General features: G+C 40.3%; 10 non-coding genes across 10 annotated transcripts; 9 read left to right on the top strand and 1 right to left on the bottom strand.

The window, feature by feature from the left end:
* Nucleotides 1–3,154: 3,154 nt before the first annotated feature.
* On the bottom strand, nucleotides 3,155–3,228 carry TRNAN-AUU (transfer RNA asparagine (anticodon AUU)). The gene has a single exon. It is a non-coding gene; the product is annotated as a tRNA-Asn (tRNA).
* A 35,303-nt stretch (nucleotides 3,229–38,531) lies between these two features.
* On the top strand, nucleotides 38,532–38,695 carry LOC134970508 (U1 spliceosomal RNA). The gene has a single exon (XR_010189818.1). It is a non-coding gene; the product is annotated as a U1 spliceosomal RNA (small nuclear RNA).
* Nucleotides 38,696–38,847: 152 nt separating this feature from the next.
* On the top strand, nucleotides 38,848–39,010 carry LOC134970957 (U1 spliceosomal RNA). The gene has a single exon (XR_010190157.1). It is a non-coding gene; the product is annotated as a U1 spliceosomal RNA (small nuclear RNA).
* A 671-nt stretch (nucleotides 39,011–39,681) lies between these two features.
* On the top strand, nucleotides 39,682–39,845 carry LOC134970552 (U1 spliceosomal RNA). Its single transcript, XR_010189853.1, has one exon. It is a non-coding gene; the product is annotated as a U1 spliceosomal RNA (small nuclear RNA).
* A 152-nt stretch (nucleotides 39,846–39,997) lies between these two features.
* LOC134970848 (U1 spliceosomal RNA) lies at nucleotides 39,998–40,160 on the top strand. The gene has a single exon (XR_010190095.1). It is a non-coding gene; the product is annotated as a U1 spliceosomal RNA (small nuclear RNA).
* Nucleotides 40,161–40,831: 671 nt separating this feature from the next.
* LOC134970507 (U1 spliceosomal RNA) lies at nucleotides 40,832–40,995 on the top strand. The gene has a single exon (XR_010189817.1). It is a non-coding gene; the product is annotated as a U1 spliceosomal RNA (small nuclear RNA).
* A 152-nt stretch (nucleotides 40,996–41,147) lies between these two features.
* On the top strand, nucleotides 41,148–41,310 carry LOC134970776 (U1 spliceosomal RNA). Its single transcript, XR_010190038.1, has one exon. It is a non-coding gene; the product is annotated as a U1 spliceosomal RNA (small nuclear RNA).
* A 671-nt stretch (nucleotides 41,311–41,981) lies between these two features.
* On the top strand, nucleotides 41,982–42,145 carry LOC134970635 (U1 spliceosomal RNA). Its single transcript, XR_010189921.1, has one exon. It is a non-coding gene; the product is annotated as a U1 spliceosomal RNA (small nuclear RNA).
* A 152-nt stretch (nucleotides 42,146–42,297) lies between these two features.
* LOC134970881 (U1 spliceosomal RNA) lies at nucleotides 42,298–42,460 on the top strand. Its single transcript, XR_010190111.1, has one exon. It is a non-coding gene; the product is annotated as a U1 spliceosomal RNA (small nuclear RNA).
* Nucleotides 42,461–49,841: 7,381 nt separating this feature from the next.
* On the top strand, nucleotides 49,842–49,915 carry TRNAN-AUU (transfer RNA asparagine (anticodon AUU)). The gene has a single exon. It is a non-coding gene; the product is annotated as a tRNA-Asn (tRNA).
* Nucleotides 49,916–58,215: the final 8,300 nt, after the last annotated feature.

The raw sequence follows: 58,215 nt of genomic DNA, 5'->3' as shown, positions 1-58,215 counted from the left end.
AAAGTAATCCAAAACTGGGATTGATATTTTGTCTCTTTTATTTTTACTTAAAGTACAATAACTTTTACCATTTTAATTTGTTTTAATAGTATATTGACAGTATTGTTTTCTTTCAAAAATCCACTTCATTTTCTTTACCCTATTATTAAAATGGTAATTGACAAAAACAAACTACATTGTCACCAGAAGAGCAATACAAAATGTACAAGTGATATATTAAAATCATCTTTCCAGCTTGAATTTCAATGTTGCATTGGGTCAACAATTTTGTGAGAAACATCTTCACCCTTAAATAAAGATTTTCTTAATTCCTTACCTGTGTGCTAATTAGATATCACCTTGTTTTCACATTAAACAGACTTCCACATGAGAAAGCAGCAAGGATGCAGTGGCGTTAATGTTTCCTGGTGTCAACTTGTATTATTTCAGTACACATTGAAATGAGGATGCATCTTGCTGCCTTTCCAATGAAGCAAGTTTAATTTAGTAATAGGTGAAAAACCATCCTTACAAAGGTGTTAATCAGAGACTTGGCTTTGTGGACACTTTTCAGAGAACAAATTTGTTAGCATAAAAATAAAGCCAGAAAATGAAGAGCTGTTTAATCACTCAATTGGATTTTTTTGCCAGCATATTTCTTTTTCTCTGCAACCCACTGCTAAATTGTGCTTCCTAGCTGTTTTTTATAAAATCACTGAATCAAATCTAACTCTGATTACATCAAAGAAGGCCATGTACCCTACACCATAAGAGGAGGTTTGAAATTTTGACTTGTCTACTTAAATATCACCAAAATCTGATAACAAGGTCAATTACGTCCCTGGGTGGGATTGAACCACCAACCTTTTGGTTAATAGCCGTACACACTAACTGATTGCGCCACAGAGACACTTTGCAAAAGTACATACTGACAAATGCTAATAAGCATTCATCTAAAACGTTTCCTAGAAAAACTTAAAAAAGTCAATAATCTGGAGAGTTTTTGTAAAATGTTTCTTCTATCAACCAACGAAGAAACACATTGGTACTTTCCCATGATGAGTGAGTGCTTCAGGATCTCTTGCACTTACATGTGCAGCAGAGTACAGCAATGGAAGCATGCTGGGCCCATAACCCAGAGGTAGGCAGATTGAAACTATCCTCTGCTATATGCATTTTTTTGTTTGTTAATTAAAGTAATCCAAAACTGGGATTGATATTTTGGCTCTTTTATTTTTACTTAAAGTACAATAACTTTTACCATTTTAATTTGTTTTAATAGTATATTGACAGTATTGTTTTCTTTCAAAAATCCACTTCATTTTCTTTACCCTATTATTAAAATGGTAATTGACAAAAACAAACTACATTGTCACCAGAAGAGCAATACAAAATGTACAAGTGATATATTAAAATCATCTTTCCAGCTTGAATTTCAATGATGCATTGGGGCAACGATTTTGTGAGAAACATCTTCACCCTTAAATAAAGATTTTCTTAATTCCTTACCTGTGTGCTAATTAGATATCACCTTGTTTTCACATTAAACAGACTTCCACATGAGAAAGCAGCAAGGATGCAGTGGCGTTAATGTTTCCTGGTGTCAACCTGTATTATTTCAGTAGACATTGAAATGAGGATGCATCTTGCTGCCTTTCCAATGAAGCAAGTTTAATTTAGTAATAGGTGAAAAACCATCCTTACAAAGGTGTTAATCAGAGACTTGGCTTTGTGGACACTTTTCAGAGAACAAATTTGTTAGCATAAAAATAAAGCCAGAAAATAAAGAGCTGTTTAATCACTCAATTGGATTTTTCTGCCAGCATATTTTTTTTCTCTGCAACCCACTGCTAAATTGTGCTTCCTAGCTGTTTTTATAAAATCACTGAATCAAATCTAACTCTGATTACATCAGAGAAGGCCAGGTACCCTACACCATAACAGGGGGTTTGACATTTTGACTTGTCTACTTAAAGATCACCAAAATCTGATAACAAGGTCAATTAGGTCCCTGGGTGCGATTGAACCACCAACCTTTTGGTTAATAGCCGTACATACTAACTGATTGCGCCACAGAGACACTTTGCAAAAGTCCATACTGACAAAGGCTAATAAGCATTCATCTAAAACGTTTCCTAGAAAAACTTTAAAAAGTCAATAATCTGGAGAGTTTTTGTAAGATGTTTCTTCCATTAACCAACGAAGAAACACATTGGTACTTTCCCATGATGAGTGAGTGCTTCAGGATCTCTTGAACTTACATGTGCAGCAGAGTACTGCAATGGAAGCATGCTGGGCCCATAACCCAGAGGTAGGCAGATTGAAACTATCCTCTGCTATATGCATTTTTTTTGTTAATTAAAGTAATCCAAAACTGGGATTGATATTTTGTCTCTTTTATTTTTACTTAAAGTACAATAACTTTTACCATTTTAATTTGTTTTAATAGTATATTGACAGTATTGTTTTCTTTCAAAAATCCACTTCATTTTCTTTACCCTATTATTAAAATGGTAATTGACAAAAACAAACTACATTGTCTTCAGAAGAGCAATACAAAATGTACAAGTGATATATTAAAATCATCTTTCCAGCTTGAATTTCAATGATGCATTGGGTCAACAATTTTGTGAGAAACATCTTCTCCCTTAAATAAAGATTTTCTTAATTCCTTACCTGTGTGCTAATTAGATATCACCTTGTTTTCACATTAAACAGACTTCCACATGAGAAAGCAGCAAGGATGCAGTGGCGTTAATGTTTCCTGGTGTCAACTTGTATTATTTCAGTACACATTGAAATGAGGATGCATCTTGCTGCCTTTCCAATGAAGCAAGTTTAATTTAGTAATAGGTGAAAAACCATCCTTACAAAGGTGTTAATCAGAGACTTGGCTTTGTGGACACTTTTCAGAGAACAAATTTGTTAGCATAAAAATAAAGCCAGAAAATGAAGAGCTGTTTAATCACTCAATTGGATTTTTTTGCCAGCATATTTCTTTTTCTCTGCAACCCACTGCTAAATTGTGCTTCCTAGCTGTTTTTTATAAAATCACTGAATCAAATCTAACTCTGATTACATCAAAGAAGGCCATGTACCCTACACCATAAGAGGAGGTTTGAAATTTTGACTTGTCTACTTAAATATCACCAAAATCTGATCACAAGGTTAATTACGTCCCTGGGTGGGATTGAACCACCAACCTTTTGGTTAATAGCCAAACACACTAACCGATTGCGCCACAGAGACACTTTGCAAAAGTCCGTACTGACAAAGGCTAATAAGCATTCATCTAAAACGTTTCCTAGAAAAACTTTAAAAAGTCAATAATCTGGAGAGTTTTTGTAAGATGTTTCTTCCATCAACCAACGAAGAAACACATTGGTACTTTCCCATGATGAGTGAGTGCTTCAGGATCTCTTGCACTTACATGTGCAGCAGAGTACTGCAATGGAAGCATGCTGGGCCCATAACCCAGAGGTAGGCAGATTGAAACTATCCTCTGCTATATGCATTTTTTTTGTTAAAGTAATCCAAAACTGGGATTGATATTTTGTCTCTTTTATTTTTACTTAAAGTACAATAACTTTTACCATTTTAATTTGTTTTAATAGTATATTGACAGTATTGTTTTCTTTCAAAAATCCACTTCATTTTCTTTACCCTATTATTAAAATGGTAATTGACAAATACAAACTACATTGTCACCAGAAGAGCAATACAAAATGTACAAGTGATATATTAAAATCATCTTTCCAGCTTGAATTTCAATGATGCATTGGGTCAACAATTTTGTGAGAAACATCTTCACCCTTAAATAAAGATTTTCTTAATTCCTTACCTGTGTGCTAATTAGATATCACCTTGTTTTCACATTAAACAGACTTCCACATGAGAAAGCAGCAAGGATGCAGTGGCGTTAATGTTTCCTGGTGTCAACCTGTATTATTTCAGTAGACATTGAAATGAGGATACATCTTGCTGCCTTTCCAATGAAGCAAGTTTAATTTAGTAATAGGTGAAAAACCATCCCTACAAAGGTGTTAATCAGAGACTTGGCTTTGTGGACACTTTTCAGAGAACAAATTTGTTAGCATAAAAATAAAGCCAGAAAATGAAGAGCTGTTTAATCACGCAATTTGATTTTTTTGCCAGCATATTTCTTTTTCTCTGCAACCCAATGCTAAATTGTGCTTCCTAGATGTTTTTATAAAATCACTGAATCAAATCTAACTCTGATTACATCAGAGAAGGCCAGGTACCCTACACCATAACAGGGGGTATGAAATTTGACTTGTCTACTTAAAGATCACCAAAATCTGATAACAAGGTCAATTACGTCCCTGGGTGGGATTGAACCACCAACCTTTTGGTTAATAGCCGTACACACTAACTGATTGCGCCACAGAGACACTTTGCAAAAGTCCATACTGACAAATGCTAATAAGCATTCATCTAAAACGTTTCCTAGAAAAACTTAAAAAAGTCAATAATCTGGAGAGTTTTTGTAAGATGTTTCTTCTATCAACCAACGAAGAAACACATTGGTACTTTCCCATGATGAGTGAGTGCTTCAGGATCTCTTGCACTTACATGTGCAGCAGAGTACTGCAATGGAAGCATGCTGGGCCCATAACCCAGAGGTAGGCAGATTGAAACTATCCTCTGCTATATGCATTTTTTTGTTTGTTAATTAAAGTAATCCAAAACTGGGATTGATATTTTGGCTCTTTTATTTTTACTTAAAGTACAATAACTTTTACCATTTTAATTTGTTTTAATAGTATATTGACAGTATTGTTTTCTTTCAAAAATCCACTTCATTTTCTTTACCCTATTATTAAAATGGTAATTGACAAAAACAAACTACATTGTCACCAGAAGAGCAATACAAAATGTACAAGTGATATATTAAAATCATCTTTCCAGCTTGAATTTCAATGATGCATTGGGGCAACGATTTTGTGAGAAACATCTTCACCCTTAAATAAAGATTTTCTTAATTCCTTACCTGTGTGCTAATTAGATATCACCTTGTTTTCACATTAAACAGACTTCCACATGAGAAAGCAGCAAGGATGCAGTGGCGTTAATGTTTCCTGGTGTCAACCTGTATTATTTCAGTAGACATTGAAATGAGGATGCATCTTGCTGCCTTTCCAATGAAGCAAGTTTAATTTAGTAATAGGTGAAAAACCATCCTTACAAAGGTGTTAATCAGAGACTTGGCTTTGTGGACACTTTTCAGAGAACAAATTTGTTAGCATAAAAATAAAGCCAGAAAATAAAGAGCTGTTTAATCACTCAATTGGATTTTTCTGCCAGCATATTTTTTTTCTCTGCAACCCACTGCTAAATTGTGCTTCCTAGCTGTTTTTATAAAATCACTGAATCAAATCTAACTCTGATTACATCAGAGAAGGCCAGGTACCCTACACCATAACAGGGGGTTTGACATTTTGACTTGTCTACTTAAAGATCACCAAAATCTGATACAAGGTCAATTAGGTCCCTGGGTGCGATTGAACCACCAACCTTTTGGTTAATAGCCGTACATACTAACTGATTGCGCCACAGAGACACTTTGCAAAAGTCCATACTGACAAAGGCTAATAAGCATTCATCTAAAACGTTTCCTAGAAAAACTTTAAAAAGTCAATAATCTGGAGAGTTTTTGTAAGATGTTTCTTCCATTAACCAACGAAGAAACACATTGGTACTTTCCCATGATGAGTGAGTGCTTCAGGATCTCTTGAACTTACATGTGCAGCAGAGTACTGCAATGGAAGCATGCTGGGCCCATAACCCAGAGGTAGGCAGATTGAAACTATCCTCTGCTATATGCATTTTTTTTGTTAATTAAAGTAATCCAAAACTGGGATTGATATTTTGTCTCTTTTATTTTTACTTAAAGTACAATAACTTTTACCATTTTAATTTGTTTTAATAGTATATTGACAGTATTGTTTTCTTTCAAAAATCCACTTCATTTTCTTTACCCTATTATTAAAATGGTAATTGACAAAAACAAACTACATTGTCACCAGAAGAGCAATACAAAATGTACAAGTGATATATTAAAATCATCTTTCCAGCTTGAATTTCAATGATGCATTGGGTCAACAATTTTGTGAGAAACATCTTCTCCCTTAAATAAAGATTTTCTTAATTCCTTACCTGTGTGCTAATTAGATATCACCTTGTTTTCACATTAAACAGACTTCCACATGAGAAAGCAGCAAGGATGCAGTGGCGTTAATGTTTCCTGGTGTCAACTTGTATTATTTCAGTACACATTGAAATGAGGATGCATCTTGCTGCCTTTCCAATGAAGCAAGTTTAATTTAGTAATAGGTGAAAAACCATCCTTACAAAGGTGTTAATCAGAGACTTGGCTTTGTGGACACTTTTCAGAGAACAAATTTGTTAGCATAAAAATAAAGCCAGAAAATGAAGAGCTGTTTAATCACTCAACTGGATTTTTTTGCCAGCATATTTCTTTTTCTCTGCAACCCACTGCTAAATTGTGCTTCCTAGCTGTTTTTTATAAAATCACTGAATCAAATCTAACTCTGATTACATCAAAGAAGGCCATGTACCCTACACCATAAGAGGAGGTTTGAAATTTTGACTTGTCTACTTAAATATCACCAAAATCTGATCACAAGGTTAATTACGTCCCTGGGTCGGATTGAACCACCAACCTTTTGGTTAATAGCCAAACACACTAACCGATTGCGCCACAGAGACACTTTGCAAAAGTCCGTACTGACAAAGGCTAATAAGCATTCATCTAAAACGTTTCCTAGAAAAACTTTAAAAAGTCAATAATCTGGAGAGTTTTTGTAAGATGTTTCTTCCATCAACCAACGAAGAAACACATTGGTACTTTCCCATGATGAGTGAGTGCTTCAGGATCTCTTGCACTTACATGTGCAGCAGAGTACTGCAATGGAAGCATGCTGGGCCCATAACCCAGAGGTAGGCAGATTGAAACTATCCTCTGCTATATGCATTTTTTTTGTTAATTAAAGTAATCCAAAACTGGGATTGATATTTTGTCTCTTTTATTTTTACTTAAAGTACAATAACTTTTACCATTTTAATTTGTTTTAATAGTATATTGACAGTATTGTTTTCTTTCAAAAATCCACTTCATTTTCTTTACCCTATTATTAAAATGGTAATTGACAAATACAAACTACATTGTCACCAGAAGAGCAATACAAAATGTACAAGTGATATATTAAAATCATCTTTCCAGCTTGAATTTCAATGATGCATTGGGTCAACAATTTTGTGAGAAACATCTTCACCCTTAAATAAAGATTTTCTTAATTCCTTACCTGTGTGCTAATTAGATATCACCTTGTTTTCACATTAAACAGACTTCCACATGAGAAAGCAGCAAGGATGCAGTGGCGTTAATGTTTCCTGGTGTCAACCTGTATTATTTCAGTAGACATTGAAATGAGGATACATCTTGCTGCCTTTCCAATGAAGCAAGTTTAATTTAGTAATAGGTGAAAAACCATCCCTACAAAGGTGTTAATCAGAGACTTGGCTTTGTGGACACTTTTCAGAGAACAAATTTGTTAGCATAAAAATAAAGCCAGAAAATGAAGAGCTGTTTAATCACGCAATTTGATTTTTTTGCCAGCATATTTCTTTTTCTCTGCAACCCAATGCTAAATTGTGCTTCCTAGATGTTTTTATAAAATCACTGAATCAAATCTAACTCTGATTACATCAGAGAAGGCCAGGTACCCTACACCATAACAGGGGGTATGAAATTTGACTTGTCTACTTAAAGATCACCAAAATCTGATAACAAGGTCAATTACGTCCCTGGGTGGGATTGAACCACCAACCTTTTGGTTAATAGCCGTACACACTAACTGATTGCGCCACAGAGACACTTTGCAAAAGTACATACTGACAAATGCTAATAAGCATTCATCTAAAACGTTTCCTAGAAAAACTTAAAAAAGTCAATAATCTGGAGAGTTTTTGTAAGATGTTTCTTCTATCAACCAACGAAGAAACACATTGGTACTTTCCCATGATGAGTGAGTGCTTCAGGATCTCTTGCACTTACATGTGCAGCAGAGTACAGCAATGGAAGCATGCTGGGCCCATAACCCAGAGGTAGGCAGATTGAAACTATCCTCTGCTATATGCATTTTTTTGTTTGTTAATTAAAGTAATCCAAAACTGGGATTGATATTTTGGCTCTTTTATTTTTACTTAAAGTACAATAACTTTTACCATTTTAATTTGTTTTAATAGTATATTGACAGTATTGTTTTCTTTCAAAAATCCACTTCATTTTCTTTACCCTATTATTAAAATGGTAATTGACAAAAACAAACTACATTGTCACCAGAAGAGCAATACAAAATGTACAAGTGATATATTAAAATCATCTTTCCAGCTTGAATTTCAATGATGCATTGGGGCAACGATTTTGTGAGAAACATCTTCACCCTTAAATAAAGATTTTCTTAATTCCTTACCTGTGTGCTAATTAGATATCACCTTGTTTTCACATTAAACAGACTTCCACATGAGAAAGCAGCAAGGATGCAGTGGCGTTAATGTTTCCTGGTGTCAACCTGTATTATTTCAGTAGACATTGAAATGAGGATGCATCTTGCTGCCTTTCCAATGAAGCAAGTTTAATTTAGTAATAGGTGAAAAACCATCCTTACAAAGGTGTTAATCAGAGACTTGGCTTTGTGGACACTTTTCAGAGAACAAATTTGTTAGCATAAAAATAAAGCCAGAAAATAAAGAGCTGTTTAATCACTCAATTGGATTTTTCTGCCAGCATATTTTTTTTCTCTGCAACCCACTGCTAAATTGTGCTTCCTAGCTGTTTTTATAAAATCACTGAATCAAATCTAACTCTGATTACATCAGAGAAGGCCAGGTACCCTACACCATAACAGGGGGTTTGAAATTTTGACTTGTCTACTTAAAGATCACCAAAATCTGATAACAAGGTCAATTAGGTCCCTGGGTGCGATTGAACCACCAACCTTTTGGTTAATAGCCGTACATACTAACTGATTGCGCCACAGAGACACTTTGCAAAAGTCCATACTGACAAAGGCTAATAAGCATTCATCTAAAACGTTTCCTAGAAAAACTTTAAAAAGTCAATAATCTGGAGAGTTTTTGTAAGATGTTTCTTCCATTAACCAACGAAGAAACACATTGGTACTTTCCCATGATGAGTGAGTGCTTCAGGATCTCTTGAACTTACATGTGCAGCAGAGTACTGCAATGGAAGCATGCTGGGCCCATAACCCAGAGGTAGGCAGATTGAAACTATCCTCTGCTATATGCATTTTTTTTGTTAATTAAAGTAATCCAAAACTGGGATTGATATTTTGTCTCTTTTATTTTTACTTAAAGTACAATAACTTTTACCATTTTAATTTGTTTTAATAGTATATTGACAGTATTGTTTTCTTTCAAAAATCCACTTCATTTTCTTTACCCTATTATTAAAATGGTAATTGACAAAAACAAACTACATTGTCACCAGAAGAGCAATACAAAATGTACAAGTGATATATTAAAATCATCTTTCCAGCTTGAATTTCAATGATGCATTGGGTCAACAATTTTGTGAGAAACATCTTCTCCCTTAAATAAAGATTTTCTTAATTCCTTACCTGTGTGCTAATTAGATATCACCTTGTTTTCACATTAAACAGACTTCCACATGAGAAAGCAGCAAGGATGCAGTGGCATTAATGTTTCCTGGTGTCAACTTGTATTATTTCAGTAGACATTGAAATGAGGATGCATCTTGCTGCCTTTCCAATGAAGCAAGTTTAATTTAGTAATAGGTGAAAAACCATCCTTACAAAGGTGTTAATCAGAGACTTGGCTTTGTGGACACTTTTCAGAGAACAAATTTGTTAGCATAAAAATAAAGCCAGAAAATAAAGAGCTGTTTAATCACTCAATTGGATTTTTCTGCCAGCATATTTTTTTTCTCTGCAACCCACTGCTAAATTGTGCTTCCTAGCTGTTTTTATAAAATCACTGAATCAAATCTAACTCTGATTACATCAGAGAAGGCCAGGTACCCTACACCATAACAGGGGGTTTGAAATTTTGACTTGTCTACTTAAAGATCACCAAAATCTGATAACAAGGTCAATTAGGTCCCTGGGTGGGATTGAACCACCAACCCTTTGGTTAATAGCCGTACATACTAACTGATTGCGCCACAGAGACACTTTACAAAAGTCCATACTGACAAAGGCTAATAAGCATTTAACTAAAACGTTTCCTAGAAAAACTTTAAAAAGTCAATAATCTGGAGAGTTTTTGTAAGATGTTTCTTCCATCAACCAACGAAGAAACACATTGGTACTTTCCCATGATGAGTGAGTGCTTCAGGATCTCTTGAACTTACATGTGCAGCAGAGTACTGCAATGGAAGCATGCTGGGCCCATAACCCAGAGGTAGGCAGATTGAAACTATCCTCTGCTATATGCATTTTTTTTTTGTTAATTAAAGTAATCCAAAACTGGGATTGATATTTTGTCTCTTTTATTTTTACTTAAAGTACAATAACTTTTACCATTTTAATTTGTTTTAATAGTATATTGACAGTATTGTTTTCTTTCAAAAATCCACTTCATTTTCTTTACCCTATTATTAAAATGGTAATTGACAAAAACAAACTACATTGTCACCAGAAGAGCAATACAAAATGTACAAGTGATATATTAAAATCATATTTCCAGCTTGAATTTCAATGATGCATTGGGGCAACGATTTTGTGAGAAACATCTTCACCCTTAAATAAAGATTTTCTTAATTCCTTACCTGTGTGCTAATTAGATATCACCTTGTTTTCATATTAAATAGACTTCCACATGAGAAAGCAGCAAGGATGCTGTGGCGTTAATGTTTCCTGGTGTCAACTTGTATTATTTTAGTAGACATTGAAATGAGGATGCATCTTGCTGCCTTTCCAATGAAGCAAGTTTAATTTAGTAATAGGTGAAAAACCATCCTTACAAAGGTGTTAATCAGAGACTTGGCTTTGTGGACACTTTTCAGAGAACAAATTTGTTAGCATAAAAATAAAGCCAGAAAATGAAGAGCTGTTTAATCACTCAATTGGATTTTTCTGCCAGCATATTTTTTTTTTCTGCAACCCACTGCTAAATTGTGCTTCCTAGCTGTTTTTATAAAATCACTGAATCAAATCTAACTCTGATTACATCAGAGAAGGCCAGGTACCCTACACCATAACAGGGGGTTTGAAATTTTGACTTGTCTACTTAAAGATCACCAAAATCTGATAACAAGGTCAATTAGGTCTCTGGGTGGGATTGAACCACCAACCTTATGGTTAATAGCCGTACATACTAACCGATTGCGCCACAGAGACACTTTGCAAAAGTCCATACTGACAAAGGCTAATAAGCATTCATCTAAAACGTTTCCTAGAAAAACTTTAACAAGTCAATAATCTGGAGAGTTTTTGTGTGGGACAGTGTGCGTGTTTTAATTGTGTGTGTGTTAATTGTCCCGGCGGTTATTGGCGTCTGTAGTGTGCGCCCCATCCTCCTCCGCTGCCGCTGACAGGAGCGGCGGTGTGCGGCTCTCCCCCTCCTCCGCCGGCTCCGTCCTCCCATCGTGGCCCTGCAGTGTGTGCCGGTCTCCCCAGCAGCAGCAGCAGGTTAGTCTCTCCCCCCCCCCTCTCTCTCTCTCTCTCTCTCTCTCTCTCTCTCTCTCCTCCTGTGGATTGCAGTTTGTAAGTATCATTTTAATTTTTACAGGTACCCCTATTGAATTCTACTGGACAAGTGGACGTGATCGGCGTGGGATGTAGGTAAGTAATCTGTCTCTTATTTTTACAGGTACCCCTATTGGATTCTACTGGACAAGTGGACGTGATCGGCGTGGGATGTAGGTAAGTAATCTCTCTCTCATTTTCACAGGTACCCCTATTGGATTCTACTGGACAAGTGGACGTGACCGGCGTGGGATGTAGGTAAGTAATCTGTCTCTCATTTTTACAGATTCCCCTACTGGATTCTACTGGACAAGTGGACGTGACCAGCGTGGGATATAGGTAAGTAATCTGTCTCTCATTTTTACAGGTACCCCTATTGGATTCTACTGGACAAGTGGACGTGATCGGCGTGGGATGTAGGTAAGTAATCTCTCTCTCATTTTCACAGGTACCCCTATTGGATTCTACTGGACAAGTGGACGTGACCGGCGTAGGATGTAGGTAAGTAATCTGTCTCTCATTTTTACAGGTACCCCTATTAAATTCTACTGGACAAGTGGACGTGACCAGCGTGGGATGTAGGTAAGTAATCTGTCTCTCATTTTTACAGGTACCCCTACTGGATTCTACTGGACAAGTGGACGTGACCGGCGTGGGATGTAGGTAAGTAATCTGTCTCTCATTTTTACAGGTAACGCTATTGGATTCTACTGGACAAGTGGACGTGACCGGCGTGGGATGTAGGTAAGTAATCTGTCTCTCATTTTTACAGGTACCCCTATTGGATTCTACTGGACAAGTGGACGTGATCTGCGTGGGATGTAGGTAAGTAATCTCTCTCTCATTTTCACAGGTACCCCTATTGGATTCTACTGGACAAGTGGACGTGACCGGCGTGGGATGTAGGTAAGTAATCTCTCTCTCATTTTCACAGGTACCCCTATTGGATTCTACTGGACAAGTGGACGTGACCGGCGTGGGATGTAGGTAAGTAATCTGTCTCTCATTTTTACAGGTAACGCTATTGGATTCTACTGGACAAGTGGACGTGACCGGCGTGGGATGTAGGTAAGTAATCTGTCTCTCATTTTTACAGGTACCCCTATTGGATTCTACTGGACAAGTGGACGTGACCGGCGTGGGATGTAGGTACTGTAAGTAATCTGTCTCTCATTTTTACAGGTACCCCTTCTGGATTCTACTGGACAAGTGGACGTGACCGGCGTGGGATGTAGGTAAGTAATCTGTCTCTCATTTTTACAGGTAACGCTATTGGATTCTACTGGACAAGTGGACGTGACCGGCGTGGGATGTAGGTAAGTAATCTGTCTCTCATTTTTACAGGTACCCCTATTGGATTCTACTGGACAAGTGGACGTGACCGGCGTGGGATGTAGGTAAGTAATCTGTCTCTCATTTTTACAGGTACCCCTACTGGATTCTACTGGACAAGTGGACGTGACCGGCGTGGGATGTAGGTAAGTAATCTGTCTCTCATTTTTACAGGTAACGCTATTGGATTCTACTGGACAAGTGGACGTGATCTGCATGGGATGTAGGTAAGTAATCTGTCTCTCATTTTTACAGGTACCCCTATTGGATTCTACTGGACAAGTGGACGTGATCTGCATGGGATGTAGGTAAGTAATCTCTCTCTCATTTTCACAGGTACCCCTATTGGATTCTACTGGACAAGTGGACGTGACCGGCGTGGGATGTAGGTAAGTAATCTGTCTCTCATTTTTACAGATTCCCCTACTGGATTCTACTGGACAAGTGGACATTACCAGCGTGGGATATAGGTAAGTAATCTGTCTCTCATTTTTACAGGTACCCCTATTGGATTCTACTGGACAAGTGGACGTGATCGGCGTGGGATGTAGGTAAGTAATCTCTCTCTCATTTTCACAGGTACCCCTATTGGATTCTACTGGACAAGTGGACGTGACCGGCGTGGGATGTAGGTAAGTAATCTGTCTCTCATTTTTAGTGGTACCCCTATTAAATTCTACTGGACAAGTGGACGTGACCAGCGTGGGATGTAGGTAAGTAATCTGTCTCTCATTTTTACAGGTACCCCTACTGGATTCTACTGGACAAGTGGACGTGACCGGCGTGGGATGTAGGTAAGTAATCTGTCTCTCATTTTTACAGGTAACGCTATTGGATTCTACTGGACAAGTGGACGTGACCGGCGTGGGATGTAGGTAAGTAATCTGTCTCTCATTTTTACAGGTACCCCTATTGGATTCTACTGGACAAGTGGACGTGACCGGCGTGGGATATAGGTAAGTATGTGTGAGTGTGTCAGTGTGCTTTAATAAATTTTTACTGTCACGGTGTGTGAGTTGTGTTTTTATTTGGGTATTTTTTCTGTTGTAGAACTACAGGTACCGGCGGGCCCGTTATTTCCCTGCATGTTGGTACTTGAGGTTCTCCAAGTACCAGCAAGCGGGGAGGCTTTCTGAGCCTTGTAGTTCCACAACAAAAAACAATATTCTTTTTTTACTTACATGACTATCAGCCTCCCATCCACAGCCCACGGATGGGGGGGACAGCCTCGGGCTTCACCCCTGGCCCTTGGGTGCCTGGAGGGGGGGTGACCCCTTGATTTAAGGGGTCCCCACTCCTCCAGGGAACCCCGGCCAGTGGTGACTAGTTGGGGGGGTAATGCCACGGCCGCAGGGACCTACATAAATGTGTCCCCTGGCTGTGGCATTATGTCCCTGGCTAGTGGAGCCCGGTGCTGGTTTTAAAAATACGGGGGGACCCCTACATCTTTTGTCCCCCGTATTTTTGGAACCAGGACTGGACTAAGAGCCCGATGCTGGTTGTCTAAATACGGGGAACCCCTGTCCAATTTTTTCCCAGTATTTAAACAACCAGGACCGGCTCAAAGAGCCCGAGGCTGGTTATACTTAGGAGGGGGACCTCACGCAGTTTTTTTTTACATTTTTAACCCATTCAGACCCTTCTCCATTAAGTTAATGGAAACCCTGGACAACAAAATTGCATTCATGTCCTCCTCCCGCTCCCTTCCCAGTCCCAAACACTGATTATTATTTTTTTCTATAAAAATGTACAATATATCATAAGTATGATGAGCAGGCATGCAGCGGGCATTGGCGACTTTGGACTGAGTTGCAAATTAGTGGCGGAGGGCTGGGTCAGTTGATGGTGGGCGAGTTTGTAAGCCATTGGTGGTGGCAGCGGGCATCGGCTCAGAGGCAGTGGTGGGCATTGGCTCGGTGGCGGTAGGGTTCATCGACAGGATTCGGTGGACATTATGGCTGTAGTGCCTCACCGCATGCCACTGACCTCACCGCACGCCACTGGTGTGTGGGACAGTGTGCGTGTGTGTTAATTGTGTGTGTGGGACAGTGTGAGTGTGTGTTAATTGTGTGTGTGTGGAACAGTGTCAGTGTGTGTAAATTTTTGCAGTCCAGTGTGTGTGTGGGGGAGAGGAAAGTATGAGAATGTGTGTGTGTGTGTAGTCTGAGTGGGTGTGTGTAGGATTTGGGGGTGGCCAGTCTGTGTGTGTGTAATCAGTGTGTGTGGGATGTACTAATGGCCATTTACCGAAGAGAGATATGTATTAAACCACGGGCACTGAGATGCCCTTCTCACTCACCATCCAGCTGGGTGGGCGAGCCGGGCGGGTGGAAAGCCAGCAGCAGGGGCAGCATGCCGGATATCAGCAGCCGAGGGTGGGGGCTGTAATGCACATGCGGAGCCCAAAGCCGGAGATCAGCAGCATGCTGACCGGCAATAAGCAGCTTCTGCTTCCGCGTTCAACATGCTGCTGATCTCCGGCTTTGGGCTACGCAGGGTTCGGGGGATGGGTGTCCTCTGCCGGTGTACTGCAGCTCCGGGGGTGCGGGCTCCGGAGGCTTTCAGCACTGTTGAATATCCAGCTGCCTCAAGTATGTACAGCCCGCACCCTCTGCTGCTGATATCCGGCATGCTGCTGCTGGCTGTCCCCCCGCCCGGCTCGGCCACACAGCTGTATGGTGAGAAGGGCATCTCAGTTCCTGAGGTTTAACACATATGCCTCAGAAAATGGCCTCTGCGGTAAACGATACTAATGCTTACCGTGACAGTAACAGCGGGGAGGAAGGCGCACATCGGGATCCTGCAGCATGAAACAAGAACCCCTTCGGAGCGCAGCAGGCCACACTGAAAAGGGTGCATACCCGGTGCGGTGCTCTGCATCCCGGGTGGTGCCGAAGATGTGGAGTGTCGGAGGTGGCAGAAGCGCCGCAGCTTGGGGTGAGAAACCGCTGCAGCCCTTCCGCTGCTAAACTCTGCAATTAGTCTATTAAGGGGGTGGGCTCCCCTCATCATAGTGCCCCACAGGCCATGTTAATTCTGGGGGGTAGGATCCCCTAACTCTATAATGGGAATTTTGGCTCATATCATGTGCTGTAACGTGAATTTTGGCTAATACCGTGTGCTATAATGTGAATTTCGGCTCATACTATGTGGGGTAATGTTAATTTTGGCTCATTCCGTGTGCTGTAATGTGAATTTCGGCTCATACCGTGTGCTGTAATGTGAATTTCTGCTCATACCATGTGGGGAAATGTGAATTTTGGCTCATACCATGTGGAGTAATGTGAATTTTGGCTCATACCGTGTGCTATAATGTGAATTTCGGCTCATACCGTGTGCTATAATGTGAATTTTGGCTCATACCATGTGGGGTAATGTGAATTTCGGCTCATACTGTGTGCTATAATGTGAATTTCGGCTCATGCCGTGTGGGGCAATGTGAATTTCGGCTCATACTGTGTGCTATAATGTGAATTTCGGCTCACACCGTGTGCTATAATGTGAAAGGGGCACCAGTACTAGATAGTATAAGGGGTCCTACTACACTGAATGACACGCCCCTTTTGAGTGACCACACCCCTTTTCCGGAGCGCGCGCGCCTTCGGCGCGCGCATAATTGCTATCTGCACTCTTTCATTCCACCTTCAAAAATTCAACTTCGACCACCGCACCTACATACACATACATACACACACACCCTGACATCTTTATATGCAGTGACACCGGTGGCGTCTGCACATACTTTCCTTTTGTATTTTTTTTTTTATTATCATTTTATTAATTTATTATTTTTATTAAGAAAAAAATTTTTTTTTGGGGGGGGGGGGGGGGCGCCATTATTGATCTTGCCCTGGGCTCCAAAAACCCTAGTTACGCCTCTGGCTATAACGTTGGCTCATACAGTGTGCTATAACGTTGGCTCATACAGTGTGCTATAACGTTGGCTCATACAGTGTGCTATAACGTTGGCTCATACAGTGTGCTATAAAGTGAATTTTGGCTCATACAGTGTGCTATAAAGTGAATTTTGGCTCATACAGTGTGCTATAAAGTGAATTTTGGCTCATACAGTGTGCTATAATGTGCACTTCGGCTCATACAGTGTGCTATAACATTGGCTCATACAGTGTGCTATAACGTTGGCTCATACAGTGTGCTATAAAGTGAATTTTGGCTCATACAGTGTGCTATAAAGTGAATTTTGGCTCATACAGTGTTGTGTAAAGTGAATTTTGGCTCATACAGTGTGCTATAACGTTGGCTCATACAGTGTGCTATAATGTGAATTTCAGCTCATACAGTGTGCTTCAATGTTGAATTTCTTTGTAAGAATATCCTTGTGTCTATCCCATGCATGTTTAAATTGCCCTACTGTCTTATCCTCTACCACCCCTGATGGAAGGAATGGCGATTTGGCAGTCTGTATCACCAGTGCGCAGGGTTCTCTCCACTAACTGGCAACATTTTATTAGTAATGGCAACAATAGGAAATTTTAGAAGCGAACGGGAAGGGCATTACTAAGTGGGAGGGGCTATGATTAGGGGGAGGAGTCATAATTCTTAAACCGCCCCCCCCCTAAAAGTTAAGTCTAGATCCGCCACTGCTTGCACTTTATCAGTTCACCAGGCTTAATAGATCTGCCCCAATGTTTCAAAATGGAATGCATCAAGAGAACGGTGTTGGTATTGTAAAAATACACACAGCTCCTGGTATTTCCTGGTGGTCTCCCATCCAAGTACTAAAACCAGGACCAACACTGCTCAGCTTCCATGATCAGGAGAGATTGGGCAAATCCAGTGTGCTGTGGCTGTAGATGAGCTCGTGGTTTCTGTTAGAGCTCTTCTACTTCTAACTTCTGGTACATAAAAGAATATGTGTAAAAATTAAATGTACAGTACCAAGAAAAGGGTGTTGGTAGTTTAAAAACACCTAAAGAATCTGATAATACATGGATGGGAGACTGCTTGGTAGTAACAAAGTCCAATACTGCTTTGCTTCAAAGATCAAATGAGATTGGGCATATCCAGTGTGGTGTGGCTTTAGATAAGCTTTGTGGTTTCTGTTAGAGCTCTTCTACTTCTAACTACTGGTACATTAATGAATATGTATAAGGTTGTAGTTTATCCAATATCCCTTTACTACCTTACCTCCCCCCCCCCTCCCCTCCCCTCCCCTCCTTATAGCTTCCTTTGTTCTCTCCTCCTCGTGTGTGCGTTATTTGTTTTCTCATACGTCCTAGAGGATGCTGGGATCACATTAAGAACCATGGGGTATAGACGGGATCCGCAGGAGACATGGGCACTTTAAGACTTTCAAAGGGTGTGAACTGTCTCCTCCCTCTATGTCCCTCCTCCAGACTCCAGTTTTAGAATTGTGCCCAGTGAGACTGGATGCACTACAGGGGAGCTCTACTGAGTTTCTCTGAAAAGACTTATGTTAGTTTTTCTTATTTTCAGGGAGGCTGCTGGCAACAGTCTCCCTGCTTCGTGGAACTTAGGGGAGAGAAGTATGACCAACTTCTAGTGAGTTCAATGGCTCTGCTTCTGGCTGACAGGACACCATTAGCTCCTGAGGGTGCTGATCGCTGGGTACGCCTAGATGCCCACTCCCGTAGCCTGCCATCACCCCCTTACAGAGCCAGAAGTCAGAAGACAGGCGAGTAGCAGAAGAACAGAAGACTTCTTCTCCAGTGACGGCATTCTGAGGTACCACGCAGCGAGCGGAATGCTGTGCGCCATGCTTCCACACAAACACAGGCACTGCAGGGTGCAGGGCATGTGGGTGGGTGGGGGGGGGGCACCCTGGGCAGCATAAATTCCTCACAAAAGGCTGGCAAAAGTGGACATTAGTGCCTGGGCACTGTCCTTACCCCGCCAGCGTAATTAATTATTTGTTTCTGAGCGGGACAGAAGCGTGCCATTACAGCGGCGGGGCTTCTTCCTCACCTCACCAGCACATCTATAGAGCGTTACAAGTCTATCACTATAGAGTTTATTATTTCCCAGACTGTGTACTTTTGGCGCTGGGTTGTGAGCTAAAAAATCCTCTCTGTCTCTCTGACAGATTTACTGTAGGTCTATCCCCCATAAGCCGATGTGTCTGTGGGTACTTGGTACATGTGTGTCAACATGTCGGTGGCTGAATGTTTTTCCCAAGAGGAAACTATATTAGGAATGCAGACATATGATGGTGGCCCTGTTGGCACCACCAATAACTGACTGGGTGAAAGTTTCAATAATATCAGAGTGAGGTTGGATAAATCTGTGTCCCAGACACAGACGTAGAGAATAGATGTGATGTTCATGGCTATGCTTCTTTTCCCTCAGGCCCGCAAAAATGTTACTACACACTGATACTGACTCGGATACTGATTCCTATGTCGACCATAATATTTCCTGATTAGATCCAATATTGGCAAGGAGCATTCAGTACATGATTGTGGATATTAAGGACATATTAACATCACTGAGGACCCTGCTGTTCCTGACAAAGGGGTCTATATGTATGTATATATAGATATATAATGAAAGCTGATGTAACGTTCCTCCATCTCTGTTTGAGAAAGTCTGGGCCAGCTCGACAAGATGGTTTCAAATCCCCAAAAGGTTTCCGATTGTTTATTCATTTCCTGCTGCGGACAGAATAAAGTGGGAGTCACCCCCTGTTCTGCACGGGGCCCTGTCACAAATCCAGCGGATCGTATGCAGGAAGCTACATTATTTCTAGTTATGTAACCACGGGTACATTACTTAGACCTGCCATTACATGCGCATGGGTGAGTAGTAGTATTCAAGAATTGGTCGAATACCTTGTCTTCCGATATAGATATCTTGGAGAGATGGGATACTCCTTACGTTGGATCATATCAAGGACACTGCAGCATACTTACGACTGCAAGGGATATAGGACTCTTGAGTTCACGGGCCAATTTCATGGCAGTCTCGGATAGGAGGGCATTGTGGATTCACCAAGGGAATGCTGATGCTGACTCCAAGAAGAAAGGGAGTCTCTTCCCTATGAAGGTGAAGCCTTGTTTGGCAACGGCCTAGTTAATTTGATCTCGGCAGCTCCCGCAGGTAAGTCAACCTTCTTGCCCTATGTTCCCTCTCAACGGATGAAGACGCATCATTGTCTAACGCAGTCATTTTGTCCCAATAGATATGCAAGAAGTTAAGATTCCCCTTTCTTTGCAGGTAGAGGAAGGAGAAGAGGGAAGAGGTCTGTAGCCTCTTCAAGATCGCAGGAGCAGAGATCGTCCTCTGCTTCTGCCAAATCCACTGCATGACGCTGGGGCTCTCTTGCAGGAGCCCACACCAGTGGGGGCACGTCTAAAACACTTCAGTCAGTTCTGGATTAATTTGGACCTGGACTCGTGGGTTTTACAAATAGTGTCACAAGGGTACAAACTGGGGTATCAAGACGTTCCCCCTCACCGATTGTTCAAATCGGCCTTAGTCAGCAGGGAGAAGGTTTTTATTCAAGCCTCTTCGTGCTCCCGAAGCCGGACGGCTCAGTCAGACCAATCTTAAATCTGAAATCCCTCAATTTCTACCTAAAGAAATTCAATTTCAAGATGGAATCTCTCAGGGTAGGGATCTCCAGTCCGGAGGAAGGAGATTTCATGGTTTTGGTAGACATAAGGATGCCTAATTACATGTTCCCGTTTAGCCACTGCATCAAGCTACCTGAGGTTTGCAATTCAGGATTGTCATTACCAATTTCAGACGTTGCCGTTTGGTCTGTCCACGGCTCCGAGGATTTTCACCAGGGTGATGGTGGAAATGATGGTTCTCCTTCGCAAGCAAGGAGTCACAATTATGCCGTACTTGGATGATCTCCTGATAAAGGCGAGATCCAGGGACCAGTTGGTGCAAAACATCTACTCTCCCTGACAGTTCTTCAACAACATGGTTGGCTCCTAAACTTGCCAAAATCGCAGTTGGTCCCAATGACGCGGTTGTTGTTTCTGGGAGTCATACTGGACACAGAAGAGGCTTTCTTCCAGTGGAAAGGCTATGGAGTTCCAGAGTCTGGTCAAACAAATTCTGAAACCAGCAAGAGTGTTAATCCATCAATGCATTCTGTTGCTGGGGAAGATGGTTGCGGCCTACGAGGCCATTCAGTTTGGCAGGTTCCATGCCAGAGTGTTCCAGTGGGACCTGTTGGACAAGTGGTCCGGATCCCACCTACACATGCACCGGAGGATAATCCTGTCTTCCAAGACCAGAATCTTACTCCATTGGTGGCTGCACAGTTCTCACCTCCTAGAGGGGCGATGGTTCGGGATCCAGGACTGGATCCTAGGGACCATGGATGCAACCCTCCGAGGCTGGGGAGCAGTCACACAGGGGGAAAACATCCAAGGAAGATGGTCAAGTCAGGAAAGTTTTCTCCACATAAATGTTCTGGAGTTAAGGGCCATTTAATAACTGCAGACACAGTACGCACTGGGACGGGTGCCCAGCATCCTCTACGGACTAAGAGAAAAGGATTTACCGGTAGGTATTAAAATCCTATTTTCTCTAACGTCCTAGAGGATGCTGGGGACTCCGTAAGGACCATGGGGATAGATAGGCTCCGCAGGAGACATGGGTACTTTAAGAAAGACTTTAGTTCTGGGTGTGCACTGGCTCCTCCCTCTATGCCCCTCCTCCAGACCTCAGTTTGATACTGTGCCCAGTGGAGACTGGGTGCTTTTCAGGAGCTCTCCTGAGCTTTCTGACAGAAAGTATTTTGTTAGGTTTTTAATTTTCAGGGAGCACTGCTGGCAACAGACTCCCTCATCGAGGGACTGAGGGGAGAGAAGCAGCCCTACTCTCTGAGTTGCAAGGTCCAGCTTCTTAGGCTACTGGACACCATTAGCTCCAGAGGGATTGGTACGCAGGATCTCACCCTCGCCGTCCGTCCCAGAGCCGCGCCTCCGTCCCCCTTGCAGAGCCGGAAGATAGAAGCCGGGTGAGTATGAGAAGAAAAGAAGACTTCAGAGGCGGCAGAAGACTTCATGATCTTCACTGAAGTAACGCACAGCACTGCAGCTGTGCGCCATTGCTCCCATACACCTCACACACTCCGGTCACTGTAAGGGTGCAGGGCGCAGGGGGGGGGGGGGGGCACCCTGGGCAGCAATATAAACCTTTTTTTGGCAAAAATATAACACATATACAGCGGGGCACTGTATATATGTATGAGCCCCCGCCGATTTTACAGTTTAAGCGGGACAGAAGCCTGCCGCCGAGGGTGCGGGGCTTCTCCCTCAGCACTTACCAGCGCCATTTTTTCTCCACAGCACCGCTGAGAGGAAGCTCCCCGGACTCTCCCCTGCTTATACCACGGTAGACAAGAGAGTTGAAAAGAGGGGGGGGGGCACATAATTTGGCGCAAATTACATACAGCAGTACTACTGGGCAAACATTAAGTTACTGTGTATTCCTGGGTTATATAGCGCTGGGGTGTGTGCTGGCATACTCTCTCTCTGTCTCTCCAAAGGGCCTTGTGGGGAAACTGTCTTCAGAAAAAGCATTCCCTGTGTGTGTGGTGTGTCCGTACACGTGTGTCGACATGTCTGAGGAAGAAGGCTATATTAGAGAGGAGCAGGAGCAAATGAATGTGGTGTCTCCGCCGACAGCTGATTGGATGGATATGTGGAATGTTTTAAATGCTAGTGTAAACTCATTGCACAAAAGATTAGACAAGGCTGAAGCTTTGGGACAGTCAGGGTCTCAACCCATGCCTGATCCTATGTTGCAGGGACTGTCAGGGTCTCATAAGCGCCCACTATCCCAGATTGTTGACACAGATACAGACACGGATTCTGACTCCAGTGTCGATTACGATGATGCAAAGTTACAGCCAAAATTGGCAAAATCCATTCGATATATGATTATGGCAATAAAAGATGTTTTGCACATCAGAGAGGAACCCCCTGTCCCTGACAAGAGGGTACATATGTACAAGGTGAAAAAGCCTGAGGAAACCTTTGAGGGGGTCACACGAGCTGAACGAGATATGTGAAAAAGCTTGGGAATCTCCAGATAAAAGACTGCAGATTTCCAAAAGGATTCTTATGGCGTATCTTTTCCCATCAATGGATAGGTTACGATGGGAATCCTCCCCTAGGGTGGACAAAGCATTAACACGCTTATCCAAGAAGGTAGCCCTCCCGTCCCAGTATACGGCTACCCTCAAAGAGTCTGCTGACCGCAAACAGGAGATTACCCTGAAGTCCATTTATACACATTCAGGTACCTTACTCAGACCGGCAATTGCGTCGGCCTGGGTGTGTAGTGCTGTAGCGGCATGGACGGATACCTTATCTGAGGGGATGGATACCCTAGATAAGGATACTATTTTATTGACCCTGGGGCATATAAGAGATGCTGTCCTATATATGTGTGTATGCAAACTACAGGTGGTGCTGCAGGGCTCACACCCTTTTACTTGTCTTGTAAAGCAACTCTGGAGCTGTTTCTGGGTCAAGCTGCTGCAAGAAATCAGCTTGAATGCTTCAGGGGCTTGGGCATGGCCAACATGAGCCCACACTGATGGGGGGTGGGGGTGTATAAAGCGATTTAGGGGTCATCCAAGCGCAACCCCACAAAGGCCACCATGCCCTGCGTGACCCTTTTCTCTTTTCATATGCAGACGAGGGTTGCAGCCAACTATGCCCACTGCTTGGATGACATCACTATATGCAAATCCATCTGCTGCAGGCCTTCCCCCAGGAATGCTTGCAGTAGTTGTTGCATTTGGTTTGTTGTTTGGGGGTGCTTCAGTATTAGGCAGCCTTCTGCCCTCCCACATTCGTCTGAAAATGTGTTCTCCTTGCAGTTGTTGTTCCCAGATGAGAGTTCCCTTGTGCTTCCTCAGTTGAATCTCCTTAACTTGACAGGGGTGTGCCCGTGCAGCCGCCCTCCACAGCCCTATCCCAACACATACTTATCTTGCATATGAGATCTCTTGATCATGAAGATAGTTCTCACAGGGTGAGGTTCATCCATTACATTTTAAAGTAGGAAGGTACAAATTACATATTCAAATTACATATATGTGCTGGATTCAAATGTTTCCCCCCTTCCTTTCTCAATTGTGCCCATCAGCAGCTATTCTAATGTTGCTGCCAATGGGTGTGACGCATTCATTTCTTCTGTGGGGTACACTGGACTCCACAAGGATTCACATTGTATATGTACACCAGAGTAGGATCTTGATCTGAGGCACCAACAGGCTCAAAGCTTTTGACTGTTCCCAAGATGCTCAGCGCCCCCTCCTCTATAACCTCGCTTCCATGAACAGGGAGCTCAGTTTGTAGTTGGTGCCTTCAGTAGCAGGCCACTTAACAGGGGGCTGCCTCAGGCAGCCTATTCTTAGCTATTAATTTTGGCAAGAAAAGAAGAACTTTTTTTTATAAGAATCTACAAGGGCTGCAGCAGGCTAGGTCTAATAGACCTCTTTACTGCAGCTCCATCACTCCCAGTGGCGCAGTATACTCCCGTGCCCCGGTTGCTGGGTCACTGCAGCGGAGGCTCCGGTTTCTTCCTAAGGTCAGTCACACACACACACCGCCCTCCGGGATCACGAGGCCGCTGATGGGGGCGGGCCGTGTGCGCACTGGCGTGGACACTGATTACTGGGCAGCCGCTCCACTAGCCACCAGGGACAGTTAAGGAGCACAGCTCTGGGGTTTTTTCTCCTATATTAACCCCATTTTGTACTACCCGCAGTGCATTGTGATAGGTAATGGGGCCTGATTCAGGTTGGATCGCAATCCAACTGCAAAAACTGCGAAGAGCATACGCCTACATTTTCTGCGGCACCCCGCAGATAATGCGATCACCTCTGCCTGTGAATCGGTGAAGGGGGGGGGGGGGGTCAACAACACTCCATTTCCAAGTCGGAGATGGAGCGGTGCGGGGGCACGGTTTCAAAATGGGGTCGGCAACGGAGAAACAGGAGGCGTGGTCAGAGCAGCTGCATGACATCACATGGGCCGGACTCTGCCAGTGGAGCCCCAGCGTCATGAGGTAGATTTTGTAGAGGCCGGGGAGGACTTCTGTTCCTGGGAACTAGCTGTGTTGTGCAGCTTTATTCCTCTGCCCCTACCTCTGGCAAGAAAGGACGCACCTCGCACTTTCTTGTTTCTTTGTGACCGAAAGGACTGCATTTGATAATGCGGAGCTTTCTTATGCTGTGAGGGAACATAAGGTAAAAAATTTGATTTTCCAACTGTAGCTGTGCGTGTTAATGCTTTGTCCATCCTACGGGAGGATTTCCATCGTAACCTAATCGTTGATGGAATAGGATACGCCATAAGAATCCTTTTGGAAATCTGCAGTCTTTTATCTGGAGATTCCCAAGCTTTTTCACATAACTCGTTCAGCTCGTGTGACCCCCTCAAAGGTTACCTCAGGCTTCTTTCCCTTGTACATATGTACCCTCTTGTCAGGGACAGGGGGTTCCTCTGTGATGTGCAAAACATCTTTTATTGCCATAATCATATATCGAATGGATTTTGCCAATTTTGGCTGTAACTTTGCATCATCGTAATCGACACTGGAGTCAGAATCCGTGTCGGTATCTGTGTCAACAATCTGGGATAGTGGGCGCTTATGAGACCCTGACAGTCCCTGCAACATAGGATCAGGCATGGGTTGAGTCCCTGACTGTCCCAAAGCTTCAGCCTTGTCTAATCTTTTGTACAATGAGTTTACACTAGCATTTAAAACATTCTACATATCCATCCAATCAGGTGTCAGCGGAGACACCACATTCATTTGCTCCCGCTCCTCTCTAATATAGCCTTCTTCCTCAGACATGTCGACACACGTGTACCGACACACCACACACACAGGGAATACTTTTTCTGAAGACAGTTTCCCCACAAGGCCCTTTGGAGAGACAGAGAGAGAGTATGCCAGCACACTCCCCAGCGCTATATAACCAAGGAATAACACAGTAACTTAATGTTTGTCCAGTAGCGCTGCTGTATGTAATTTGCGCCGAATTATGTGCCCCCCCTCTCTTTTCAACCCTCTTCTCTACCATGGTATAAGCAGGGGAGAGTCCGGGGAGCTTCCTCTCAGCGGTGCTGTGGAGAAAAAATGGCGCTGGTGAGTGCTGAGGGAGAAGCCCCGCCCCCTCGGCGGCGGGCTTCTGTCCCGCTTAAACTGTAAAATTGGTGGGGGCTCATACATATATACAGTGCCCAGCTGTATATATGTTATATTTTTGCCAAAAAGAGGTTTATATTGCTGCCCAGGGCGCCCCCCCTGCGCCCTGCACCCTTACAGTGACCGGAGTATGTGAGGTGTATGGGAGCAATGGCGCACAGCTGCAGTGCTGTACGCTACCTCAGTGAAGATCATGAACTCTGTGGAGCCCGTCTATCCCCATGGTCCTTACGGAGTCCCCAGCATCCTCTAGGACGTTAGAGAAACTAGGATTTAATACCTACCGGTAAATCCTTTTCTCTTAGTCTGTTGAGGATGCTGGGCACCCGTCCCAGTGTGTACTGTGTCTGCAGTTATTAAATGGCCCTTAACTCCAGAACATTTATGTGGAGACAACTTTCCTGACTTGACCATCTTCCTTGGACGTTTTCCCCCTGTGTGACTGCTCCCCAGCCTCGGAGGGTTGCATCTGTGGTCCCTAGGATCCAGTCCTGGATCCCGAACCATCGCCCCTCTAGGAGGTGAGAACTGTGCAGCCACCAATGGAGTGAGATTCTGGTCTTGGAAGACAGGATTATCCTCCGGTGCATGTGTAGGTGGGATCCGGACCAATTGTCCAACAGGTCCCACTGGAACACTCTGGCATGGAACCTGCCAAACTGAATGGCCTCGTAGGCCACAACCATCTTCCCCAGCAACTGAATGCATTGATGGATTAACACTCTTGCTGGTTTCAGAATTTGTTTGACCAGACTCTGGATCTCCATAGCCTTTCCACTGGAAGAAAACCTCTTCTGTGTCCAGTATGTGTTATGATTCCAGCACTCTGGTCAGAGAAGATCTTATGGCAAGGACCGGAGCACTGGAACGGAATGCTGGGGAAGGGAGCAGGACAGGAAAATAGCCCCTGGCGCCCTAACTCTGTTGTCTCACCCGTGTTGTCAGAAATCCCCTGCGAGACTATGGTTTCTTGAGCCCTTGGCAGCCGCGTTTGAAGGGCGGATTATGTCTGCCCAACTTCGATGCCCCCCGGTCTTAATGAGAGACAAAGGGAAACCCGAGACAGGGTGATAACAAGGGGCCCTCTAACTAAACAACCAGGCCAGGGGATAAGCAAACTCAAAACTATAATATGTGCGGAGAAACCGCCAGGAAAAAGGACAACCAAAATATCCACTTGTCCAATTCTCCTACCCGGCACCGCCGAGTACCAGAGAGGACTTGTGGAAGCGGAACCCTCCGCAAATGCTCCAAACACAAAATATAAAAGGTAAAGCAGCTGAGCCGCAACACACGGCAGAGCCGCAACTCACGAACACCACTGGATATAAAACGGTGATCAGTCAGGACTCCAGGGAACCAAACGACCTCTTGGGATGAGATGACAACTCCCGAATACCGGACTTCTGCGGACAGGAATGACCGGATACAGCAGGACTGGAAACAGACTCTCAGCAAAGGCAGCATGCAGGAAGCTATTACCGGCATCTGTGAGAAGCCCTGGGAGTGTATTTAACAAGGAGTCCTCCAATCAGCTGCTAATGGCTGATTAGAATAAATGCCGTGCAGCTGCCTTGCTGCACGGCCAGAGAGCAGGTGAATATCTTAATTTCCTAAAGCCTAGCAACGGGGAACGCGGTCCGCCAGTGGCGTCCCCATTGCTAGGGTCCGTGCGGCTCAGCGCGCCCGGCGTCTAGCGTTGCTAGGGAGCCGGCGGCTGTACGTGCATGGCATCTCTAGTTGCTAGGCACCGGGCCGCGCAGACCATCAAGCGGACCCCGGCGCCTAACAGTACCCCCCCCTTGAGGAGGGGTCAAGGAACCCCTAAAGCCAGGTTTCTGAGGAAATTCCCGAAAAAATGCCCTCTTGAGCCTCGGGGCATGAAGATCCTTATCCAGGACCCAAGACCTTTCCTCCGGACCATAGCCTTTCCAGTGAACCAGAAAATACAGCCGATCCCGGGACAATTTGGAATCGAGAACCTTCTCTACCAAGAACTCCTGTTGTCCCTGTACATCCACTGGAGATCTACCCTGAGAGATCTTCCGAGGAAATCTACTGGAAGAAACATATTGTTTCAACAGGGAACAATGAAACGTATTTCCAATCCTGAGAGATCTTGGTAAACGTAACCGAAAGGCAACTGGGTTGACTCTTTTAATAATAAGAAATGGCCCAATAAATTTGGGTCCCAGTCTAGCTGAGGATTGTCGAAGCCTGATGTTGCGAGTCGACAACCACACCCTATCTCCCACCTTAAAAGTGCAAGGACGTCGGAGCCTGTCAGAAAATTTCTTCTCTCGAAAGGCCGCTTTTCTGAGAGCAAGGTGCACCTTTTTCCAAATGGCTCTGAGATGGGAGGTTAAGGTAAGCGAGGAGACTGAGGAATGATGAAAAAAAGAATTAGCTCTGGGGTGAAAACCAAAAACTGAAAAGAATGGAGACTCTTTAGTGGAGGAATGACAAGAATTATTGTAAGCAAATTCAGCCAACGGAAGAAACTCGGACCAATCATTCTGGAGTTTGGCTGAATACAAGCGCAAATATTGTTTCAATGATTGGTTAACTCGTTCGGTTTGCCCGTTGGATTGTGGGTGGTAACCGGATGTTAACGACAATTTCATCTTCAATGAGGCACAAAAACATTTCCAGAATTGTGCGATGAATTGTGGACCCCGATCAGAAACAATATCAGTAGGCAACCCATGAAGCCTGAATACATGGCGGAGAAACAAAACTGCCAACCCTTGGGCAGAAGGCAATCGGGGAAGAGCAATACAATGAGCCATTTTACTAAAACGGTCCACTACCACCCATATGACTCGGAATCCGGCTGAAAGGGGAAGGTCAACCACAAAATCCATGGAAATATGAGACCACGGCCTGAGAGGAACATTTAAGGGCATAAGTTGCCCGATGGGCAAGGAACGGGGAACCTTATGCTGTGCACAAACCTGACATGAATAAACAAATTCCTTGACGTCTTTAGAAAGACCAGGCCACCATACTGAGCGAGAGACTAACTCCAATGTCTTAGAGACTCCTGGATGCCCTGAAACTTTGTTATCATGGAATTCCGTTAAAACAGTAACTCTCAAAAACTCAGGGACGTAAAGACGACCAGCAGGAGTAATTCTAGGAGCTTGGTGTTGAAGCTGTTTTAACTGGGTAAATAAATCTTGTGTGAGGCCCACCCAGATGACCGAAGATGGAAGTATGGGGGTAACAGGATTGTTATTGTGAACCGGAAGAAAGCTATGTGACAGGGCATCAGCCTTAGTATTCTTGGAACCAGGCCTGAAAGTGATTATAAATTTGAAACGCGTAAAAAATAATGCCCAACGTGCCTGCCGGGCATTAAGCCGCTTAGCCGATTCAATGTATTGCAGGTTCTTATGGTCAGTCAATACCGAAATAGTATGTTTTGCTCCCTCCTGCCAATGCCTCCACTCCTCGAAAGCCCATTTTACCGCCAGTAACTCCCGATTACCAACGTCATAGTTGGATTCAGCGGAGGAGAATTTCCTGGACATAAAGGCACAAGGATGTAACTCCAGAGACTCCGGATCCTTTTGAGAAAGGATAGCCCCCACTCCAACCTCCGAGGCATCAACCTCCACCACAAAGGGCAATTCCGGATTAGGATGTCTGAGGACTGGAGCCGAGACAAAGGCTTGTTTCAAGGCCCGGAAGGACAACTCAGCTTCACGCGACCAGTTGGTGGGATCCGCTCCTTTCTTTGTCAGAGCTACAATGGGAGCAACCAGGTCAGAAAAAGAATGAATGAACCTCCTATAATAATTCGCAAACCCTAAAAAACGCTTAATTGCTTTTAAATTGGTGGGTTGCGCCCAACTAAGGATGGCCTGGAGTTTCTTTGGTTCCATGGAAAATCCCTGAGGGGAAATTATGTACCCTAAAAAAGATACTTCCGTGACATGAAACTCACACTTCTCCAGCTTGGCATATAAATTATTCTCACATAACTTTTGAAGAACCAGACGCACCTGGGTAACATGTTGTTCCATTGATTTAGAAAAAATCAGGATGTCGTCTAAGTAAACGACCACGAATTTCCCTAGGAAGTCACGGAGCACATCGTTAATGAGGTCTTGAAAAACTGCCGGAGCATTGGACAGGCCGAACGGCATCACCAGGTATTCGTAGTAACCCGACTGAGTACTGAAGGCCGTTTTCCATGGATTTTTGAAAGAAAACAATACTGTCAATATACTATTAAAACAAATTAAAATGGTAAAAGTTATTGTACTTTAAGTAAAAATAAAAGAGCCAAAATATCAATCCCAGTTTTGGATTACTTTAATTAACAAACAAAAAAATGCATATAGCAGAGGATAGTTTCAATCTGCCTACCTCTGGGTTATGGGCCCAGCATGCTTCCATTGCTGTACTCTGCTGCACATGTAAGTGCAAGAGATCCTGAAGCACTCACTCATCATGGGAAAGTACCAATGTGTTTCTTCGTTGGTTGATAGAAGAAACATCTTACAAAAACTCTCCAGATTATTGATTTTTTTAAGTTTTTCTAGGAAACGTTTTAGATGAATGCTTATTAGCATTTGTCAGTATGTACTTTTGCAAAGTGTCTCTGTGGCGCAATCAGTTAGTGTGTATGGCTATTAACCAAAAGGTTGGAGGTTCAATCCCACCCAGGGATGTAATTGACCTTGTTATCAGATTTTGGTGATCTTTAAGTAGACAAGTCAAATTTCATACCCCCTGTTATGGTGTAGGGTACCTGGCCTTCTCTGATGTAATCAGAGTTAGATTTGATTCAGTGATTTTATAAAAACATCTAGGAAGCACAATTTAGCAGTGGGTTGCAGAGAAAAAGAAATATGCTGGCAAAAAAATCAAATTGCGTGATTAAACAGCTCTTCATTTTCTGGCTTTATTTTTATGCTAACAAATTTGTTCTCTGAAAAGTGTCCACAAAGCCAAGTCTCTGATTAACACCTTTGTAAGGATGGTTTTTCACCTATTACTAAATTAAACTTGCTTCATTGGAAAGGCAGCAAGATGCATCCTCATTTCAATGTCTACTGAAATAATACAGGTTGACACCAGGAAACATTAACGCCACTGCATCCTTGCTGCTTTCTCATGTGGAAGTCTGTTTAATGTGAAAACAAGGTGATATCTAATTAGCACACAGGTAAGGAATTAAGAAAATCTTTATTTAAGGGTGAAGATGTTTCTCACAAAATCGTTGCCCCAATGCATCATTGAAATTCAAGCTGGAAAGATGATTTTAATATATCACTTGTACATTTTGTATTGCTCTTCTGGTGACAATGTAGTTTGTTTTTGTCAATTACCATTTTAATAATAGGGTAAAGAAAATTAAGTGGATTTTTGAAAGAAAACAATACTGTCAATATACTATTAAAACAAATTAAAATGGTAAAAGTTATTGTACTTTAAGTAAAAATAAAAGAGCCAAAATATCAATCCCAGTTTTGGATTACTTTAATTAACAAACAAAAAAATGCATATAGCAGAGGATAGTTTTAATCTGCCTACCTCTGGGTTATGGGCCCAGCATGCTTCCATTGCTGTACTCTGCTGCACATGTAAGTGCAAGAGATCCTGAAGCACTCACTCATCATGGGAAAGTACCAATGTGTTCCTTCGTTGGTTGATAGAAGAAACATCTTACAAAAACTCTCCAGATTATTGACTTTTTTAAGTTTTTCTAGGAAACGTTTTAGATGAATGCTTATTAGCATTTGTCAGTATGTACTTTTTGCAAAGTGTCTCTGTGGCGCAATCAGTTAGTATGTACAGCTATTAACCAAAAGGTTGGTGGTTCAATCCCACCCAGGGACCTAATTGACCTTGTTATCAGATTTTGGTGATCTTTAAGTAGACAAGTCAAAATTTCAAACCCCCTGTTATGGTGTAGGGTACCTGGCCTTCTCTGATGTAATCAGAGTTAGATTTGATTCAGTGATTTTATAAAAACAGCTAGGAAGCACAATTTAGCAGTGGGTTGCAGAGAAAAAAAATATGCTGGCAGAAAAATCCAATTGAGTGATTAAACAGCTCTTTATTTTCTGGCTTTATTTTTATGCTAACAAATTTGTTCTCTGAAAAGTGTCCACAAAGCCAAGTCTCTGATTAACACCTTTGTAAGGATGGTTTTTCACCTATTACTAAATTAAACTTGCTTCATTGGAAAGGCAGCAAGATGCATCCTCATTTCAATGTCTACTGAAATAATACAAGTTGACACCAGGAAACATTAACGCCACTGCATCCTTGCTGCTTTCTCATGTGGAAGTCTGTTTAATGTGAAAACAAGGTGATATATAATTAGCACACAGGTAAGGAATTAAGAAAATCTTTATTTAAGGGTGAAGATGTTTCTCACAAAATTGTTGACCCAATGCATCATTGAAATTCAAGCTGGAAAGATGATTTTAATATATCACTTGTACATTTTGTATTGCTCTTCTGGTGACAATGTAGTTTGTTTTTGTCAATTACCATTTTAATAATAGGGTAAAGAAAATTAAGTGGATTTTTGAAAGAAAACAATACTGTCAATATACTATTAAAACAAATTAAAATGGTAAAAGTTATTGTACTTTAAGTAAAAATAAAAGAGACAAAATATCAATCCCAGTTTTGGATTACTTTAATTAACAAAAAAAATGCATATAGCAGAGGATAGTTTCAATCTGCCTACCTCTGGGTTATGGGCCCAGCATGCTTCCATTGCAGTATTCTGCTGCACATGTAAGTGCAAGAGATCCTGAAGCACTCACTCATCATGGGAAAGTACCAATGTGTTTCTTCGTTGGTTGATGGAAGAAACATCTTACAAAAACTCTCCAGATTATTGACTTTTTAAAGTTTTTCTAGGAAACGTTTTAGATGAATGCTTATTAGCCTTTGTCAGTATGGACTTTTGCAAAGTGTCTCTGTGGCGCAATCGGTTAGTGTGTTTGGCTATTAACCAAAAGGTTGGTGGTTCAATCCCACCAAGGGACGTAATTAACCTTGTGATCAGATTTTGGTGATATTTAAGTAGACAAGTCAAAATTTCAAACCTCCTCTTATGGTGTAGGGTACCTGGCCTTCTCTGATGTAATCAGAGTTAGATTTGATTCAGTGATTTTATAAAAAACAGCTAGGAAGCACAATTTAGCAGTGGGTTGCAGAGAAAAAAAATATGCTGGCAAAAAAATCCAATCGAGTGATTAAACAGCTCTTCATTTTCTGGCTTTATTTTTATGCTAACAAATTTGTTCTCTGAAAAGTGTCCACAAAGCCAAGTCTCTGATTAACACCTTTGTAAGGATGGTTTTTCACCTATTACTAAATTAAACTTGCTTCATTGGAAAGGCAGCAAGATGCGTCCTCATTTCAATGTCTACTGAAATAATACAAGTTGACACCAGGAAACATTAACGCCACTGCATCCTTGCTGCTTTCTCATGTGGAAGTCTGTTTAATGTGAAAACAAGGTGATATCTAATTAAGAATTAAGAAAATCTTTATTTAAGGGTGAAGATGTTTCTCACAAAATTGTTGACCCAATGCAACATTGAAATTCAAGCTGGAAAGATGATTTTAATATATCACTTGTACATTTTGTATTGCTCTTCTGGTGACAATGTAGTTTGTTTTTGTCAATTACCATTTTAATAATAGGGTAAAGAAAATGAAGTGGATTTTTGAAAGAAAACAATACTGTCAATATACTATTAAAACAAATTAAAATGGTAAAAGTTATTGTACTTTAAGTAAAAATAAAAGAGACAAAATATCAATCCCAGTTTTGGATTACTTTAATTAACAAAAAAAAAAAATGCATATAGCAGAGGATAGTTTCAATCTGCCTACCTCTCGGTTATGAGCCCAGCATGCTTCCATTGCAGTACTCTGCTGCACATGTAAGTTCAAGAGATCCTGAAGCACTCACTCATCATGGGAAAGTACCAATGTGTTTCTTCGTTGGTTGATGGAAGAAACATCTTACAAAAACTCTCCAGATTATTGACTTTTTAAAGTTTTTCTAGGAAACGTTTTAGATGAATGCTTATTAGCCTTTGTCAGTATGGACTTTTGCAAAGTGTCTCTGTGGCGCAATCAGTTAGTATGTACGGCTATTAACCAAAAGGTTGGTGGTTCAATCCCACCCAGGGACCTAATTGACCTTGTTATCAGATTTTGGTGATCTTTAAGTAGACAAGTCAAAATTTCAAACCCCCTGTTATGGTGTAGGGTACCTGGCCTTCTCTGATGTAATCAGAGTTAGATTTGATTCAGTGATTTTATAAAAACAGCTAGGAAGCACAATTTAGCAGTGGGTTGCAGAGAAAAAAAATATGCTGGCAGAAAAATCCAATTGAGTGATTAAACAGCTCTTTATTTTCTGGCTTTATTTTTATGCTAACAAATTTGTTCTCTGAAAAGTGTCCACAAAGCCAAGTCTCTGATTAACACCTTTGTAAGGATGGTTTTTCACCTATTACTAAATTAAACTTGCTTCATTGGAAAGGCAGCAAGATGCATCCTCATTTCAATGTCTACAGAAATAATACAGGTTGACACCAGGAAACATTAACGCCACTGCATCCTTGCTGCTTTCTCATGTGGAAGTCTGTTAAATGTGAAAACAAGGTGATATCTAATTAGCACACAGGTAAGGAATTAAGAAAATCTTTATTTAAGGGTGAAGATGTTTCTCACAAAATCGTTGCCCCAATGCATCATTGAAATTCAAGCTGGAAAGATGATTTTAATATATCACTTGTACATTTTGTATTGCTCTTCTGGTGACAATGTAGTTTGTTTTTGTCAATTACCATTTTAATAATAGGGTAAAGAAAATTAAGTGGATTTTTGAAAGAAAACAATACTGTCAATATACTATTAAAACAAATTAAAATGGTAAAAGTTATTGTACTTTAAGTAAAAATAAAAGAGCCAAAATATCAATCCCAGTTTTGGATTACTTTAATTAACAAACAAATAAATGCATATAGCAGAGGATAGTTTCAATCTGCCTACCTCTGGGTTATGGGCCCAGCATGCTTCCATTGCTGTACTCTGCTGCACATGTAAGTGCAAGAGATCCTGAAGCACTCACTCATCATGGGAAAGTACCAATGTGTTTCTTCGTTGGTTGATAGAAGAAACATCTTACAAAAACTCTCCAGATTATTGATTTTTTTAAGTTTTTCTAGGAAACGTTTTAGATGAATGCTTATTAGCATTTGTCAGTATGTACTTTTGCAAAGTGTCGCTGTGGCGCAATCAGTTAGTGTGTACGGCTATTAACCAAAAGGTTGGTGGTTCAATCCCACCCAGGGACGTAATTGATCTTGTTATCAGATTTTGGTGATCTTTAAGTAGACAAGTCAAATTTCATACCCCCTGTTATGGTGCAGGGTACCTGGCCTTCTCTGATGTAATCAGAGTTAGATTTGATTCAGTGATTTTATAAAAACATCTAGGAAGCACAATTTAGCAGTGGGTTGCAGAGAAAAAGAAATATGCTGGCAAAAAAATCAAATTGCGTGATTAAACAGCTCTTCATTTTCTGGCTTTATTTTTATGCTAACAAATTTGTTCTCTGAAAAGTGTCCACAAAGCCAAGTCTCTGATTAACACCTTTGTAGGGATGGTTTTTCACCTATTACTAAATTAAACTTGCTTCATTGGAAAGGCAGCAAGATGTATCCTCATTTCAATGTCTACTGAAATAATACAGGTTGACACCAGGAAACATTAACGCCACTGCATCCTTGCTGCTTTCTCATGTGGAAGTCTGTTTAATGTGAAAACAAGGTGATATCTAATTAGCACACAGGTAAGATATTAAGAAAATCTTTATTTAAGGGTGAAGATGTTTCTCACAAAATTTTTGACCCAATGCATCATTGAAATTCAAGCTGGAAAGATGATTTTAATATATCACTTGTACATTTTGTATTGCTCTTCTGGTGACAATGTAGTTTGTTTTTGTCAATTACCATTTTAATAATAGGGTAAAGAAAATGAAGTGGATTTTTGAAAGAAAACATTACTGTCAATATACTATTAACACAAATTAAAATGGTAAAAGTTATTGTACTTTAAGTAAAAATAAAAGAGACAAAATATCAATCCCAGTTTTGGATTACTTTAATTAACAAAAAAAAAATGCATATAGCAGAGGATAGTTTCAATCTGCCTACCTCTCGGTTATGGGCCCAGCATGCTTCCATTGCAGTACTCTGCTGCACATGTAAGTTCAAGAGATCCTGAAGCACTCACTCATCATGGGAAAGTACCAATGTGTTTCTTCGTTGGTTGATGGAAGAAACATCTTACAAAAACTCTCCAGATTATTGACTTTTTAAAGTTTTTCTAGGAAACGTTTTAGATGAATGCTTATTAGCCTTTGTCAGTATGGACTTTTTGCAAAGTGTCTCTGTGGCGCAATCAGTTAGTGTGTATGGCTATTAACCAAAAGGTTGGTGGTTCAATCCCACCCAGGGACCTAATTGACCTTGTTATCAGATTTTGGTGATCTTTAAGTAGACAAGTCAAAATTTCAAACCCCCTGTTATGGTGTAGGGTACCTGGCCTTCTCTGATGTAATCAGAGTTAGATTTGATTCAGTGATTTTATAAAAACAGCTAGGAAGCACAATTTAGCAGTGGGTTGCAGAGAAAAAAAATATGCTGGCAGAAAAATCCAATTGAGTGATTAAACAGCTCTTTATTTTCTGGCTTTATTTTTATGCTAACAAATTTGTTCTATGAAAAGTGTCCACAAAGCCAAGTCTCTGATTAACACCTTTGTAAGGATGGTTTTTCACCTATTACTAAATTAAACTTGCTTCATTGGAAAGGCAGCAAGATGCATCCTCATTTCAATGTCTACTGAAATAATACAGGTTGACACCAGGAAACATTAACGCCACTGCATCCTTGCTGCTTTCTCATGTGGAAGTCTGTTTAATGTGAAAACAAGGTGATATCTAATTAGCACACAGGTAAGGAATTAAGAAAATCTTTATTTAAGGGTGAAGATGTTTCTCACAAAATCGTTGCCCCAATGCATCATTGAAATTCAAGCTGGAAAGATGATTTTAATATATCACTTGTACATTTTGTATTGCTCTTCTGGTGACAATGTAGTTTGTTTTTGTCAATTACCATTTTAATAATAGGGTAAAGAAAATTAAGTGGATTTTTGAAAGAAAACAATACTGTCAATATACTATTAAAACAAATTAAAATGGTAAAAGTTATTGTACTTTAAGTAAAAATAAAAGAGCCAAAATATCAATCCCAGTTTTGGATTACTTTAATTAACAAACAAAAAAACGCATATAGCAGAGGATAGTTTCAATCTGCCTACCTCTGGGTTATGGGCCCAGCATGCTTCCATTGCTGTACTCTGCTGCACATGTAAGTGCAAGAGATCCTGAAGCACTCACTCATCATGGGAAAGTACCAATGTGTTTCTTCGTTGGTTGATAGAAGAAACATCTTACAAAAACTCTCCAGATTATTGACTTTTTTAAGTTTTTCTAGGAAACGTTTTAGATGAATGCTTATTAGCATTTGTCAGTAAGTACTTTTTGCAAAGTGTCTCTGTGGCGCAATCAGTTAGTGTGTACGGCTATTAACCAAAAGGTTGGTGGTTCAATCCCACCCAGGGACGTAATTGACATTGTTATCAGATTTTGGTGATCTTTAAGTAGACAAGTCAAATTTCATACCCCCTGTTATGGTGTAGGGTACCTGGCCTTCTCTGATGTAATCAGAGTTAGATTTGATTCAGTGATTTTATAAAAACAGCTAGGAAGCACAATTTAGCAGTGGGTTGCAGAGAAAAAAAATATGCTGGCAGAAAAATCCAATTGAGTGATTAAACAGCTCTTCATTTTCTGGCTTTATTTTTATGCTAACAAATTTGTTCTCTGAAAAGTGTCCACAAAGCCAAGTCTCTGATTAACACCTTTGTAAGGATGGTTTTTCACCTATTACTAAATTAAACTTGCTTCATTGGAAAGGCAGCAAGATGCATCCTCATTTCAATGTCTACTGAAATAATACAAGTTGACACCAGGAAACATTAACGCCACTGCATCCTTGCTGCTTTCTCATGTGGAAGTCTGTTTAATATGTGAAAATATGTGTTCTCCCTGCAGTTGTTGTCCCCAGATGAGAGTTCCCTTGTGCTGCCTCAGTTGAATCTCCTTTACTTGACAGAGATGTGCCTGAGCAGCGGCCCTCCCCAGCCCTATCCCAAATCATACTTATTTTGCATAGGAGATACCATGGTCATGAAGATTGTTCTCCCAGGGTGAGGTTCATTCATTGCATTCTGGGTATGCTGACCCCTGTGATTTCCCCAAATGTGGGAAACTCGACTGCATTATTTGTGGTAGTGGGGGACTGTGTTTGTGCTTTCCTCTGGTCAGCTCTGGTAAAAGTCAGATTTCTTTGTCTCAGATCTTCCTCTAGCCTTGTTCTTCTTTCGAGAGTTCCCTTGTGCTGCCTCAGTTGGATCTCCTTCACTTGACAGGGGGGTGCACGAGCAGCGACCCTCCCCAGCTCTAACCCAACTCCTATTTACCTGCCAGGTGAGATACTATGATCAGGAAGGTGCTTCTCCCAGGGCAAGGCTCACCCATTGCACTCTGGGTGTGCTGCTCCTGCGATTTCCCTAAATGTGGGACACTTGACTGCATAATTTGTGTTTCCTCTGGTCGGCTGTCATATAATTCAGATCTCTTTGTCTCAGGTCTTTCTCCAGCCTAGTTTGCTGTCTGTTTCCACTTCTCTTTTCTTGAGCCGCTCCCTTCTATGCCCTTGCGCACTATCCTGACCTCTCCCGTCTGCTTACTTTGTGCCTTCCAACGCACAATGCATACTACAGGTAGTGCTGCAGGGCCCACACCCTTTTACATGCTTTGCAGAGCAGCTCTGGAGCTGCTACAGTGCCCAGCTGCTGCAAGAAATCATCTTGAATGCTTCAGGGGCTGGGGCATAGCCAACATGAGCCCCACACCGAAGGAGGGTGGAGATGTTTAATGCGAATTAGGGGTCATCCAAGCGCCACAAAAGGACGCCATGCCCTGCACATCCCTTTTTTCTTTTCATATGCAGACGAGGGTTGAAGCCAACTTTGACCCACTGCTTGGATGACATCACCATATGCAAATCCATCTGCTGCAGGCCTTCCCCCAGGAATGCTTGCACTAGTTGTTGCATTTGGTTTGTTGTTTGGGGGTGCTTCAGTATTAGGCAGCCTTCTGCCCTCCCATGTTCATCTGAAAATATGTGTTCTCCCTGCAGTTGTTGTCCCCAGATGAGAGTTCCCTTGTGCTGCCTCAGTTGAATCTCCTTTACTTGACAGAGATGTGCCTGAGCAGCGGCCCTCCCCAGCCCTATCCCAAATCATACTTATTTTGCATAGGAGATACCATGGTCATGAAGATTGTTCTCCCAGGGTGAGGTTCATTCATTGCATTCTGGGTATGCTGACCCCTGTGATTTCCCCAAATGTGGGAAACTCAACTGCATTATTTGTGGTAGTGGGGGACTGTGTTTGTGCTTTCTTCTGGTCAACTCTGGTAAAAATCAGATTTCTTTGTCTCAGATCTTCCTCTAGCCTTGTTCCTCTTTCGAGAGTTCCCTTGTGCTGCCTCAGTTGGATCTCCTTCACTTGACAGGGGGGTACCCGAGCAGCGACCCTTCGCAGCTCTAGCCCAACTCCTACTTACCTGCCAGGTGAGATACTATGATCATGTAGGTGCTTCTCCCAGGGCAAGGCTCACCCATTGCACTCTGGGTGTGCTGCCCCTGTGATTTCCCCAAATGTGGGAAACTTGACTGCATAATTTGTGTTTCCTCTGGTCGGCTCTCGTATAATTCAGATCTCTTTGTCTCAGGTCTCTCTCCAGCCTAGTTTGCTGTCTGTTTCCACTTCTCTTTTCTTGAGCCGCTCCCTTCTATGCCCTTGCGCACTATCCTGACTTCTCCCGTCTGCTTACTTTGTGCCTTCCAACACACAATGCAAACTACAGGTAGTGCTGCAGGGCCCACACCCTTTTACTTGCCTCACAGAGCAGCTCTGGAGCTGTTACAGTGCCCAGCTGCTGCAAGAAATCAGCTTGAATGCTTCAGGGGCTGGGGCATTGCCAACATGAGCCCCACACCGAAGGAGGGTGGGGGTGTTTAATGCGAACTAAGGGTCACCCAAGCGCCGCAAAAGGCCGCCATGCCCTGCACGCCCCTTTTCTCTTTTCATATGCAGACGAGGGTTGAAGCCAACTTTGACCCACTGCTTGGATGGCATTACCATATGCAAATCAATCTGCTGCAGGCCTTCCCCCAGGAATGCTTGCACTAGTTGTTGCATTTGGTTTGTTGTTTGGGGGTGCTTCAGTATTAGGCAGCCTTCTGCCCTCCCATGTTCATCTGAAAATATGTGTTCTCCCTGCAGTTGTTGTCCCCAGATGAGAGTTCCCTTGTGCTGCCTCAGTTGAATCTCCTTTACTTGACAGAGATGTGCCTGAGCAGCGGCCCTCCCCAGCCCTATCCCAAATCATACTTATTTTGCATAGGAGATACCATGGTCATGAAGATTGTTCTCCCAGGGTGAGGTTCATTCATTGCATTCTGGGTATGCTGACCCCTGTGATTTCCCCAAATGTGGGAAACTCGACTGCATTATTTGTGGTAGTGGGGGACTGTGTTTGTGCTTTCCTCTGCTCAGCTCTGGTAAAAGTCAGATTTCTTTGTCTCAGATCTTCCTCTAGCCTTGTTCTTCTTTCGAGAGTTCCCTTGTGCTGCCTCAGTTGGATCTCCTTCACTTGACAGGGGGGTGCCCGAGCAGCGACCCTCCCTAGCTCTAGCCCAACTCCTACTTACCTGCCAGGTGAGATACTATGATCAGGAAGGTGCTTCTCCCAGGGAAAGGCTCACCCATTGCACTCTGGGTGTGCTGCTCCTGCGATTTCCCCAAATGTGGGAAACTTGACTGCATAATTTGTGTTTCCTCTGGTCGGCTCTCGTATAATTCAGATCTCTTTGTCTCAGGTCTTTCTCCAGCCTAGTTTGCTGTCTGTTTCCACTTCTCTTTTCTTGAGCCGCTCCCTTCTATGCCCTTGCGCACTATCCTGACCTCTCCCGTCTGCTTACTTTGTGCCTTCCAACGCACAATGCATACTACAGGTAGTGCTGCAGGGCCCACACCCTTTTACATGCTTTACAGAACAGCTCTGGAGCTGTTACAGTGCCCAGCTGCTGCAAGAAATCATCTTGAATGCTTCAGGGGCTGGGGCATAGCCAACATGAGCCCCACACCGAAGGAGGGTGGAGATGTTTAATGCGAATTAAGGGTCATCCAAGCGCCACAAAAGGATGCCATGCCCTGCACATCCCTTTTTTCTTTTCATATGCAGACGAGGGTTGAAGCCAACTTTGACCCACTGCTTGGATGACATCACCATATGCAAATCCATCTGCTGCAGGCCTTCCCCCAGGAATGCTTGTACTAGTTGTTGCATTTGGTTTGTTGTTTGGGGGTGCTTCAGTATTAGGCAGCCTTCTGCCCTCCCATGTTCATCTGAAAATATGTGTTCTACCTGCAGTTGTTGTCCCCAGATGAGAGTTCCCTTGTGCTGCCTCAGTTGAATCTCCTTTACTTGACAGAGATGTGCCTGAGCATCGGCCCTCCCCAGCCCTATCCCAAATCATACTTATTTTGCATAGGAGATACCATGGTCATGAAGATTGTTCTCCCAGGGTGAGGTTCATTCATTGCATTCTGGGTATGCTGACCCCTGTGATTTCTCCAAATGTGGGAAACTCGACTGCATTATTTGTGGTAGTGGGGGACTGTGTTTGTGCTTTCCTCTGGTCAGCTCTGGTAAAAGCCAGATTTCTGTGTCTCAGATCTTCCTCTAGCCTTGTTCTTCTTTCGAGAGTTCTCTTGTGCTGCCTCAGTTGGATCTCCTTCACTTGACAGGGGGTTGCCCGAGCAGCGACCCTCCTCAGCTCTTGCCCAACTCCTACTTACCTGCCAGGTGAGATACTATGATCATGAAGGTGCTTCTCCCAGGGCAAGGCTCACCCATTGCACTCTGTGTGTGCTGCTCCAGCGATTTCCCCAAATGTGGGAAACTCGACTGCATAATTTGTGTTTCCCCTGGTCGGCTCTCGTATAATTCAGATCTCTTTGTCTCAGGTCTTTCTCCAGCCTAGTTTGCTGTCTGTTTCCACTTCTCTTTTCTTGAGCCGCTCCCTTCTATGCCCTTGCGCACTATCCTGACTTCTCCCGTCTGCTTACTTTGTGCCTTCCAACGCACAATGCGAACTACAGGTAGTGCTGCAGGGCCCACACCCTTTTAGTTGCCTTACAGAGCAGCTCTGGAGCTGTTACAGTGCCCAGCTGCTGCAAGAAATCAGCTTGAATGTTCTTCGTTGATTGATGGAAGAAACATCTTACAAAAACTCTCCAGATTATTGACTTTTTAAAGTTTTTCTAGGAAACGTTCTAGATGAATGCTTATTAGCGTTTGTCAGAATGTACGTTTGCAAAGTGTCACTGTGGCGCAATCAGTTAGTGTGTTCGGTTATTATCCAAAAGGTTGGTGGTTCAATCCCATCCAGGGACGTAATTTACCTTGTTATCAGATTTTGGTGATCTTTAAGTAGACAAGTCAAAATTTCAAACCCCCTCTTGTGGTGTAGGGTACCTGGCCTTCTCTGATGTAATCAGAGTTAGATTTGATTAAGTGATTTTATAAAAAAAACAGCTAGGAAGCACAATTTAGCAGTGGGTTGCAGAGAAAAAGAAATATGCTGGCAAAAAAATCCAATTGAGTGATTAAACAGCTCTTCATTTTCTGGCTTTATTTTTATGCTAACAAATTTGTTCTCTGAAAAGTGTCCACAAAGCCAAGTATCTGATTAACACCTTTGTAGGGATGGTTTTTCACCTATTACTAAATTAAACTTGCTTCATTGGAAAGGCAGCAAGATGCATCGTCATTTCAATATCTACTGAAATAATACAGGTTGACACCAGGAAACATTAACGCCACTGCATCCTTGCTGCTTTCTCATGTGGAAGTCTGTTTAATGTGAAAACAAGGTGATATCTAATTAGCACACAGGTAAGGAATTAAGAAAATCATTATTTAAGGGTGAAGATGTTTCTCACAAAATCGTTGCCCCAATGCATCATTGAAATTCAAGCTGGAAAGATGATTTTAATATATCACTTGTACATTTTGTATTGCTCTTCTGGTGACAATGTAGTTTGTTTTTGTCAATTACCATTTTAATAATAGGGTAAAGAAAATTAAGTGGATTTTTGAAAGAAAACAATACTGTCAATATACTAGTAAACAAATTAAAATGGTAAAAGTTATTGTACTTTAAGTAAAAATAAAAGAGCTAAAATATCAATCCCAATTTTGGATTACTTTAATTAAAAAAAAATGCATATAGCAGAGGATAGTTTCAATCTGCCTACCTCTGGGTTATCGGCCCAGCATGCTTCCATTGCAGTACTCTGCTGCACATGTAAGTGCAAGAGATCCTGAAGCACTCACTCATCATGGGAAAGTACCAATGTGTTTCTTCGTTGGTTGATGGAAGAAACATCTTACAAAAACTCTCCAGATTATTGACTTTTTAAAGTTTTTCTAGGAAACGTTCTAGATGAATGCTTATTAGCCTTTGTCAGTATGAACTTTTTGCAAAGTGTCTCTGTGGCGCAATCGGTTAGTGTGTTCGGCTATTAACCAAAAGGTAGGTGGTTCAATCCCACCCAGGGATGTAATTGACCTTGTGATCAGATTTTGGTGATATTTAAGTAGACAAGTCAAAATTTCAAACCCCCTGTTATGGTGTGGGTACCTGGCCTTCTCTGATGTAATCAGAGTTAGATTTGATTCAGTGATTTTATAAAAACAGATAGGAAGCACAATTTAGCAGTGGGTTGCAGAGAAAAAGAAATATGCTGGCAAAAAAATCCAATTGAGTGATTAAACAGCTCTTCATTTTCTGGCTTTATTTTTATGCTAACAAATTTGTTCTCTGAAAAGTGTCCACAAAGCCAAGTCTCTGTTTAACACCTTTGTAGGGATGGTTTTTCACCTATTACTAAATTAAACTTGCTTCATTGGAAAGGCAGCAAGATGCATCGTCATTTCAATATCTACTGAAATAATACAGGTTGACACCAGGAAACATTAACGCCACTGCATCCTTGCTGCTTTCTCATGTGGAAGTCTGTTTAATGTGAAAACAAGGTGATATCTAATTAGCACACAGGTAAGGAATTAAGAAAATCATTATTTAAGGGTGAAGATGTTTCTCACAAAATCGTTGCCCCAATGCATCATTGAAATTCAAGCTGGAAAGATGATTTTAATATATCACTTGTACATTTTGTATTGCTCTTCTGGTGACAATGTAGTTTGTTTTTGTCAATTACCATTTTAATAATAGGGTAAAGAAAATTAAGTGGATTTTTGAAAGAAAACAATACTGTCAATATACTATTAAACAAATTAAAATGGTAAAAGTTATTGTACTTTAAGTAAAAATAAAAGAGCTAAAATATCAATCCCAATTTTGGATTACTTTAATTAAAAAAAAATGCATATAGCAGAGGATAGTTTCAATCTGCCTACCTCTGGGTTATCGGCCCAGCATGCTTCCATTGCAGTACTCTGCTGCACATGTAAGTGCAAGAGATCCTGAAGCACTCACTCATCATGGGAAAGTACCAATGTGTTTCTTCGTTGGTTGATGGAAGAAACATCTTACAAAAACTCTCCAGATTATTGACTTTTTAAAGTTTTTCTAGGAAACGTTCTAGATGAATGCTTATTAGCCTTTGTCAGTATGAACTTTTTGCAAAGTGTCTCTGTGGCGCAATCGGTTAGTGTGTTCGGCTATTAACCAAAAGGTAGGTGGTTCAATCCCACCCAGGGATGTAATTGACCTTGTGATCAGATTTTGGTGATATTTAAGTAGACAAGTCAAAATTTCAAACCCCCTGTTATGGTGTGGGTACCTGGCCTTCTCTGATGTAATCAGAGTTAGATTTGATTCAGTGATTTTATAAAAACAGATAGGAAGCACAATTTAGCAGTGGGTTGCAGAGAAAAAGAAATATGCTGGCAAAAAAATCCAATTGAGTGATTAAACAGCTCTTCATTTCTGGCTTTATTTTTATGCTAACAAATTTGTTCTCTGAAAAGTGTCCACAAAGCCAAGTCTCTGTTTAACACCTTTGTAGGGATGGTTTTTCACATATTACTAAATTAAACTTGCTTCATTGGAAAGGCAGCAAGATGCATCCTCATTTCAATGTCTACTGAAATAATACAAGTTGACACCAGGAAACATTAACGCCACTGCATCCTTGCTGCTTTCTCATGTGGAAGTCTGTTTAATGTGAAAACAAGGTGATATCTAATTAGCACACAAGCAAGGAATTAAGAAAATCTTTATTTAAGGGTGAAGATGTTTCTCACAAAATCGTTGCCCCAATGCATCATTGAAATTCAAGCTGGAAAGATGATTTTAATGTATTACTTGTACATTTTGTATTGCTCTTCTGGTGACAATGTAGTTTGTTTTTGTCAATTACCATTTTAATAATAGGGTAAAGAAAATTAAGTGGATTTTTGAAAGAAAACAATACTGTCAATATACTATTAAAACAAATTAATTGGTAAAAGTTATTGTACTTTAAGTAAAAATAAAAGAGGCAAAATATCAATCCCAGTTTTGGATTACTTTAATTAACAAAAAAAAATGCATATAGCAGAGGATAGTTTCAATCTGCCTACCTCTGGGTTATGGGCCCAGCATGCTTCCATTGCTGTACTCTGCTGCACATGTAAGTGCAAGAGATCCTGAAGCACTCACTCATCATGGGAAAGTACCAATGTGTTTCTTCGTTGGTTGATGGAAGAAACATCTTACAAAAACTCTCCAGATTATTGACTTTTTAAAGTTTTTCTAGGAAACGTTTTAGATGAATGCTTATTAGCCTTTGTCAGTATTTACTTCTGCAAAGTGTCTCTGTGGCGCAATCAGTTAGTGTGTACGGCTACTAACCAAAAGGTTGGTAATTCAATCACACCCAGGGACGTAATTGACCTTGTGATCAGATTTTGGTGATCTTTAAGTAGACAAGTCAAAATTTCAAACCCCCTGTTATGGTGTAGGGTACCTGGCCTTCTCTGATGTAATCAGAGTTAGATTTGATTCAGTGATTTTATAAAAACAGCTAGGAAGCACAATTTAGCAGTGGGTTGCAGAGAAAAAGAAATATGCTGGCAAAAAAATCCAATTGAGTGATTAAACAGCTCTTCATTTTCTGGCTTTATTTTTATGCTAACAAATTTGTTCTCTGAAAAGTGTCCACAAAGCCAAGTCTCTGATTAACACCTTTGTAGGGATGGTTTTTCACCTATTACTAAATTAAACTTGCTTCATTGGAAAGGCAGCAAGATGCATCCTCATTTCAATGTCTACTGAAATAATACAGGTTGACATCAGGAAACATTAACGCCACTGCATCCTTGCTGCTTTCTCATGTGGAAGTCTGTTTAATGTGAAAACAAGGTGATATCTAATTAGCACACAGGTAAGGAATTAAGAAAATCTTTATTTAAGGGTGAAGATGTTTCTCACAAAATCGTTGCCCCAATGCATCATTGAAATTCAAGCTGGAAAGATGATTTTAATATATCACTTGTACATTTTGTATTGCACTTCTGGTGACAATGTAGTTTGTTTTTGTCAATTACCATTTTAATAATAGGGTAAAGAAAATTAAGTGGATTTTTGAAAGAAAACAATACTGTCAATATACTATCAAAACAAATTAAAATGGTAAAAGTTATTGTACTTTAAGTAAAAATAAAAGAGCAAAAATATCAATCCCAGTTTTGGATTACTTTAATTAACAAAAAAAAATGCATATAGCAAAGGATAGTTTCAATCTGCCTACCTCTGGGTTATGGGCCCAGCATGCTTCCATTGCAGTACTCTGCTGCACATGTAAGTGCAAGAGATCCTGAAGCACTCACTCATCATGGGAAAGTACCAATGTGTTTCTTCATTGGTTGATGGAAGAAACATCTTACAAAAACTCTCCAGATTATTGACTTTTTAAAGTTTTTCTAGGAAACGTTCTAGATGAATGCTTATTAGCCTTTGTCAGTATGTACTTTTGCAAAGTGTCTCTGTGGTGCAATTGGTTAGTGTGTAAGGCTATTTACCAAAAGGTTGGTGGTTCAATCCCACCCAGGGACGTAATTGACCTTGTGATCAGATTTTGGTGATATTTAAGTAGACAAGTCAAAATTTCAAACCCCCTCTTATTGTGTAGGGTACCTGGCCTTCTCTGATGTTATCAGAGTTAGATTTGATTCAGTGATTTTATAAAAAAAACAGCTAGGAAGCACAATTTAGCAGTGGGTTGCAGAGAAAAAAAATATGCTGGCAAAAAAATCCAATTGAGTGATTAAACAGCTCTTCATTTTCTGGTTTATTTTTATGCTAACAAATTTGTTCTCTGAAAAGTGTCCACAAAGCCAAGTCTCTGATTAACACCTTTGTAGGGATGGTTTTTCACCTATTACTAAATTAAACTTGCTTCATTGGAAAGGCAGCAAGATGCATCCTCATTTCAATGTCTACTGAAATAATACAGGTTGACACCAGGAAACATTAACGCCACTGCATCCTTGCTGCTTTCTCATGTGGAAGTCTGTTTAATGTGAAAACAAGGTGATATCTAATTAGCACACAGGTAAGGAATTACGAAAATCTTTATTTAAGGGTGAAGATGTTTCTCACAAAATCGTTGCCCCAATGCATCATTGAAATTCAAGCTGGAAAGATGATTTTAATATATCACTTGTACATTTTGTATTGCTCTTCTGGTGACAATGTAGTTTGTTTTTGTCAATTACCATTTTAATAATAGGGTAAAGAAAATTAAGTGGATTTTTGAAAGAAAACAATACTGTCAATATACTATTAAAACAAATTAAAATGGTAAAAGTTATTGTACTTTAAGTAAAAATAAAAGAGCAAAAATATCAATCCCAGTTTTGGATTACTTTAATTAACAAAAAAAATGCATATAGCAAAGGATAGTTTCAATCTGCCTATCTCTGGGTTATGGGCCCAGCATGCTTCCATTGCAGTACTCTGCTGCACATGTAAGTGCAAGAGATCCTGAAGCACTCACTCATCATGGGAAAGTACCAATGTGTTTCTTCATTGGTTGATGGAAGAAACATCTTACAAAAACTCTCCAGATTATTGACTTTTTAAAGTTTTTCTAGGAAACGTTCTTGATGAATGCTTATTAGCCTTTGTCAGTATGTACTTTTTGCAAAGTGTCTCTGTGGTGCAATTGGTTAGTGTGTAAGGCTATTAACCAAAAGGTTGGTGGTTTAATCCCACCCAGGAACGTAATTGACCTTGTGATCAGATTTTGGTGATATTTAAGTAGACAAGTCAAAATTTCAAACCCCCTCTTATTGTGTAGGGTACCTGGCCTTCTCTGATGTAATCAGAGTTAGATTTGATTCAGTGATTTTATAAAAAAAACAGCTAGGAAGCACAATTTAGCAGTGGGTTGCAGAGAAAAAAAATATGCTGGCAAAAAAAATCCAATTGAGTGATTAAACAGCTCTTCATTTTCTGGCTTTATTTTTATGCTAACAAATTTGTTCTCTGAAAAGTGTCCACAAAGCCAAGTCTCTGATTAACACCTTTGTAGGGATGGTTTTTCACCTATTACTAAATTAAACTTGCTTCATTGGAAAGGCAGCAAGATGCATCCTCATTTCAATGTCTACTGAAATAATACAAGTTGACACCAGGAAACATTAACGCCACTGCATCCTTGCTGCTTTCTCATGTGGAAGTCTGTTTAATGCGAAAACAGGGTGATATCTAATTAGCACACAGGTAAGGAATTAAGAAAATCTTTATTTTAGGGTGAAGATGTTTCTCACAAAATCGTTGCCCCAATGCATCATTGAAATTCAAGCTGGAAAGATGATTTTAATATATCACTTGTACATTTTGTATTGCTCTTCTGGTGACAATGTAGTTTGTTTTTGTCAATTACCATTTTAATAATAGGGTAAAGAAAATGAAGTGGATTTTTGAAAGAAAACAATACTGTCAATATACTATTAAAACAAATTAAAATGGTAAAAGTTATTGTACTTTAGGTAAAAATAAAAGAGCCAAAATATCAATCCCAGTTTTGGATTACTTTAATTAACAAAAAAAAATGCATATAGCAGAGGATAGTTTCAATCTGCCTACCTTTGGGTTATGGGTCCAGCATGCTTCCATTGCAGTACTCTGCTGCACATGTAAGTGCAAGAGATCCTGAAGCACTCACTCATCATGGGAAAGTACCAATGTGTTTATTCGTTGGTTGATGGAAGAAACATCTTACAAAAACTCTCCAGATTATTGATTTTTTAATGTTTTTCTAGGAAATGTTCTAGATGTATGCTTATTAGCCTTTGTCAGTATGTACTTTTTGCAAAGTGTCTCTGTGGCGCAATCGGTTAGTGTGTTTGGCTATTAACCAAAAGGTTGGTGGTTCAATCCCACCCAGGGACGTAATTGACCTTGTGATCAGATTTTGGTGATATTTAAGTAGACAAGTCAAAATTTCAAACCCCCTCTTATTGTGTAGGGTACCTGGCCTTCTCTGATGTAATCAGAGTTAGATTTGATTCAGTGATTTTATAAAAAACAGCTAGGAAGCACAATTTAGTAGTGGGTTGCAGAGAAAAAAAATATGCTGGCAGAAAAATCCAATTGAGTGATTAAACAGCTCTTCATTTTCTGGATTTATTTTTATGCTAACAAATTTGTTCTCTGAAAAGTGTCCACAAAGCCAAGTCTCTGATTAACACCTTTGTAAGGATGGTTTTTCACCTATTACTAAATTAAACTTGCATCATTGGAAAGGCAGCAAGATGCATCCTCATTTCAATGTCTACTGAAATAATACAAGTTGACACCAGGAAACATTAACGCCACTGCATCCTTGCTGCTTTCTCATGTGGAAGTCTGTTTAATGTGAAAACAAGGTGATATCTAATTAGCACACAGGTAAGGAATTAAGAAAATCTTTATTTAAGGGTGAAGATGTTTCTCACAAAATTGTTGACCCAGTGCATCATTGAAATTCAAGCTGGAAAGATGAATTTAATATATCATTTGTACATTTTGTATTGCTCTTCTGGTGACAATGTAGTTTGTTTTTGTCAATTACCATTTTAATAATAGGGTAAAGAAAATGAAGTGGATTTTTGAAAGAAAACAATACTGTCAATATACTATTAAAACAAATTAAAATGGTAAAAGTTATTGTACTTTAAGTAAAAATAAAAGAGACAAAATATCAATCCCAGTTTTGGATTACTTTAATTAACAAACAAAAAAATGCATATAGCAGAGGATAGTTTCAATCTGCCTACCTCTGGGTTATGGGCCCAGCATGCTTCCATTGCTGTACTCTGCTGCACATGTAAGTGCAAGAGATCCTGAAGCACTCACTCATCATGGGATAGTACCAATGTGTTTCTTCGTTGGTTGATAGAAGAAACATCTTACAAAAACTCTCCAGATTATTGACTTTATTAATTTTTTCTAGGAAACGTTTTAGATGAATGCTTATTAGCCTTTGTCAGTATGTACTTTTGCAAAGTGTCTCTGTGGCGCAATCAGTTAGTATGTACGGCTATTAACCAAAAGGTTGGTGGTTCAATCCCACCCAGGGACCTAATTGACCTTGTTATCAGATTTTGGTGATCTTTAAGTAGACAAGTCAAAATTTCAAACCCCCTGTTATGGTGTAGGGTACCTGGCCTTCTCTGATGTAATCAGAGTTAGATTTGATTCAGTGATTTTATAAAAACAGCTAGGAAGCACAATTTAGCAGTGGGTTGCAGAGAAAAAAAATATGCTGGCAGAAAAATCCAATTGAGTGATTAAACAGCTCTTTATTTTCTGGCTTTATTTTTATGCTAACAAATTTGTTCTCTGAAAGGTGTCCACAAAGCCAAGTCTCTGATTAACACCTTTGTAAGGATGGTTTTTCACCTATTACTAAATTAAACTTGCTTCATTGGAAAGGCAGCAAGATGCATCCTCATTTCAATGTCTACTGAAATAATACAGGTTGACACCAGGAAACATTAACGCCACTGCATCCTTGCTGCTTTCTCATGTGGAAGTCTGTTTAATGTGAAAACAAGGTGATATCTAATTAGCACACAGGTAAGGAATTACGAAAATCTTTATTTAAGGGTGAAGATGTTTCTCACAAAATTGTTGCCCCAATGCATCATTGAAATTCAAGCTGGAAAGATGATTTTAATATATCACTTGTACATTTTGTATTGCTCTTCTGGTGACAATGTAGTTTTTTTTGTCAATTACCATTTTAATAACAGGGTAAAGAAAATTAAGTGGATTTTTGAAAGAAAACTATACTGTCAATATACTATTAAAACAAATTAAAATGGTAAAAGTTATTGTACTTTAAGTAAAAATAAAAGAGCAAAAATATCAATCCCAGTTTTGATTACTTAAATTAACAAAAAAAATGCATATAGCAAAGGATAGTTTCAATCTGCCTACCTCTGGGTTATGGGTCCAGCATGCTTCCATTGCAGTACTCTGCTGCACATGTAAGTGCAAGAGATCCTGAAGCACTCACTCATCATGGGAAAGTACCAATGTGTTTATTCGTTGGTTGATGGAAGAAACATCTTACAAAAACTCTCCAGATAATTGATTTTTTAATGTTTTTCTAGGAAACGTTCTAGATGTATGCTTATTAGCCTTTGTCAGTATGCACTTTTTGCAAAGTGTCTCTGTGGCGCAATCGGTTAGTGAGTTCGGCTATTAACCAAAAGGTTGGTGGTTCAATCCCACCCAGGGACGTAATTAAACTTGTGGTCAGATTTTGGTGATATTTAAGTAGACAAGTCAAAATGTCAAACCCCCTCTTATGGTGTAGGGTACATGGCCTTCTCTGATGTAATCAGAGTTAGATTTGATTCAGTGATTTTATAAAAAACAGCTAGGAAGCACAATTTAGCAGTGGGTTGCAGAGAAAAAAAATATGCTGGCAAAAAAAATCCAATTGAGTGATTAAACAGCTCTTCATTTTCTGGCTTTATTTTTATGCTAACAAATTTGTTCTCTGAAAAGTGTCCACAAAGCCAAGTCTCTGATTAACACCTTTGTAGGGATGGTTTTTCACCTATTACTAAATTAAACTTGCTTCATTGGAAAGGCAGCAAGATGCATCCTCATTTCAATGTCTACTGAAATAATACAAGTTGACACCAGGAAACATTAACGCCACTGCATCCTTGCTGCTTTCTCATGTGGAAGTCTGTTTAATGCGAAAACAAGGTGATATCTAATTAGCACACAGGTAAGGAATTAAGAAAATCTTTATTTAAGGGTGAAGATGTTTCTCACAAAATCGTTGCCCCAATGCATCATTGAAATTCAAGCTGGAAAGATGATTTTAATATATCACTTGTACATTTTGTATTGCTCTTCTGGTGACAATGTAGTTTGTTTTTGTCAATTACCATTTTAATAATAGGGTAAAGAAAATTAAGTGGATTTTTGAAAGAAAACAATACTGTCAATATACTATTAAAACAAATTAAAATGGTAAAAGTTATTGTACTTTAAGTAAAAATAAAAGAGCCAAAATATCAATCCCAGTTTTGGATTACTTTAATTAATAAAAAAAAATGCATATAGCAGAGGATAGTTTCAATCTGCCTACCTCTGGGTTATGGGCCCAGCATGCTTCCATTGCAGTACTCTGCTGCACATGTAAGTGCAATAGATCCTGAAGCACTCACTCATCATGGGAAAGTACCAATGTGTTTCTTCGTTGGTTGATGGAAGAAACATCTTACAAAAACTCTCCAGATTATTGACTTTTTAAAGTTTTTCTAGGAAACGTTTTAGATGAATGCTTATTAGCCCTTGTCAGTATATACTTTTGCAATGTGTCTCTGTGGCGCAATCAGTTAGTGTGTACGGCTATTAACCAAAAGGTTGGTGGTTCAATCCCACCCAGGTACGTAATTGACATTGTTATCAGATTTTGGTGCTCTTTAAGTAGACAAGTCAAAATTTCAAACCCCCTGTTATGGTGTAGGGTACCTGGCCTTCTCTGATGTAATCAGAGTTAGATTTGATTCAGTGATTTTATAAAAACAGCTAGGAAGCACAATTTAGCAGTGGGTTGCAGAGAAAAAGAAATATGCTGGCAGAAAAATCCAATTGAGTGATTAAACAGCTCTTAATTTTCTTGCTTTATTTTTTATGCTAACAAATTTGTTCTCTGAAAAGTGTCCACAAAGCCAAGTCTCTGATTAACACCTTTGTAGGGATGGTTTTTCACCTATTACTAAATTAAACTTGCTTCATTGGAAAGGCAGCAAGATGCATCCTCATTTCAATGTCTACTGAAATAATACAAGTTGACACCAGGAAACATTAACGCCACTGCATCCTTGCTGCTTTCTCATGTGGAAGTCTGTTTAATGTGAAAACAAGGTGATATCTAATTAGCACACAGGTAAGGAATTACGAAAATCTTTATTTAAGGGTGAAGATGTTTCTCACAAAATTGTTGCCCCAATGCATCATTGAAATTCAAGCTGGAAAGATGATTTTAATATATCACTTGTACATTTTGTATTGCTCTTCTGGTGACAATGTAGTTTTTTTTGTCAATTACCATTTTAATAACAGGGTAAAGAAAATTAAGTGGATTTTTGAAAGAAAACTATACTGTCAATATACTATTAAAACAAATTAAAATGGTAAAAGTTATTGTACTTTAAGTAAAAATAAAAGAGCAAAAATATCAATCCCAGTTTTGATTACTTAAATTAACAAAAAAAATGCATATAGCAAAGGATAGTTTCAATCTGCCTACCTCTGGGTTATGGGTCCAGCATGCTTCCATTGCAGTACTCTGCTGCACATGTAAGTGCAAGAGATCCTGAAGCACTCACTCATCATGGGAAAGTACCAATGTGTTTATTCGTTGGTTGATGGAAGAAACATCTTACAAAAACTCTCCAGATTATTGATTTTTTAATGTTTTTCTAGGAAACGTTCTAGATGTATGCTTATTAGCCTTTGTCAGTATTCACTTTTTGCAAAGTGTCTCTGTGGCGCAATCGGTTAGTGTGTTCGGCTATTAACCAAAAGGTTGGTGGTTCAATCCCACCCAGGGACGTAATTAAACTTGTGGTCAGATTTTGGTGATATTTAAGTAGACAAGTCAAAATTTCAAACCCCCTCTTATGGTGTAGGGTACATGGCCTTCTCTGATGTAATCAGAGTCAGATTTGATTCAGTAATTTTATAAAAAACAGCTAGGAAGCACAATTTAGCAGTGGGTTGCAGAGAAAAAAAATATGCTGGCAAAAAAAATCCAATTGAGTGATTAAACAGCTCTTCATTTTCTGGCTTTATTTTTATGCTAACAAATTTGTTCTCTGAAAAGTGTCCACAAAGCCAAGTCTCTGATTAACACCTTTGTAGGGATGGTTTTTCACCTATTACTAAATTAAACTTGCTTCATTGGAAAGGCAGCAAGATGCATCCTCATTTCAATGTCTACTGAAATAATACAAGTTGACACCAGGAAACATTAACGCCACTGCATCCTTGCTGCTTTCTCATGTGGAAGTCTGTTTAATGCGAAAACAAGGTGATATCTAATTAGCACACAGGTAAGGAATTAAGAAAATCTTTATTTAAGGGTGAAGATGTTTCTCACAAAATCGTTGCCCCAATGCATCATTGAAATTCAAGCTGGAAAGATGATTTTAATATATCACTTGTACATTTTGTATTGCTCTTCTGGTGACAATGTAGTTTGTTTTTGTCAATTACCATTTTAATAATAGGGTAAAGAAAATTAAGTGGATTTTTGAAAGAAAACAATACTGTCAATATACTATTAAAACAAATTAAAATGTTAAAAGTTATTGTACTTTAAGTAAAAATAAAAGAGCCAAAATATCAATCCCAGTTTTGGATTACTTTAATTAACAAAAAAAAAGCATATAGCAAAGGATAGTTTCAATCTGCCTACCTCTGGGTTATGAGCCCAGCATGCTTCCATTGCTGTACTCTGCTGCACATGTAAGTGCAAGAGATCCTGAAGCACTCACTCATCATGGGAAAGTACCAATGTGTTTCTTCGTTGGTTGATGGAAGAAACATCTTACAAAAACTCTCCAGATTATTGACTTTTTAAAGTTTTTCTAGGAAACGTTTTAGATGAATGCTTATTAGCCCTTGTCAGTATATACTTTTGCAATGTGTCTCTGTGGCGCAATTAGTTAGTGTGTACGGCTATTAACCAAAAGGTTGGTGGTTCAAACCCACCCAGGTACGTAATTGACCTTGTTATCAGATTTTGGTGATCTTTAAGTAGACAAGTCAAAATTTCAAACCCCCTGTTATGGTGTAGGGTACCTGGCCTTCTCTGATGTAATCAGAGTTAGATTTGATTCAGTGATTTTATAAAAACAGCTAGGAAGCACAATTTAGCAGTGGGTTGCAGAGAAAAAGAAATATGCTGGCAGAAAAATCCAATTGAGTGATTAAACAGCTCTTCATTTTCTGGCTTTATTTTTATGCTAACAAATTTGTTCTCTGAAAAGTGTCCACAAAGCAAAGTCTCTGATTAACACCTTTGTAGGGATGGTTTTTCACCTATTACTAAATTAAACTTGCTTCATTGGAAAGGCAGCAAGATGCATCCTCATTTCAATGTCTACTGAAATAATACAGGTTGACACCAGGAAACATTAACGCCACTGCATCCTTGCTGCTTTCTCATGTGGAAGTCTGTTTAATGTGAAAACAAGGTGATATCTAATTAGCACACAGGTAAGGAATTAAGAAAATCTTTATTTAAGGGTGAAGATGTTTCTCACAAAATCGTTGCCCCAATGCATCATTGAAATTCAAGCTGGAAAGATGATTTTAATATATCACTTGTACATTTTGTATTGCTCTTCTGGTGACAATGTAGTTTGTTTTTGTCAATTACCATTTTAATAATAGGGTAAAGAAAATGAAGTGGATTTTTGAAAGAAAACAATACTGTCAATATACTATTAAAACAAATTAAAATGGTAAAAGTTATTGTACTTTAAGTAAAAATAAAAGAGCCAAAATATCAATCCCAGTTTTGGATTACTTTAATTAACAAAAAAAAATGCATATAGCAGAGGATAGTTTCAATCTGCCTACCTCTGGGTTATGGGCCCAGCATGCTTCCATTGCTGTACTCTGCTGCACATGTAAGTGCAAGAGATCCTGAAGCACTCACTCATCATGGGAAAGTATCAATGTGTTTCTTCGTTGGTTGATAGAAGAAACATCTTAAAAAAACTCTCCAGATTATTGACTTTTTTAAGTTTTTCTAGGAAACGTTTTAGATGAATGCTTATTAGCATTTGTCAGTATGTACTTTTGCAAAGTGTCTCTGTGGCGCAATCAGTTAGTGTGTACGGCTATTAACCAAAAGGTTGGTGGTTCAATCCCACCCAGGGACGTAATTGACCTTGTTATCAGATTTTGGTGATCTTTAAGTAGACAAGTCAAATGTCATACCCCCTCTTATTGTGTAGGGTACCTGGCCTTCTCTGATGTAATCAGAGTTAGATTTGATTCAATGATTTTATAAAAACATCTAGGAAGCACAATTTAGCAGTGGGTTGCAGAGAAAAAGAAATATGCTGGCAGAAAAATCCAATTGAGTGATTAAACAGCTCTTCATTTTCTGGCTTTATTTTTATGCTAACAAATTTGTTCTCTGAAAAGTGTCCACAAAGCAAAGTCTCTGATTAACACCTTTGTAGGGATGGTTTTTCACCTATTACTAAATTAAACTTGCTTCATTGGAAAGGCAGCAAGATGCATCCTCATTTCAATGTCTACTGAAATAATACAGGTTGACACCAGGAAACATTAACGCCACTGCATCCTTGCTGCTTTCTCATGTGGAAGTTTGTTTAATGTGAAAACAAGGTGATATCTAATTAGCACACAGGTAAGGAATTAAGAAAATCTTTATTTAAGGGTGAAGATGTTTCTCACAAAATCGTTGCCCCAATGCATCATTGAAATTCAAGCTGGAAAGATGATTTTAATATATCACTTGTACATTTTGTATTGCTCTTCTGGTGACAATGTAGTTTGTTTTTGTCAATTACCATTTTAATAATAGGGTAAAGAAAATGAAGTGGATTTTTGAAAGAAAACAATACTGTCAATATACTATTAAAACAAATTAAAATGGTAAAAGTTATTGTACTTTAAGTAAAAATAAAAGAGCAAAAATATCAATCCCAGTTTTGGATTACTTTAATTAACAAAAAAAATGCATATAGCAAAGGATAGTTTCAATCTGCCTATCTCTGGGTTATGGGCCCAGCATGCTTCCATTGCAGTACTCTGCTGCACATGTAAGTGCAAGAGATCCTGAAGCACTCACTCATCATGGGAAAGTACCAATGTGTTTCTTCATTGGTTGATGGAAAAAACATCTTACAAAAACTCTCCAGATTATTGACTTTTTAAAGTTTTTCTAGGAAACGTTCTTGATGAATGCTTATTAGCCTTTGTCAGTATGGACTTTTCGCAAAGTGTCTCTGTGGTGCAATTGGTTAGTGTGTAAGGCTATTAACCAAAAGGTTGGTGGTTCAATCCCACCCAGGAACGTATTTGACCTTGTGATCAGATTTTGGTGATATTTAAGTAGACAAGTCAAAATTTCAAACCCCCTCTTATTGTGTAGGGTACCTGGCCTTCTCTGATGTAATCAGAGTTAGATTTGATTC

Source organism: Pseudophryne corroboree, chromosome 11 (assembly GCF_028390025.1).
Source record: "Pseudophryne corroboree isolate aPseCor3 chromosome 11, aPseCor3.hap2, whole genome shotgun sequence".
In the NCBI taxonomy this organism is placed as follows: Eukaryota; Metazoa; Chordata; class Amphibia; order Anura; family Myobatrachidae; genus Pseudophryne; species Pseudophryne corroboree.
The sequence above is the reverse complement of the archived record's forward strand: the minus strand, read 5'-3'. Positions and strand labels throughout refer to the sequence as shown.